We start from the raw sequence: 64,922 nt of genomic DNA, 5'->3' as shown, positions 1-64,922 counted from the left end.
AGGAGACTCTATGTAATCTAATCACAACTTATACTTCCTACGTATACCAATTGCGAACCTTTAATAGGATACCTGTTATTGTGTTGTTATGAATCACAGTTTGTGGTAAAATCCAGTGAAGAGCTTTATAAATCCCATTCAGTTGGTAAAATTCAACAACACCTACCGTTATTATCTTATTGAATTTTTCGGGGGAAAAAAATCTTTACATGTCGTTTCTGATATTTAGATATATACAAGGATAACACTCGCAGATTTACGATAAAAGGGACGATTCTTTGTTCCCTATGGTTAATTTTTATTGTTTTTTATTGTGATGTTCTTTTGTCCTTATGTTAAAGGTTTTTATATATTGCAACGTCCTTGCTATAGATGTTCATTTGGTGATGTTTTCGATTTCACGAACGTTATCTATGTATTTCTATCAAAACCTTTAATAAATGTATTCATAGATACGAAAATCTGATTTGGAAGTTTGGATGTGCCAGTAGAAAACTTAAAAATGGGTAACACATCCTAAATTTTACGGTGATAGGTACAAATCGGATTAACTTATTGATTCTTTAAATAAAATATTTATAACAGATAACTAATTAGGCACTTTTAACAAAATAGTATTGACACATAGGAATATTATCGTTCCTACATTCTGTCCATACCAATATTTTGGCATTGCACAATGTCATGTTAATAGAAATAAATAAAATTACAATTTTCTGCACAATTACGAAGTATATTATTTTAACACCATTTGCATAAGTTCTGATTTATCTTTTTCATAGTTAAGCAGAACAATTAGATATCAAGTCGACAACATGGGTATCTATCAAGTTTGATGTAGAAAAAACATAACCTCCGGTTACCCCGGACGGAGAACATATCAATCTATCAGTTAAGTTATTTTCGTGTCAAGAAAAATATCCAAAAAATGGGAAACAATTGTATTGAAAATAGAAAATCGTGTGCACCTTTTTATGTTAGGGCTTGTTTGAGTTGAATATTTTGTATTAATAACGTATAAATCAAGAGTATTTGATACATGCTCTCGCTTCAGATTCTATCATTTTTATCAATCAAGATTACAAGGTTGACTTAATAACATCACAAATTCGTAGAACTAAAAGATACAATATATTATATGGGTAAGTGAAATACCTTTCTAATGAATCACAAAATCAGAGAAGCTGTGTTCGAATACCTATTTTTTTTACTAAAAGTACTTGACGACAGTCTTTTAAGTTGAATCTTAAAAATGCATATCTTGAAAATAAATCATTTTTTGTGTGTGATAATTCGGGTTTATAGTCTGATAGTCTTCAAGCACTGAATATTTTTAGTCTGTCCTACTACGAAATATTAAATTAGTTGTTTTTTTAAATGTTTATGAATTTTCGAAAATTCCACCTGACATTCGATCAGACAATAGTTTCAAGTTAAGGGAGCTACCATTTGATTTTAATGGGGGGGCTAGGATGAAATTTGACAAAAATAGGCAGGACAGGAGTTTTGAGTAAAAAAAAAGGCAGGATGAGACACTTGCAAAAAAAAAAAGAAGGTCAGGACGACAATTTAGGTAAAAAAAGTCAGGATAAACTATAAAAAAAAAAGGCAGGACCGAACAGAGTGAAAAATAAAAAGGCAGGACAGAGATTACAGCTAAAAAAAAAGGCAGGACAAAATTTTTCATCCAAGCCTCCCCCCCCCCCCCCCCCCCCCCATAAAAATCAAATGGTAGCTCCCTAACTCAATGCAGACAAGAACATTAATTGATGCTCGTTAGCTAGTAGATACATTAAATTGTCTTTTAAAATACAACTGACATATAATGCGCGTAACCGTGCTATATAGTATATTTAAAAATGTATCAGTTTTCAAGAGCTAAATTGACAGCGCGTCATCCCTACAATGGCTTCAATTCCTACGATTGTAAAAATGAACTGGCGTAATGATGAGATAATTTTGACGAAGTCTAACTGAAATGTTATGGGTTGTATTGATTTAAATTGGCATTAAAGGTAGTACTATTGAGTTCTGCATATAATAGCTATGTGATGTAGTTGTTAATGTTTGTGTCATTTTGGTCTTTTGTGGACAGTTGTCTCATTGGCAATCATACCACATCTTTTTTTTTTATATACAATATATTTTTCAATTTATCTGAGCACAGACAAACATGTGGCAATTATCATATCAGGCCCCATATCAGCCCGTAAGCCGACAGGCTTGAGGGAGGATTTTGATCATGGACTGAAAAGGGGTCTGATATAAAAAAAAAAAATTGCATGCTATGTTCTTTTTATTATACACTTCAGCAGAAGACATCCAGACAAGAACTTTTATAAATTTTTATTTATAACATTCATTTATTGCATTATTTGTTTTGTATTTTAAAATAATTTATTCATCTGTTTCCTAATAGTTTTTCTATTCTACATGGTTATGTTTTTCACTTAAATGTACCACAAAATTTTTTCTCCGAAATTTGCAGAATGACGTCGAAATGCTGTGAGATAAAGTTAAAAAAAAGGCATGCGATATTAACAATAAGCAGTTTATCTATACCAGCGGCAGTTGATAAGTCATATCATATGCTCTGCTGGGCATTCATGTGATTTATAATTGTGAGATTATTGAATGTTTAATTACTAAGAACCCTTTTTTTACAATGACTTCTTTGTAATTGTTTTATTTTGACTATATACATAATAATAATTATATCATCATGATCATACAAGTAAAATGAAAATGAAATATAAAAGTCGTTTTTAAAATGAATATTTACTCTCCCTTAAATCAACGGGCATGCAAACTAAAAAAAAACAAAATTAAAAACTAATTGTTCAAAAAACAATTGAAGGTCTTTCAACCCATAAGGTTCTATTTTGATATGAAAATATTAAAATTCAGTTAAAAATGTCAGTTCCTATGGCTTTACGATGTATAAATATGAATTTAAAGCAAAGGTCAAAATCTGGAACGTCAAATTTACTGATGACCTTGACCTCAATTTCAAGGTCATAAACCAAAGACCTCAAATCAAAAGACACTAGGTCTTCAATATGTATGGATAATGAGTTATATCACATAACACATTATTTTAAATATAAAAGGGGCGAAAACTCCCATTTACGGTCAACACACCCTTGCAATCAAATGTTTAGTGTTACAACATGTCGCAACTAACAATTTAGTAAAAATAATTTGTCTATATCTTATAAGGTTAATGAAAATAAGTGAAAATAAACCAAAATCAAAATTTAGAATTTGACCTTGACCTTTGATCTTGACCTTATTTTCATTTTTTTGGACCAAGGACCTCAAATCTGAAGACCCTAGGTCTGTATCACTTATGGTTTACCAGTTGAAAATGCATATCACTTGAATCAAATGAAAAAGGGGGAATAACTCACATATGGAGTCTCCATATAGCTTCGGTCCAAATGAATATCCTTATCCTAAAGAAGTAACGAGCCATTTGGTAAAATAAATTTGTCGTAATATTTTACGGTTGCGAAGGAGTAGTGGCCACAAGAAAAACAGTGTTCAGGGAGATAACTCATACAACGTAAAGTATTTTGTTACATGTGTAAGTTTTTAAAGCGTATAACTATAAGATATCATATTCCAAATATCTAAGCGACAACTTATTAAACAACAATACAACTAAAGAAAAAAAAAAGTAATTAAAAACCAATTGTTCAGAGAACAATTGAAGGTCTTTCCACTAGTAAAGATCTATTTTGATATTACAATATGAAATATCAGTTTAAAATGTTAGTTCCTATGGCTTTGTGATGTATAAATATGAATTTAAAGCAAAGGTAAAAATATAGAACGTCCTATTGACCTATGACCTTGACCTAAATTCCAAGGTCACAAGCCAAGGACCTTAAATCAAAAGACCCTAGGTCATTAATTTGTTTGGGTAATGAGTAATACCACTTTACGCGTAATTGTAAATGTAAGATGGACAAAAACTCCCATTTATTGTCTGCGCACCCTTTCAACCAAAATATACAAGTAAGGACATGTCGAAACTAACAATTTATGAAAAATTATTTGTCGATATGTCATACGATAATTAAAAAATAGTGAAAAGGTTGAAAGACCTAATAATCAGAACAAAAACAATGGGTCTTTCATCCGAAAGGTTGAAAGACCTAATAAATACAGATACAGATAAACATAAATATTAGAATATTAAGATAAGCAATGTTTATATAAAATTTCATCAAAAGGGCAAACAGATTTCCTGCACCTCCAAAAAACGGCATTGATGCGGATACAGACCATCAACATCATCGACGTTATCAACAAAGATTAATATATAACTTACATCTTTCCCATTTTTCTCTTTTCTTTTTTACCAATAGCTCGTATGATAATCAATAATTAATTTACTTTACATGCATCATACTAAGTATGTGTGTATTTATTTATATTGTATTTTGAAGAAAAGTTCAAAAGTATGATTTTCTTGTGTCTATTTTTTTGCTATAATTTTGCAATTTAACCAAGTATAAGTTATACAAATAGCAATCTTATTGGCAACATATGCAACGAATACTTAGTTTACTTAGCAGCATGAAAACAGTCTAAAATATAAATTTTGTGTATATGTTTACTATAGGCATAATACAAACAACTATATCCAGTAGGTAGTACTTCTGTGTTGACTTGAATTATCATTGATGTGTTCATAATAATAAATAAACTCTTAACAAAAATGTTTGAAATACTAAGGCTTTTCTACATCAGGAAATTTTACCTTAGTTTTATTTGGCAACACTTTGAGAAATATTTGGTCATCAATGCTCTTTAACTTCGTACTTATTTGGCCTTTTTGTCATTTTTGTTATTCGACCGTCACTGATGAGTCTTTTGTGGACGAACCGCGCGCGTCTGGCGTCAATATAAAATTTCAATCCTGGTATTTATGATGAGTTTATTATATACATTATTTCATATTTATAAAATTCATTAGAGCTAAATATAGTTATCAACTGAAAATATCGTTCTCTGTAATAGTTAGAATAACATTATTATTGAAATCAAAGGGTCAGAAAAATTTAGTTCATTTCTTCAAATACCAACAGTGACAAAATGTATGTCTATGATTAATAAATACGGTGAAATTACGGCAATATGTACCCGTTCTGTATTTCAGAGTGCCCTTTTATGATAATCGAAATTTTCTTGACAAAGTAGAAAATCTATGTATCAAAATAGAAGTGTGGTATGTATTTGTATAAAGAGAATGTAATTCCCTTTCTACATTATTAAGTATGAGCGTAAGTGTGGCTCAAGATTTACATTCATTCTTCATAATTAATAAACACCAAATCTAACAATTTCATTTGGTGGTAACACTTTGTTTATTCAAAATAAGCAAATAAAAATATGCACATCATTGATAGTTTGACTGTTTGGTTATTTTTCTGTCCATTTCAGGTTCAAAAGAGGACAAATAATAAAAAAAATCATTAGACAAGTTATGCAATAGATTTCTTTACTGGATGAAAAATCAGTATTTTGATTGCAACTAGAAATGACGGTATATATGATATGCTACGAAAAATTAGTTTTTTAACAGCTCGCCTTCCGATGCATGAAAGAATTCTTTACGTGCATTGTACTCTCCCAACACGAGTCACAAGATTTAATTCCCTATTGATAAAGGATGTTATATTATAAATCCTTCACAACATTACTGATGAATGCAGTATAACTATCAATTATCTTTGAATAAACTGTTTTATGTTGTGCAATTCTAAAAGTGGATTTTAAGCTTGAGACTGCTATTGAAAGATTTAGTAGTAATACTTGTATCGTAAATTATTTATGTATCCATGTATTGCAAAGCTTGGAGTTTTTAAGATAATAAAAATAAATTACAAATTAATTATAACAGTGGTCCAGTATTTCTTTCTATGTAATAATTTAAAGCATTTTGTTAAAAAAATAGTCAATTTATAAAATGCATATCATTTTTTTGGCATTTAATTAGCAATCACACGTAACGTGCATTTCCTTGATTATCAAAATAGCGAAATTACGTCATTCAAGGTCGATGTAAAATAAGGATTAAATCTGCTGAGGATTCAATAATGTGTGTGGGTACCAACTTTCATGGATTGAGGAAACTTTGAATTTTCGTGGATATTTGATTTCGTAGTACTAGTGAGAAGGAAGTGCATACAGACCTTTATCAATTTTTTTCTCTGTTGAACATTTAGATTCGTGGTTCACCTGTAACCACGAAATCAACGAAAATTAGCATTCCACGAATTATAATGAATCCATAGTATATACTGTTCAAATAAGCTAGATGTTCAAATAGAGTAATTCTCCTCTGATAGTTCATGAAACGATCCAAGTTCCTGATCCGAAGACTCATCAACAGCACTGATCCTGACATTTCCTTTGGTAATTGGCACATCTTCATACAAAATATTAATGGCCATTCCAGGTGGAAGTAATTCGGTTTCTGAATCACTATCATTATTACTTGACGTTTCATACCTACCATTTGGGAATGCTAATTTTACGCATTCGGTTTCAGGAAAAACGTGTTTGTTGCTCCTTTCATTGATCTCTTCACAATTTGAAATAAAGAGGAAAGAACCATTACTTTGATCGAACAAAACCTCAAGTGATGATTTCCCATTCTTTGCTTCAGTTGATTTCTCTGCAGTGTTATGTTCTTTATTTTTACTCCTGATTTTGAAGGATTTTTCATCGTCGTCACACGAAACTTCAAATGCATCGGATTCATTAGGTATTTCTGCTGAATCTTTATTTAGGATTTCTTCCTTTTTCTGGACGAAAGAGTATCCAAACTTCTTTCTATTAAGCCTATTTCCCTCTTTTATTTTAATTTTATCGTTGTCGGTTTCATAATTTGTCATATTTGATCTTTCCTCCATTTCAGCATTTAAGCATATCTTATGTTCTTGTATCTGCTCTTCGCCATTCACTAAGACCTTTAGTTTTGGGTTTTTTCTGTCATCAGTTTTGATTTCAGGCTTTTGTGGTATATTAGGTTTCCTTTGGTATCTTTTTTCCGTTTCTGGTTTCCTTGGCTTTTGCCTTTCTGGCGTGTTTTGCTGTTGATCATTTGAATTTGTTTCAGCATTGGAACTCTTTGTTCCGTTGATTACTTCGTCACCTTTTTGTTTCGTAGCATTAGGACTTTCAATATGCAAGTTTGCTTCTGACAAATGAGAATATGTTGGATCCATGACTTCAGCCCTTGGCTTTAGAAAACATGCGTTGTCGTATTCGGTAACCTCCATATCGACTGTCACATGGTTATACGGATTTGAATCATCTTCATCATTCCCCAAATGCGATTTTGCTCGATTGTGCTCAACCATATCATACGATTCTCGTTGAGGAATTATCTTTTTAGATTTTGATGACTGAGAACAGTTTTCAGAGTTCTTTTCAATATTGCAGTATCCATTACTTTTACGATCGGACTCACAAGATCCTTCGTTAACGTATACATTATCTGGTGCTGTTGCAAACATATGTTCCCCTTGGTCAGTGCTCGTAGTGTCATTATTGTTCTTTTTGCTTAATAATAGATAAACAAAAAAGACAGATGTTAAATAAATTTGAATTTCCTTATTATATTTTAGAGGAGATTGTGTTACACAAAAATCTAAAAAAAAAAAAAAAAAAATGAAGAAGAATAACAAACAATTAAAACAGGGAAAGAAGATGCCATGAGGATAGTCAAAATTTTTGTGTCAAGGGAAAATAGACAGCACCATGTTCAAAAGTTAGACGATGAAAGACAAAATAATACTTGAAAAAATCAAATAATGCGCTTTAATAAATCCATTAAATACGATGTAATTTGATGTGTCACCTGATCAAAATGTGAAACCGGTCGTGTAGCTCATGGCAAGCAAAGCTACGGGGACAATGATGTCTTAATGAAGGAATATAAGAATAAAGTAAACCAAACACAGAATTATATATATAGAAATGGAAAGACTTCTACGAAGTGTGAATTTTTTTATATACAAATGACAGTCAAACGCTAAATTTATCTTTAATTGTGAAATTAAGCACATGACGCATAATTTGCAATTTAGCCAATGCTCCGTTTGGATTTCACTACTGTGTACTTAGATATAAGAAGATGTGGTATGAGTGCCAATGAGACATATTTGACCTATATGTATTAATTTTCATACGTTGTGATTTTGATTGAGAGTGCACTATTACCTAATCTCCTTATGTAATCATGGATGATTTATAACGAGAGGTATTCTATGGCGTACTTAATTTTTTTTCATAAATAGATAAAGAAAACAAACGTGTTATGAGTGCCAATGATACATCTCCGCATCCAAGTCCCAATTTGTAAAAGAAAACCATTATAGGTCAAAGTACTGTCTTTAACACAGAGCTTTGGTTCAAACCGAACAGAAAGCTCTAAAGGGTTCCAAAATGAGTAGTGTAAAACTATAAAAACTGGAAACCAAAGCTACATAATAAAAAACCGAGAAACATTCATGAACCACATCAACAAACGACAACCACTGAAAATCACGTTCCTTACTGAATTCTTTGATAAGAAATAAAGATAACTTGGACATTTTATTCAGAATATATAAAGTTTGATACATCAAGTGATAAGACATTTTGTGAACATTTCAAAATTATAATGCATTTTTCTTTTTTATTAACACATACTTTTATTTTTGTAAGCAAAAATCTCACCACAAATACTTATTCTTAATCAAAGAATTATGTTAACTATATGTTGATCTGTGTTATCCAACCAACGGTACGGATAAATGACAAAAGGAGGTCTGAACATATGACATTGGCATGTGTCTAATGGGGTTGCCAATCTTCTCTCTGAACTATTTCTTTGGATACTAGCTCTGATTAAAAAAACAAGGTAAAAAATTTCAACTCATTTTATCCAGCTGAATAATGTCTTAAAATTACACCGTAAAAGATATTTGCCCAGAGCTCTAAACTATATGCTTTGTAATATTGCATGAATTGTTTTGCCCGTCAAGATTATTCTTACTTAAGGAATAACATGATGTTAAGATACATATAGGTTTGAAGATGACACGAGTTTTATTACTCGCTTTTAACCAAGAGGTTGCATTTATAAGGAAAACGAAGTCAGCGACTCTGCAAGTTTCACAGCTTTGAATATATAAAGCTGGGGCCATTTTTTTTTTTGGTAAGGCAGGTGTTCTTTTCAACTTCACTGACATACAAGCCAAGAATTAAAAAAAAATGCTATTTATCAAATTTGTTAATCTTTCATATAGATTTAATCTTCCTATTTGAAACAAATTAAAAAACAATTCGTGAAGAAATTCAGATTCAAATTAAAAACAAATTCTTCAGAGAACAGTTGAAGGTCTTTCCACCTCGAAAATAAGAAAGAAATTTAAAATTTAAAAAACGATGTTAGAAAATGTCACTCCTTGGTGCTGTAATTTGGTACCTCAAACTGATATAAAAAAAAATAAGATTATTAGGTATATGCAGAAGACTTAATTGTTTTATAATGAACAAGAAAGAATTTTTAGCAAAGGTCAAAATCTAGAATGTCAAATTGACCTTTGATCGTGACCTCAATTTCAAGGTCATAAGTCAGTGAACTCAAATCAAAAGACCCCAGGTCAATCAATTGTATGGTTGTGGAGAAATACTGATTTCAAATACATAAGGGGAGACAACTCATATAAGGGTTAACTAAAACACTCCGACTTAAATATGTTGAAGTTGCGCCTTATTGTAAACAGTTATTTAGCAAACACTTCATATCATTAACTGTTACAATTTCTTTTGAATATCGATAACAAGCTCAATTCAAAATTTAGAACATGACCTTAACCTTTGACCTTGACCTCAATTTCCATCAAATGGACCAAGGACTTCATATCAAAAGACTGTAGACCTCTCCGACTTATAACGTATGAATTGATCCAACATATCGCCTATCTTAAATTTTTAAAGGGAAATTATTACAATAAATAAAGGCAACAGTAGTATACCGCTGTTCAAAACTCATAAATCCATGGACAAAAAACAAAATCGGGGTAACAAACTAAAACCGAGGGAAACGCATTAAATATAAGAGGAGAACAACGACACAACACCGAAACGCAACACACACAGAAACTGACCAAGCAACAGACAAAACACCACGAGAATAACAAATATAACATCAAAACCAAATACATGAATTTGGGATAGACAAGTACCGTGTCACTCCTTATCTCAATATCTCAAAAATAAGAGAAAACACAAACGACTCAACGTTAAAATGCAACACACACAGAAGCGAACAATAATATAACAATGGCCATCTTCCTGACTTGGTACAGGACACTTTTAAAGGGGAATAAAAGTGGTGGGTTGAACCTGCTTTTGTGGCATGCCAAACCTCGCACTTTAATGGCAAAGTTAAATATAACATTGAAATGACAATATAATATTACAACACTGCAATACAAATAAATAGGAGAACATATTAGACAAAGAAAAACATGATTAATAGATAACAAAAAGCATCAGGTTTAAAATTCAATACGCCAAAAACGCGCCTTGTCCACACAAGACTCACCAGTGACGCCCAGATATAAAAGATCGAAAGTGAAAAAAGTACAAAGTTGTACAGCACTGAAGATCAAAAGTTGAAAAGGTTTTGCCAAATACGGCATTGTTTTATGCCCGGGATAAGAACATTTATTTATAGAACATTTCATGCTATTGCAAACAGTAAATTTTATCAAATGAATATGAAAGAGATATACATAATGAAACTGAAGTATTAACTAATTACAGAAAACTAAACCCGAATACATAACGCCCAGATATAAAAGATCGAAAGTGAAAAAAGTACAAAGTTGTACAGCACTGAAGATCAAAAGTTGAAAAGGTTTTGCCAAATACGGCATTGTTTAATGCCTGGGATAAGAACACCATTATTATATAGAACAATTCATGCTATAGCAAACAGTAAATTTTAACAAATGAATATGAAAGATATATACATAATGAAACTGAAGTATTAACTTATTACAGAAAACTAAACCCGAATACATAATGTTAAGTTCAATACAGCATAGACAAACCCGAATCAGTCCAGGCGTCAACGCAATTAAAAAAAATGACGTCACATACGATGACGAAAAGGCACAAACGTTATGCAACATTAGAATTTATGAAATTTAGAAACATCATGACGTCACATATGAAAAAACTATGATTCTAAAGTGAGACAGAATTAGGATTGATTTAAGATTATATTAGAACTAAATACTGATAATTAATTTAAACAAAATGCATATTGCAATACTTATTAATAGCAATTAACTGTAATATATATATATGTCCAGTTTGTTATGAATCCAACTTCAAACGTAATAAGATGTCTTCCGATCACTGCAGTCAAAACTAATCAAATATTTTTTTAAGAGTCGACGAACAATTTGGTGAAAACAGTTTGTTAAAATCTTTTACGGTTTCAGAGATATAGCGATAACAAGAAAGGGGACAGGGGTATAACTCCTATACGAATAAGTGTTCGGTTGAAACCCCCATTACCGTACAACAGCATTGGCCAACAATCCATTCGATAAGACAAAAAAGCAACTCAGACGGCAGAAGAAGAAAAAATAATCAGAAGAAAAACAAAAGATCTTTCCATGAAAAAGACCAAATCAGAAGAAAAACAAAAGGTCTTTCCACGAAAAGTGGAAAGTCCTAATAATTCATATTAATATATATATTCAAAACATATGTTCCAAAATAAAATGATTTTTTATGGCGTAGACAACGAGAAAACTTATTCTATTAACTTAGTTAAATGATGTGTGTAAGAAATTAGAGTTTTATTTTATGTGGAGGTAAATTAATAATTTTTCAAGTATATTTATTTTAATATGTAGATACCTTTAATAAACATTTGAATATGAATACATTATATCGTGTATACCTTGGTTGAGTGCTGCGTTTTGAAACAAAGCAACCAATGGAAAATACTAAGGATGCTGTCATAAATCCTGCGGAAAAAAACATTAACTCCTCTATAAAAGAAAAAAGGATATTTATATTTATAAAACAATTGACGTAGCGTAAACTTGGAGAGTTCTGAGAAATATTACACTAATATATTTGTATATTATGATAAATAAACCGTCATTAAGTTTTTATATTTCAGGCGTTAAAGGTGTTTTTTTTTCGCGATTTAAAGCTTTATTTTATATCTCATCTTCTGTATGTGTCATCTGATGTAAGCTGGTGTGAATAAAGTTTGTCTGAATAATTTTGTTTTCAAAAATTAAGTATCTGATGTGGGAAATATATGCAACGAAACACGCGTAACGCTTCAAGTGCATTCAATAACATGCATTAAAGCTGTGAAACGAGGTTCAGTAATTTAATGATCGGTGTGGAATAGTTTCCTTCGATAAAATGCCTTTCACTTTAATCGTGTATGAATCAGGGGTCTTTATGGGCCAGATGAAGGACGCCTCCGGGTGCCGGAATTTCTCGCTGCATTGAAGACCTGTTGGTGACCTTCTGCTGTTGTCTGTTTTGTGGTCGGGTTGTCTCTTTGACACATACCCCATTTCCATTCTGAATTTTATTATCGTTTTACTAAAAAAAAATTATCGACTTTGTTGAACATGTGTAAATATTCCGTAACGACTTCATAAATACTACACGATGGTCTTGACGTATAGATTATAGGTACTGACGTTTTAATAACGTGGAATAGTATTCGTTTATTTGTCATCGTAAATTATTGCTTATAGTGTTTAGTCCGTTTGAGTAATATCCATTTGATGTGGGTAGGTACATCCCGGCATTGTGTTATTGTGCTATGGCGCATTTTTGTATTCTTGTCTTTCCTTTTCGCTAAAGGGCTTTGTCTTCATGATTTAATATTTTTTGTTGTTTACATATTTGTTTGTTTTTATAGTAATTAAGATTATAACAGAATGTCGACTCCTTTGCTACTATCTTTTTTCCCCAATTATGTCGGTTTGTTTTGTGCATACGTCGTTGTCAATATAATCGAATTGTATGCGACTGCCATAAGTGATCGGTTAGCTAGCAGTAAAATGCCTGTACCAAGTTAGGAATATGTCAGTTTTTATCCATTCGTTTGACGATAATTAAACTCATCATATATACCAGGATTGAAATTTCATATATACGCCAGACGCGCGTTTTGTCTACAAAAGATTTATCAGTGACGCTCGAATCGAGTTTGAGCTTTTTATATGACATTTCCTTAAGGACTTTCCGATTTGCGTTTTCCGGGGAGTTCGGTATTTTTGTTATTTTACATTTTACATAATTTCCCTGCGTACGGTTAATTAAGGATTTTGTTCACATCTTTGATTTCAGAACAACAAAATTTTTAATGCTTTTATAATCTTTGCCTTACATGAATTACATATAGTTTAACTTATTATCAAAAAGATTTGATTCATACGAATCAACCTACCATTTGATATAATATCATCATATTGGAGACCTTCATAAATTTAGTTCAGAGTATTTGTAACCATTTACACCGATTTTCATCGTTATCTGATCTAACACGAGCGAAAATGATCTATAGCAGAGCAATGTGAAATATATGATTTTAACCGGTCTGAAATTTTAGGGATTTTACGAATTCACTTATATAACAAATGCATTGTAATATATTATATCAATACTGTTTACATACCTTTTTTATCTTCACATGTGGTTGTGACATTAGTTGTGACTGCATCAGTGTCAGTGACTTTCATAACTATAAAATCAGAAATAGCTGTAACAGGAATACGTTAGCATTGAGGCTAGACATAAAATTGAATCATAGATTAGTTTGGTGTTGCCTAAATACGCATCTGGATATCAGTCTACACAAATCATTAAATACAGGTAACACAAATTCTCAAGAAAAATTTTGTGCTCTTACTTCGTTGTTGGTCAAAAAAAAATTTCTTCCTACCTTCCCAACCTTACAAGGCATGGGTATGCAACATCAAACAAAGAATTTGTTAAAGGTGACCTGAGGAGTTAAGATCAGTAGTCAGCACTTCGGTGTTGACATGAATATCAGTTATATGGTGGTGGAGAGCCGTGGTGTAGTGGTTAGCGTATCGGACTACAAACACAAAGGTTTGCACGTTAAAGACACCTTGTAGATTTCGAAAAAGAGCAGCCTAATGCCGCTACAAGGCAGCACTTGCACCCGCAAAGTTGAGAGGAACTTATAAGTTTGAGTGTTTGGTTTGGGCCGGTATGTGTTATCTATCTATATATCCTGATATGTCATTCTTTTCTTTTAATATTGTAAACTTAGGATTCAATACTGTAAAATTCACTGACGATAAGACGTGAATCCCAAGGAAAAGGTTCATTTTCAAACAATATATTACTAATCCTTTTTTCAACCCGTTTTCAAAAATGGGGTTTAAAACTCACCCTCCAATAAGAAATTTAATGTCAAAAAAGACATCCCTTAATATTGGGTTTCTTTTTTCCTTTGACAAGACAATATAGAGCTGATAATGGATAGATATCTGAGATAAATCCTCAACACACCTCAATTGCTCGATACTTATCTTTATTTCCGGAATATGAGATTCATCCATAAACCAAATACTTGTATTTTTGTCATACTTCTTTCTATAAGACTGTATCACAATTATTTTTCTCAAACACTTATCCCAGTCACTCAACTGAAAAATCTTTGAACCTATTTAATTTTACATACAGGTATATTGATGATGGTCCTTCCATTAAAAATCCAAACTGTTTTGATTTGATCCCATTAATATATCCTTCAGAATTTAAGAAACATAATCAACAGATACAGCTCCATACGCCTCGTTTCTAGACATTAACCTCGAATTTGACATGCAACTGTCTTACAAGTGAGAGGTAAAGCTAGATTTAGAGCAAGGTTTAACCCATTTTTTTTTTTTAGAAATTTGTCTGTACAAAGTCAGGAATATGGTAGTTGTTTTTCATCTGTTCCGTTGATTAATATAACGTTCGATTTTATAGGTTTTTTGTTGATTTCCTCTTTTTAGATTTGCCTTGGTGACCGGTATTTTTGTTATACTTTTTTTAAATTAAGGTTATGCATTCAGAAGTTTCTATCAATTTGCATCGACCGCTTGGCTTTGGGGTTACATATGTCTCTTAATTTAATGATTTAATGCACCCATAACCTATTAAATAGACATGTTAGAGGGGGTGTAATTATTCCATAACCTATTAAATAGACATGTTAGAGGGGATGTAATGATTCCACAACCTATTAAATAGACATGTTAGAGGAGATGTAATGATTCCATTACATATTAAATTGATATGGAAGAGGGGATTTAATGGTTCCACAACCTATTAAATTGACATGTTAGAGGGGATTTAATGATTCCATAACCTATTAAATTGACATGTTAGAGGGGATTTAATGATTCCATAACCTATTAAATTGACATGCTAGAGTGTCGAGGATAAATAGAGACAATCACATTACGCGGGATTCATACATGTACCTATACGCGTTATCGCTCTCTATATGTAACGTCATGGTTGCTATGTATTAACGTCATTATATTCCAGCATTAAATCATCCATTTGTATAGACGTCTTTTTCTCTATTCAAAACACAACGCAACTACAACTTATACGATCACGAGAAGAGGGGATGTAATTAATTCACGACCTATTGAATTGACAATGAAAATAAGATTTCAATCACCTATCAAATTAAAATGATAGAGTGAATTCCATACCCTATAAATTGAAATGTAAGAGTGGAAATAAAAATTCCATCATTTATTAAAGAAAAAATACAGTGGAAATAAGAAGTTCATCAACTATTAAATTAAAAAAAAATGGGTTCTTAAGATTCCATGACATATTAAATAAAAAATAATGAATAGCAAGACACTCGACTTCGTCAGTAACACGTACAGGCAGCAGAAACCCGTACAGGCAGCGCAATATAAATGTATTATTACGTCTGCTATACAACAAAGTACATCGTTCTAAAATCGTCGAATTTCGTATAAATCAATGATTTCCAGTTAAGAAAATGTATAAAGACATAAAGGTACTTACAGGTGATCATTAAGATTAGCCCGAGCAAACCAAAACTCATTAACACCGCCATAATTATTGTTTCAAATGAGAATATACGGAAATATTTGAGACAAGAACAATTTTCAAATTTTTTTAACAAATGAATATATTTCCTGTCAAAATAAAATAATAGATACACAGCACACGTCTGCTCTTTCATAAGTGTATTTGATGACTGGAATTATAGAGATTTAGAGTAGACTTGTTTTTTATTTAGTAAAAATGCACTAGTCTTTTAGTGATTATTCAAAAGAATGTCATTATCTGCGAAAAATCCAAAAATGGATGTATTATGACAAAATAACAAAATTTATGAAACGACGAAACCGCTGTACATAATTCGCACTTAATAACATTTAACATTTGCTTAAACGATATTTTGTAAATACAGATAAAATACGACAACGTATGTGATTAGCATGAATTATGTCACAACCGCCTTTCGAATATCGATTTTACATATTTATATATATGTTACAATTCTCGATTCAAATTATACTTAATTGACAGGAAATGCATAGACTTGTTTCATTTGTAATATCTTATCAACAAAAGAAAGTTTATACAAAAAGGCGAAACAACAAAATAGCGAGTATCACCGCTCGGTAAAAATGACGAATTATGTCAAAACAATATAAATAAAACAGCCAATATAATGATATAACTTCACTTAATATAACACACACAAAATATCAACAAATAAAAAACAAAATGGCATCTAGAAACTGTTCAGACAAAGCATATAAGCATAAATAAAAGACGTGAATACAAACAAATTACCATAGCGCAATAACACATAAGCATGGCGGGATATTTGAACACCGAGCCACGCCAAATTGATATGACACAAAACTACTAAAACGTAAAGGTTAAAAATATACAAAGCCAATAAAAAGAACACTATGTAACATGATCAAGATGATTAACAACGTCAATACTTTAGTACATAGCATCTATACTTCAAGACCATCATGAATTTTTTTTATTTATACGGACCTTGGTCTTACGGTCTTGGTATCTTTCAATGCACTTTTCAAGAGAGAACGAAACGCTCTTCGACATAATCCTGATTCATTAACTTTTGCTTGGACACTTGGGCGTTTTACAAAGTCTGAGTAGCAGCTACAAGATCTCAAATATCGAATGAGTAGTGAAATGTATATTTCATATTCTTGTGAAGTTGGTATATTGCTGCGAAGGTGGTGAAACATTTATAATTCAAAAATTTAAACGTCTCGTTTGTCAAAGTTTCCGGTACTGAGATGATCGCTTGTGTCAAATTCGAGGTAATCGTCTTGAAATAAGGCGGATAAAGCTGTGTCTACTGTTTCTGTAATTTCTTGTTCTAGAGTATATAATTACGAAACCAAATCAGAAAAGTCTGGTTTGTTAATTAAAAAAAACCTAGCATAAATATATTTGAATGTGAAATTGAATTATTTGGATTCTTTTATTTTCTTGTACAGAAGAGTTTTACAAGGAGAGGCGCACAGATAGTTCCCCCCAAAAAATGCCGATAATTTGTTGAAAAAGTGTACCTATAAATTCAACACACATATATGTCATATATTGTCAACTCTAGCATAGTTATCACTTGTTCCTTGGCTCGATGTATCGTATTTGTGGTAGCAAATTCATTGTTGTCACTCAGTTTTCTGACTAGTGGTTTTTTTAAAGCTAGCAAATTTACATTACAAGTTTAAACGTTCCAGATTTTCAACAGGCAATCGACTGGTACATTGTACGTCTTGCACCAAATTTTGCAATGTAAATTTAAAGAATACCCCAAACACTTCTTCAGTGTAAACTTGACACATCGGAACAACCATTTCAAAAACATATGAATGGCCATCGTAGTGACTTTGACTGTAAGCCAGACCTGCCACTAAGTCGACATTTGAGACAGATAAGAACCGACTGACTATCATCATCACTCACCACAATGCTTTGTGGTTCAGAAGGGAGAGTGTTACTCGGGAATGATTCTGGATACAAAAGTTGAAAATATTGACACCAAATGGGACCAACTAAAACAAGTCGTTAAAATAAGACAGCACCTGATTTTGTTACTTTATTTTGAAATATATAACTTCGCACTCCCGCCGGTTGTTATATTTACTTCACAAGGTTTTAGAATTCAAAAATCATTAATTTTTGATCATTTGTTTCTGATATATTGGAATTACGATCAAGACTATTGAATGGTCACTTAAATTTTCTACAAACGTTGGTCGGTGTCTTATTTGTATGATGGTCAATTTTTCTGATAATTATAGGTATTGATAGTGTTACTCAAGTGAAGGATGGATTCATATGTACAAATCTGTATTGCAAGCCGTAAGACAGACATCACTACTTTTTCCTTTGAGTTGTCATTATCTTAAATATAGCACCAAGAGCATTACCGGATTTGTTTCACAAATGATAGTACTAAAAAGCGAAAACAAGAACTTTACGGTCTAATATGCCGACAATTCATAACACCATATCGGCGAAAATTAGAAAGAAATCGAAAAAAAATAATCTAGATCTTCTTGGCTTAAATGTAGTCCCAAAGGCCTAAAAGACTTGCTGGTGAAAGCTGATTTCCCCCTCTAAATCAGGCTCCTCGATCTGGGAATAAACGATGCAAATACTGAACACCCAGACTTTTATTGCGTACCTTTCAATAGATTCACCTGATAGTGTCCTGTCCATTTAAACTTTAGGCAGTTCTTTTGTCATTGAACAAATACAATAGGTATTGTTCTCCATGTAGTTTATTCACTCAGACCTTTAAATTTCTTGTAAGAGAAATCTATCACTCATTGATTAATCTACCGGAGTAAAAAGTTGATCAGCTAAATAGATAGAAATAACAGGTCTACCATTAAGAATGCATGTGATTTTGTGTTTATTCAATTTTGATATTATTTTTTTTTCAATCTGTTTGAAATAAACAGTAATTTAATTATAAAATGTTCATTTTTAAGAACATATGTATTGTTCCTTTTTTTTTTAGTTTTTTTTAGTTATAGGATACTTTTTGGCTACGAGCATTACTGAAGAGACATGTCGAAATGCGCATCTGGTGCAACAAAATAGGTACCATCCATATGATGAAGACATAATCTTTCAATCAGTTTAATGAGGTCTGGAGCTGGCATGTCAGTTAACTGCTAGTAGTCTGTTGTTATTTATGTATTATTGTCATTTTATTTATTTTCTTTTGTTACATCTTTTGACATCGGACTCGGACTTCTCTTGAACTGAATTTTAATGTGCGTATTGTTATTCTTTTACTTTCCTACATTGGCTAAAGGTATAGGGGGAGGGTTGAGATCTCATAAACATGTTTAACCCCGCCGCAATTTTACGCCTGTCCCAAGTCAGGAGCCTCTGGCCTTTGTTAGTCTTGTATGATTTTTAAATTTTAGTTTCTTGTGTATAATTCGGAGTTTAGTATGACGTCCATTATCACTGTACTATTATGCATATTTAAGGGGCCGGACTCCTACGGGTGCGGGAATTCTCGCTACATTGAAGACCCATTGGTTGCCTTCGGCTGTTGTTTGCTCTATGGTCGGGTGGTTGTCGCTTTGACATATTCACCATTTCCTTTCTCAATTTTACCGTTGATTTTATTAAAATAGATATCATCATTTTTAGGGTTTGTATGTCAAATGTGTTTTGAAATGTAGGAACAATATTGAAAAGTTTGTCAGAAATCAACTTTTATTTATGTTTGCATAAGTGTTTACCCCCAATAGATTGAATATATGTAAATATAAACTCACATGCAATTTTTTATAATGGTAAACCTGTTATTTCTATCTATTTAGCAGATAAATTTTTACTCAGATATATTAATCAATAAGTGATAGATTTCTCTTAGAAGAAATTTAAATGTCTCAGTGAATAAACTACACAGAGAACAATACCTGTTGTATTTGTAAGATGGGACATTACAACTGCCAAAAGTTCAAATGGACAGGTAAATCAGGTGAATCTATGGAAAGGTACATTGAATACACCATATTTTATTGCAATGTTATTTTCAAGACTACACATGCTGTGTACCTTCAATAGCGTTAATGTGGTAAACATAATAGTTTTATGAGTCAAAACTGTCTTTTTAAAAACGGATGAACGTCCATCATAGTGACTATGATTATCTATTTGTGACCTTCTGTCCTGTGACGTTTGATCTGTTTACCAAAGAATACAAAGCCGCTTATGAAAAAAGAGTAATAAACCCCAATTGAATAGTTATATTATGTTATTAAACTATACCGAAAGCTAGTCGGTTTTCTAAACCATGGTCGTAGAATATTAATTAGTATTTCTAGCACCTTCCTTCTGTAATTTGAATGACCTAGGAGTTCCCCATAGAGTTCGTTGATGGCTGCGATAGTTAACGATAGTTCGGACAGTTGCGAAAATCGTGTGCTTTATGTCACTGATTATAGCTATACGAAACATATATTCAATGGGAGACAACTTGTATTCGTTAATTGATACTTTTTATTGATGCTGCGTACATTTTTAAAACATGTGTGTATACAATTCATATATTTATACACATTGAAGCATACTACATCTTTTGACAAAACTTATATTGCACTGTATACTACAGGCGGAAATTGACGAATAAAACAGAAGACTTTATTTTGACAATTTTTATTTAATTAATCTTTGTTCACCATGCTTTACCTTACCATAAAATCAATTGAATATCGTGTCTGTATAGATTTGTCGTAATCATTTTCATCATACGGATACCACAAAACATAGTTTGTATTCCATATATTATTGTAGATGTTAAACCCAATGCCTTTTATGTCATCAACGGTAATTGGTTCAAGTGGTACAGGAAATGGTGAAGGATGCTTCGTTTTTGTCCCTATAACAACTAAAGGTGCATCTTTAGTTATTAACTGAAGACCATTTCCTGACTCGTCAATATAATATGCCCCATTATCAACAGCTGGAAGATAAACATGTTGAGAGGCTTCAATATATATCTTACAAAAACAAAATGTTTTACAATGTATTGTAAAATACGTAAAAATCTTATCTTGCACTACTAGTATACTCTTTACTAATTCAAGAGATTTAAAAAAAAAACACAAATATTTTTTACTTCCAAAACAGACGTAATTTTCACCCGAAATATTTTGTATGTGGCTTGTTCACCTTTTCGAGAGAAAACATGTCTTTTAATATTTTGTGATTTCTTTGTTTTATGATATTTTTTAAATCGAGTCGGACACATGCGTTGTTCAAGGATACACAACAGTTACTGTAGACAGAAAAATGATCAACGAATTTGTTATAATTCAAAGATAGGCCATTTCGGTATTTATTTCTCTAGTGATGTTTGTATACCTCTCTTCCACAACAACAAAATCTTATCTGTGCTGTACAATGTTGCGAATTTGCAGAATTAATTCATTGTTCTGCGAATAGCTTTTTCTAAAATATTTAAACTAATAAAAAAATAACTATACCGTGAACATATTGACTTCCATTTTGAATGACATTTGAAGGATCAACGAGATGACCGACTTTTGACAAATACCACTTAAGGTTTGATGTTTGTACTGCTGGACTGAAGTAGTAAGAAATTGATTCCGCTAGACGGCTTGGTGTCTTGTTCTTTAAAATAACTCTTGCCTCAAAGCCTAAATGATATAGTAAAACTTGTTCATTGGAACGAAAATACGTATTTTTTGTAGGAGCGTGGGTATTTTTGCAAGTATTAAGTTTCTATATTTTAGATTTCAGGGTTTCATTTATTTACCTGTTCGTTTCTATTAATATTGATTACTTTGTTCCTCCCTTTAACGAACAAAAGATAATTTTTTTACTCGGATTTGATCAAGAGTGAATGAATAAAGAGCGTTAGTATTAACTGCAAAGTAGAAATTTCATATACGTTAGTCTTTCAGGTTGATTGTAGTGCTAAGCCAGGTTAATATTGGACATAAATGAATGAGGAACTGTGGCATGTTTTTAAATATGGCACGTTTTGACCAAAACCTCAGTTTGAACATTTGAAGCACATTTTTCTTATGGTGAATGTATAAAATTCTCAACAGCTATTTTTCGAATGGAGATCCCAAATCAATCAATTACAGCATCTCACATAGTATTGTTGGTACCACAGATATGACCCTAAGCATATTGAGTATTATGTATTATAACTGAAAATCTTCGACCTAATTTTATTTATACATTTTCATGTGATGATGTTTTTAGGATTTTTTTTTATTTATATATAAGCGCTTTACACCACCCGGCCAGCTAGTATATGTGGTTGAGTGGTCTATAGCACCGGACACCGTCCTAATATTCAATGGTACGAGTTTGAATTCCTACGAGGGAAGAACAACAATTTGCTTCCGCCAATTTGTAGATTTAACATCGTTGTGTGGATATTTAGATCTAGAGTCATTATAAATACAGATGAATTAATAGAAGTACGAAGATAAAAGTACAGGTTGCACCCCGACCGCTGAGGCAGTGAAGAATAAGAAAATACTCCAATATAGGTCCTATCTTAAAAATTAGATATAAAATCTGAGAAAATGTAAAGCATTTTGGCTTCAATGGTTTTAGAAAGAGTCCATCAATATTAAAGAACAAAATGACACGAATATAACCAAACCAAACAATAAACAGCACAATGCAATAAAAACTCGACCACGAACATGCTTAAAAGTTTTCACAACATTTACAGATTGAACGAGTGATATCTGGTGTTCCGAAAGGCTAGAAAATATGGCTCTGTATTCATTATATTGCATCGACCAATTACATTTGATAGTAGCAACAAGTAAGTCTTTTCAAATAATTTATGACATCTTTCACAACAGCTGAAGCTGGCATAGGTTATCTGCGATTCAAAATGATGAATAAATGTTTGCCTCGAAATTCCCAAACCCATTGATTTAGATAAAGCAATGATTCAATTATAAAGCAGATTACAATGTGTCAAGGGTAGATCATTAAAATGTACAAAATATACACTGTTAAAGTCGTGCCTAGAATTAAACCTTTGTATTACATGTTGAAGTGTTAACATGGTTAGGATTGTAGTTAATATTTAAACACATAAAATTTAAACATCTTCAGCACTGTGAAACGTTTAGACCAAAAGTGTATATACATTATGAATTTCTGTTATCGACATGACATGCATATGACCACATTGATAAATAAATTAAAAATGTTCGAGAAAAAATACCTATGTGTGCTTTCAAAAAGAAAAAAATTGTGCTATTTCAACGAAAACAATTATATGCAACAGTGGTAATAATAAACACAAAAATGTTCAATGCCGAATCACCGATCCTAACCGTCTACTTATTGTTGAGTTTGTTGTAGGAATTTTCCCCATTACTGGTGCAAATCCTTCAATAATTCATTCACTGAACATATCTGGGACATAATTGGTCGTTATGACAAACGAGAGAGTATTCTCAGTTTCTAATTAGCTCAACCTATGCAGCAGGAATGACAGAAATGACAAAAACTGTCATAACCCCTCCACATTATTTATGTATGTGCCTGTCCCAAGTCAGGAGCCTGTAATTCAGTGGTTGTCGTTTGTTTATGTGTTACATATTTGTTTTTCGTTCATTTTTTTACATAAATAAGGCCGTTAGTTTGTCGTTTGAATTGTTTTACATTGTCTTATCGGGGCCTTTTATAGCTGACTATGCGGTATGGGCTTTGCTCATTGTTGAAGGCCGTACGGTGACCTATAGTTGTTAATGTTTGTGTCATTTTGGTCTTTTGTGGATAGCTGTCTCATTGACAATCATACCACATCTTCTTTTTTATATAACAAAGAATTCAACATTGTATCCATATGCTAGTTTCGATGATCGTGTGAACGGTGGTTTCATTCGATATTGGACGTTGTCGTATGTATTGTAACCATTGCAATTGACACATATTCTCGTTTTTCAAACAAAAGGAATTGTGCTATTTAATGTTTAATCTTTCCAAGTTAGATATTGTCCGTTTTCAGTACCCAGGATATATCCCCTTGTCAAAACTATAGATAATTGGAATCGTTTTTTTTCTACATATAAAATAGTGTGCTAGTTGAGAGAAATCAGGGTGGTGCAATACATTTTTCCAGGTGGATTTGTCAGTATTCACTATGACTTTATAAGCACATAATAACATTACTAAATGACAGGTGATGTATGCATGTGTAAGAACCGTGTAAGGTTGTACTTTAAAAAAACTTTAACTTTTTTTACCGGCAGGAGAAGTTTCGTCTGACTGTCGTTCATTATATTCTACTATAATGGTCTGTGGGGCACCATAAGATGTATTTGCAGTCGCATTTTTCATCACAAGTTCTAGCACAAATCTACACGAATCTAAATAAAATCCAGTATAAACAAATATATTGATGACATTGATGATAATTTAATAATCGTATTTGTTTCATCAATACGTATCCACAAAATTTGAACTGTTAAGAGTAACTAAAAAGGGAATTCGAAATGTTGTAGGCCAAGAAAAGTATATACACAAAAAACTAGAGGATAATGCGCATTTTATTTGAGAACAGAGTGATATTTACAGAAATGTTTATGTTAATATTTCTTTTTCATCGAGTTGAGTCATTTCAATTGATATTTTTTAAAGATCTTTAAAGTGTGTCTTTCTATGGTGTAATATAGTATTACTTTTTAAAACGATTAAACCCGCTGCATTTCTTTGCACATATCTGAAGACAGGAACTTGTTGTTTAGTAGTTGTCGTGTGTTGATGTGGTTCATAAGTGATTTTCGTTTATTTAACCGATTAGACTGATGTTTCTTCTTTGTGAATTGTTTTACACTAGTCGTGTTGTACCTTTTATAACTTGCTAAACATTGTGAACCAAGGCTCAATGTTTAAGGCCATATTTTGACCTACGATGGTTTACTTTTTACACATTGTGACTTGGATTGAGAGTTGTTTGAATGTGACTCATAGCACATCTTTTTCTATTGGTGAATTTGATGTTACGCTACAAAATAGAGGCTCTAAAAAGCCTGTGTCGCTCACCTGTATTTACTGATGCTGCTTTGAAAATCATGTTAAATAAGGTTAAAATCATAATTTAAAGTATAAGATATCATTATATACTATAATCATATCTAAGATAATAGCAAAAAACTGCAAAATTTCCATTCAGGAAACTCAGGGGCAGCAACCCAACAACTGGTTGTCGGATTTGTCTGAAAATTTCAGGGCAGAGATATCTAAATCTGATGAACATTTTGCCACCAGTCAGATTTGCATTAAATGCTTCAGTTTCAGAGATATAAACCAAAAAAATGCATGTTACCCTATGTACTATTTTTAGCGATGTCTGCCATCTTGGTTCACGGGCAGGATTATCTGACATATTTTTCAAAATAGAAACTCCTAGATGATTGTAGACAAGTTTGGTTACATTTTGTCTTAGTAGTTTCAGAGGAGAAGATTTTTGTAAAAGATTACAAAAATTTACGAAAAAATGGTAAAATTAACTATAAAGGGCAATGACTCCTGAAGGGGTCAACTGATCATTTTGGTCATTTGGCTTATTGATAGATCTTACTTTGCTGATCATTATTGATGTTTAAAGTTTACCTCTATCTATAAAAATATTCAAGATAGAAACCAAAAAAGGCAAAATTTCCTTAAAATTACCAATTAAGGGGTAGCAACCCAACAACCGGTTGTCCGATTCATCTGAACATTTCAGGGCAGATAGGTGTTGGCTTGATAAACAATTTTAACCATGTCAGATTTGCTCTAAATACTTAGGTTTCACAGTTATAAACCAAAATCTACATTTTACCCCTGTGTTCTATTTTTAGCCTAGTGGCCATCTTGGTTGGCTGGCCGGGTCAACGGACACATTTAAACTACATTCCCTAATGATGATTGTGGACAAGTTTGGTTAAATTTTCCTTAGTAGTTTCAAAGGAGAAGATTTTTGTAAAAGATTCAAAAAATTACGAAAAATTGTTAAACATGGACTATAAAGGACCATTACTCCTTAAGGGGTCAATTGACCATTTTTATCATGTTGCCTTATTTGTAGATCGTACCTTGCTGAACATTATTGCTGTTCACAGTTTACCTCTATCTATAATAATATTCAAGATAATAACCCAAAAAAAACAAATTTCCTGAAAATTACTAATTTAGGGGCAGCAACCCAACAATGGGTTTTCCAATCCATCTGAAAATTTTAGAGCAGATAGATTTTGACCTGATAAACAATTAATTCTTGTCAGATTTGCTCTAAATGCTTTGGTTTCAAGATATAAGCCAAAATCTATATTTTACCCGTATGTTATATTTGTAGCCATGACGGCCCTCTTGGTAGGTTGCCCAGGTCACCAGACACATTTTTTAAACTAGATACCCCAATGACTATTGTGGCCATTTTTGGTTTAATTTGGCTAGGTAGTTTCAAAGAAGAATATTTTTGTAAAAGTTAACGACGACGGACGACGACGGATGCAAAGTGATGAGAAAAGCCTACGGGACAGGTGAGCTAAAAAAACGATGATATATATTTTGGTTTGAATTACTAAATCCAGAAGAAAAATAACAATATTTGAATTCCTTTTGTTTTATCCAGCACTTACACATACCATGAAATATAATTGGAGCAGTGGTATTTAATGGAATAAAGATCCTCTTACATTTTTATATGTTGCTTTTCGATGTTGATATTAATGACTTCATATACTTTCGGTCAAGATAGTTTTTTACAAAACATGTATGGAAAACATTGTAAAAGAGGGGCGAAAGATACCAAAGGGACATGTAAACAGATAACGCCATGGCTAAAAATTAAAAAAAAACAGACAAATAATAGTACAGAAGACGCAACATAGAAAAATTAAGACTTAACAACACGAAACCTACCAAAAAATGAAGTTGTAATCGACGTCATACGTCTTGTTGATGTAAGAATTATATATTTGAAATCCATACCTTGGTCTAATCTCCACATTCTGTTTAATTTAGTCTTCCAAAGTTTAGACTCTGGATTTGCATTCTTAGTAGAATTAGGTTTATCATATCCTGCCCCTCCGTAGTAATTATACAATGATGACATATAATTAAAATCTGATTCATTATACGTGTTATATAGTATAGCTCCCATTGGGTTAGAGGCATTTGATGCCCAATTAACCTGCAATTGCAAATAGTTATTCTATCATCTTTCTGATAATTTGGAAAATTATTTTAATCAGTACGTGTTTTAATATGACCTTTTCATGTGTGATTGCTAAAATAACACGATATTACCTATAAAACACATATCCTCAATCTCAATGGTATTTAACTACTGTGTGTATAATCGCGAGTCCTTCAATTTGGCGACTTAAAAAAAACCATTAGAAAATTTAAGTTATATATATAAAGATCAATAGGATAAGAAAACCTCCAACTTGCTCGCATTAAAATTTTACGAAAGCTTTGGAACAATCTACAACATGACAAACAATGAAGTGAAATTTTAGCCAAAGTTCCTTTTATATAAACGTAACAAATCTATAAAGATTACTTTGCAAAATCAGGATAGCAGTTCGGAGACTTTTTAAAAAGGGGCTCATACTCAAACGTTTTGAAGCAAAAAATTCTGATAGTGACACTGTTTATAATAATCTGAATTATAGGCAACAAACTTATGAATATGAGTAAGCCAAAAATCTTGTTTAGTCTTGAAATCTATTACGAATGGTGGTTGAACAAAATGCGTTCAATTTTAGTGACGAGGGTTCGGGAGACCAAGATATAAATCTTTTGAATTATTTATCTCATGAGAATTCATTATAAATTTGCCTAGTTATCTCCGTATGTATTTGTGAAATCTAAAAGTTAAATTAACAATGTTCAATGTGTGTGTTTTTAATTCATTTCATCTCAGTATGTGCTTTTAAAATCTCAGTGTGTAATCTTAAATTCTGTGTGTGTGTTTTTCATTATTTTTAAATCTCTGAGTAATTTGATTTCAGTCAGTGTGTTATTTTAGGTTTTAAAATCTCAGAATGTGTATTTTAATTCTCAGTACTTATTTAAATGGTTTAAACATAGTTTTGACAAGAACTGCTTCCATATTAGTGCGTTTTTTTGGAGTTAATAAATTAATTTTGACTGTACTCTTTTTCTCAACTGTCGTACACATAGAAAAGGCGTAAAGTTTAAAATTTAGAAACAAAACATTAGTTCAATTATTTAGGCCTTACTTATCTATTTGATATAAACGATTACATACTTTACACTTTTAGTTTATATGATACGTGTATTTGTTTTGAGTAAGAGAGAGAGCAGACTGATTAAAATCTAAACGTCTTTCGGTTAGCTTTTAACATGTTGTGATACCTATTAGAATAGAAGCTATATGTTCATGATGTTTTACACAAAAATGAATTAGTGCTCGTGACCTGAAATATTTTTTTTTCTACTTGCACACTCATATTACTTAAAGTACATACTTTGTTAAAAGGATCATACAAAGTTCTTAAAGATCCATCACCATTGAAGCCTATCTTCATTCCCTGTTCACATTCAAAGTCTCTGCTTAAAATTGAAGTGATGTTTTGAATTTGGTATTCTGTAAAATATTTTAGAATAAAGTTGTAATGGAAAATGAAATTCATTTAGTGTAGCCTATTTTCAAAATATATTGTTTTACGAAGCAATATTTCATTTCAGTTAGTTTAATTTGGTTCATATTTTAAATTTTTACACTTGACTTAGCTTGGTATACGAGCTTCTTATCATCCTTTTGTTCATACAATGTGCTATTGTAATATAATTTTGAAATGTAACTATATTCTTTTAATTTCTGAACTAAATTGTCACTGATAACTGAGACTTTTATTCTATAATAGTTCCAGCTGATAATCGAAATAGTATTATGTAGTTAAATATTAACGTTCTATATCAATTTAAAATGATTTGTAAACAAATAAACACAGACTTCAAAAGCATGTTTCTTTTCATAAAACACAGTATTAAGAGTAAACATATACTGAGCTTGATAACGTTCCTTTATGATTCAACTTTCCAATAAACTGTAGTATTTAAAAGTCGTGCTACATTAATATAAGAAGAGTTATTTTTACAAGCTACTAGCTGTAGATGAAGAAAGACAGAAGGTATCACGTCAACCAAAACAACATAAATCTAGTAAAAACAAACATCACCATCGCAAAAAATAAAACAATAAAAATAAAGACAAACAACAATTAAAAGTTACTACACAGAAAACTAATATAAAAGATTAAGTAACACAAAACCCACATAGAACCCCCCAAAAGTAAGCAGCTGTTCCTGTCTCATTAGTGCCATCAGTCGTAATACTCATTGCATGTACAAATTATAAAGTTGAAAATATTCACAGTCATCTATCTACGAAACATATTTTCCTTATTTGATGGCATTTTTAAAACTTTCGAATGAATGCTTTTAACTTTACAATTTAGAATGCAACGGCTTCCTTTTTGGCAGATTCTGAAACTCTATTTCAAGGAAATCATGACAAAAATCATAAGGCCTGGAATATCGAATTAACTGCGAGATACATTTTTCATATACAGGTGCGGCTTCAGTGTTAATACACATAATGGTGAGTTATCAATAGCAAAAATGGAGTTAATTGACCATCGTGGTCAGTTTCGTTAAGTTAGTCAACATATGTAGCAGACTTAACTGTAAACGCAGTATCCTGTATTTCAAATTCATTGAGATATCGTGATGGTGTCAGTTTCAGATAAAATGTTAAACGCATTCTTTCAATCTGGCATTTAGTTTAGAAAGAAGAAATTAATACTGGAGTAAACATTAGAGATGTAAAATATTTTATACTATGGTAGGGGGGACTTGGATTTAAAGTAATGAAACACATATTTTGATTTTTTTTAGTACCAACATCGTATCACCACGGTTACTCTGAAGTTTCGTTTTGATTGGTGATGAAAATTTTTGGAAAAGTTTTTCGAAGATCACGGCAGATCCAGCAATATGCATGTTGTACGTTAACTTTACTAATGTTACTGCACTAGGTGCTTGTAATGGCAGAGGCCTAATTATTTGAAATACGATTTTTTTTTAAAATCTAGACCGATTATTTGTTATTTGCGATCGAATAGGAATAGAAATTTTGTCAATAGAATATTTTAGTTAGAATGCTAATAACGGTGACTACGATACAAGTACCAACAGAAGTCTTGACTCAAATAAGTCGGTTGTATGTTATACAACATCGTACTGCATTTTAATTTTCTGAACACAATCGCATTTTACATTTACAATCATCTAAATCGTGAATTGGTTTTGTATAAGCTTTCTTACCTCCAACATCAGGGTCTACTGGATTAGTTTCGGACAATAGATATTCTACAATATCGGCAAGTGGATGGTTGCCTAATTTATCTAATGCCATGTGTAAGAATTCTCGCTGTTCTTGCCATGCCATTACACAATTTCTGTAGTTTGAACCTTAAACATAATTAACGAGAACCATGTCAAAATATATTTACGTTTTAATATTCATATTACTTGCTTTTAGTTGTCGTTATTTCTTTCACCACTCGAATAAGAAAAGATCAAGGCAAAAAAGAGAGCAGTACAGTTGCCCTCATAATAAAACTATAAATGATTTTACGACTTTTGTGTGGTCTAAAGTGTTTGAAAACAACGTAAAGACATGTTGCAGGTAAATAAACTCATCATACATGTAGAAACCAGGACTAAATTTTGTATATACACCAGACACGCGTTTCGTCTTCAACAGACTCATCAGTGACGCTCGAATCCAAAAAGTTAAAATAGCCAAATAAAGTACGAAATTGAAGAGCAGTACGGACCAAAATTCCAAAAAGTTTTGCCAAATACAGCTAAGGTAATCTATGCCTGAGGTAGTACGATAATCTAGAGCTACTGTATTTTTATTATTGGCGCAAATCTTTGAATAAACAAATATCGTCTGCTAAATGCCTGATTTTAAGTAGTATTTTCTATTGAAATAAGGAAGATTATAACTTATAAAAAATCATCAATAGAGAATACTAGTATACAACATTATACAGGTTGCAGGGAAACAGTTTTCGCTAATCGAGTCTGAATGTGTTTTACTGGTACCGTTAATGGCTAACAGAAGGTTTGGCGCTAAAGGGACACTTACTAAACTATCTTTTACGTACATTTTTTGGTAAACAAGGACTGTTTGAGTTGTGGAACCCGGTAAAAAATCGTGTTAAATAATCACTAGTTAGAAGCTGCTTTTTTGTTTTCTCAGTGTCGTCTCTTAGAATACATTTTACGTCTCGTTATATGACAATGTTTGTCATTCAAGGGCCAGTTAAAAAAATATATTTGTAGAAACATAAACAGTGAGGGTCAGTCACTGTCTTTCAAACATTACCACCGTGGGTTCCAAGGACCTGCTAGTTTATGATCGTTTATAGGGTCAGTGTTTTCAGCTAAACTATAATAATGGTTATCCTCTGTTATAATAAAATAAAATGAACTATGAATTATAGTTTTGAAATGTCAATGAAACCAAACAGCGACATTATCATCTATTCTAAAAGAAAATCAAACTGATACTTTATAAGATGTTTTCTTTACTGTATACATAACTTATTTCGTTCATTTAAAAATATACCTGTCAATGCTTTTTGAAACGCAACATTTGTCCAGTTGGTGTTGTCTTTAACACTTGGAAGACCCCATGTATGCTCGGGTACTTTGACAAGAAACCTAACTGCATCTTTTATCCTAGGGTCTGTATAATTACATTCATCTTTAAAGAAAAGAAAAAAAAACAGTAAGCAAACACATTACATGAATTGCTCTTTATGATGTGGTGAAGCATTGATTTAAGATTTGACAAAATTGTACTGAGTTTAGCATCCAATATTTGTACATGTAACCCCCCCTTTTCCTGTCACGACAAAACAAAGAGATTAAATGAAAAAACATTATGTAACTGTGTTGCAATGTTACTCTGTATTTTCTTCGAGTAACACGTACCTTTGTCTTCTATATCAAACAAAAGTCCTTGATCTTAAACATAAATTGTATTTTTTATGCGAAAACAAATACCAAAAACTCATTGCTGAGATTGGAATTACAATGTAAAACTTACTCGTTCTCTTTATCTGATAGGGGGATGGACGGTATCTCCTAAGCATAATTTAGTATAGAGTTTATAAGGCACTTCAGTTGTTTTCTTTTCTGCTTTATACTTGATTTAATTGTACATAAAGTTAAAAGTCATAATATTACTTGAATGAAAACAAAGTTCAAGTCCTGTTTGAAACGCTCTTTGGAAAGTAAGCTTATGGGGATCTGAAGAGATTCCTTGAATCCAAGTATCTCCAATTTCTTGTGTCAAAACTGGTAGTTGATTCTTGATTGGTTGTATTGCTTCAATATAATCTTCAAATGTTGAAGCATCAATTTCAGCACCTGGAAACTGTAAACGTAGTATTTCGAAGTAGTTCAAGATTTCCTGAAAATATTATTTTTTTTCACTATGCTTTATCATATATAACAAAGATCAACAATGACTTTCTTTAAAAAAAAAAAAAAAAAAACTCACATTATCTTACGAGTAAGTTCCATTTTATATACCAATGATACCAGCAGCCACTTTTTTTCTGAGGCTACATTTACTTTTTAATTGAAACAAAACTATTATGTGAGATTAATCGACATTTGTAAGTCTATCTTTGCCTGTAGTATATGACACTTTTATAAACTAAATTAAATATATATATATATATATACGCATTCATCAATGCAAGATAGTAATAAAAAGTACATCAGCTTTAAATTGTATTAAATGCAACTGGGCGTACTCAAAAACTTATATAAATGAGGGGATTAACATATTTTCCCATCCAAGCACTAATTTCTAGTTGGACAGCTGTTTTATTTTTGTGTTCTCGCTTTCGATAAAATGCATGAGTACATATATTTCTGTATTTGGATAAAAAGTAGTATGAAAGGGTACATATCTATATTTACACGACCATTTGATAAATAACTTACTTCAATATTTTCAGGGGGGCCACTGTTGTCTGTTCTGAAGGCGAAACACAAAGCTTCTGTAACATTCTCAACTACCACACAATCTTTTCGTGAGAGTCCTCCGGGATGGGCAGGATCTGGACCAGGGTTTAGTGGATATCCTCCTAATATAATGTCAGTAATTATCAATCATGATTAAACTAATTGTAGTACCCCTAGTATCTAGCGAACATATTATATCTAAATAAAAGATAACAGAAGACTTGGAACTAGCCAGCATGCATTTACCAGGAAATGATAGAGGAGTCTTGAAATGACAATGGTATAACCTATTTAACAGATTACACCGTAAAACAGAGACATCGTAAAACAGAGACAAGCCAATGCAAAGACTGTTAAGATTGATAGCAAGATTTTAATCATAATGGTTTTCTTCATTTTCATTGATGTTCATACTTACGTCACTATTTCTTTAAAATTTTCATAGTGTAGTCTAGTATTTGAAATATAAAATCTGTTAAAACTAGTATTAGTTCTAATAGATATCGCACCTGCATGCCATGTTCCTAGTACTTCTTTCTCTTCAAATTGCCACCTGAATAGATTTGGCACTGCTGGTGGACTGGTTCCAGGGTTCACACCAACAGAGACGGCTTGTATTCCTTTCTCGACCAATGTAGGTATAATTGCTTGTGTCATACCTTAACGGAAATAATACAAAATAAGTCTTTGCTTAACAAAAAATATAAATGTTTAATATTCAATAACATTTAAATAAAAATAAAACAAGCAACATAAGGAAGCCAAATACATATGGATATCTTAAATAACAGTCATAAGAGAAAATTAAAATGGCCAAACGATATAGTTACAGGGTCAGATGGATGTTCAGCTTATTTTATGAAATACTTTCTCTAAACCAAAAGCTGACTTTACCAAAGTCTATTCTAACCTGGGACATCTCGTTGACTTAGCGTCCTATATTTTCTTGTTAAATTAAACATTTCATCCAAATCACTACTGATGTTTAAACTTAGTCCTAATAAAATTTCATTCATATTCTCCATCTGCATGTTCATTGGTCCAGCATGCCATGTTATATCCCCATATATGGTAACAGCGTCTTTGAATGCTTTTAGGTCCTGATCAGATGGACACTGAAAAATCATACTGGTTATTAATACACAGTAATTCTGACTAAAGTTACACGTTTATTGATTATCATGGTCACATGCGTCATCTGGTACTTTTTTCTTTGGTTGATCTGTTTAAGGGTTGCTGACGCTCAATGAAATAGCTAAATATCAACTGCGCCCTATAGAATGTTTTAAAAAAAAGGCTTCATTAAAAATTAATAATGCGAATAAATAAAAGTGACCTAGAGTGTCTAACTTCTATTGCATTCGGTCTGTGATAGAGAGTTATTTCATTCAAAATCATACATGTGCCCACGTGATCATATTATCACAGATTCTTATTTTTACATATAAACGTAAAATGGTGGATATTATAAATATCAAGATACTAGAAGACACGAACTAAAAGGTCAAATAATTCATAAGAAAAAAGTTCGTTTCCCAAATGATAAGAACATGGGACTTGTGTTTTCAATATATTGCGTTAGTATGACCCAATTTTCTTTTCTTTCAAAAACGTCGAGGTGCATTGTCGTTATATATGTGTTTCTCTTATTCAGACCGTGTGTTGTCATGCGTTTTTGTATAACTTGTTGGTATATATGCAAATCTTATATAATGAAAATAACACTTATGCCATAAATCCGAATCAGGTAACGAGAAAAAACATTTCTTGTCCAAAATATCAAAATCAGAATACATGTAATTATAAACATTTCGCTGTGTGTTAGAGGTCATGCTACAGTCAACAGCGACTCATAAAATGAAGCCTCCTCATAAAATAAGTTATTAATAAGTTAGAGTTGTGACACATTAAAACAGGTTTCAATCTTTACCTTAACTAAGCTAAATGACTGCAAACCTACCTTTAATGTAATATTATTTAATGTGAAGCCTTGTGGACAATCTACATACAAACTAACAAGCCAAGGGTGTGTTGTGTATATAAACCTTTCCTGGTATTGTTTATCTCTCAGTTCTCGTGACAGGTTCACAGCACGAGGAAAGTATTCATGGAAATAAGTATTCAATATATTATTGATAAATCCTGTCTGTGGAATGCCATTGTACCCAACATCTGCAAGAAAGATAAGAAGTTAGCAATATCCTTTAACTCTACTTTCCGCTATATAGATGACGTTCTTTCACTAAACAATTCAAAATTTGGTGACTATGTGGATCGCATCTATCCCATCGAATTGGAGATAAAGGATACTACAGATACAGTTAAGTCGGCTTCATATCTTGACTTACATCTAGAAATTGACAATGAGGGTCGGTTGAAGACAAAACTTTACGACAAAAGAGATGATTTCAGCTTTCCAATTGTGAACTTTCCATTTCTAAGTAGCAACATTCCAGCAGCACCTGCATACGGGGTATATATCTCCCAATTGATACGATATTCCCGTGCTTGCATTTCCTATCATGATTTTCTTGATAGAGGGTTACTGCTCACAAGGAAGCTATTAAACCAAGAGTTCCAAATGGTGAAGTTGAAATCATCCCTTCGTAAATTTTACGGACGCCATCACGAGTTGGTTGACCGTTATGGAATAACCGTTTCACAAATGATATCGGATATGTTCCTTACGTCGTAACTACAATCCCCTTCCCTTTCATGAATTTGACCTACCGAATTAGACTATTTACCGGATTTGTAATCACATAAGCAACACGACGGGTGCCGCATGTGGAGCAGGATCTGCTTACCCTTCCGGAGCACCTGAGATCACCCCTAGTTTTTGGTGGGGTTCGTGTTGTTTATTCTTTAGTTTTCTATGTTGTGTCATGTGTACTATTGTTTTTCTGTTTGTCTTTTTCATTTTTAGCCATGGCGTTGTCAGTTTGTTTTAGATTTACGAGTTTGACTGTCCCTTTGGTGTCTTTCGTCCCTCTTTTCTGTAACATATTTATTCTATCAGTTACATGTAGTCACTGCTCTTTAGTAGGTATAGGTATATTGTGCCAGTAAATGGAACACACCCTTTGGGGACTGTACCAAACATCGTTTTTTTAATGAAAGTCGTGTGCATAGCATGATTCATAATAACACCGCAGTAGATTACTACAAACAAGGACGATTGACTCGGAGTAAGAATAATGTTACTTTGGAAAAAAGCGCGTGAAACAAACCGACTCAGCATGTTAAGTTTTGGGTAGGGTACAAATGCATTATTAACATGTTAAACATCCTGATGCATGCACATGATTGTCATTCATTTGTGTGCTCTTTGGGTATATTCTGATCAATCAGTACACTGTAATTATTTTGGAATGTTACATTTATAATTATGGCAATGTTCAGTTTTAATTTTCAAGTGATACTTATCTATGTAAAATCGTCGGTTATAGAAGCGTAGGATTTATGTCCTTGTGGGAGAGCTGTCTACTTTAGTTGTCTCATTGGCAATCATACCACATCTTCTTTTTTATAAAGGCTGTTTTAAAATGATTTTGTTAAAATTAATGAATCTCATTTATCGAACTTACTCTAGTGTAATATATTTATAAATACCTAAATGATTCATAAATAATACATGGACAAAACGCACATAAGGTGGTCCACTTTTCACTGAAAAAACCTAAAACAGAAAATAAATATAAAATGCTGTTAATTTGAGTGCGCAGTGTTCAGTATGCACAATCACGGTACAAGAAGTAGCATAGTTTTTACCAATTTCAAAAACAATCAGTTATTCAAGAATCTACATATGTACATGCATATATATATAGCAGGTCTATATTTACCCGAGTATGAAGTAATGTAATAATAACACAGAATGATATTATAAACGAAATAGTGGTAGCCATCTTTACAGATATGGGTTCATTATCTGTAGTTTTGTATTTAATGTACATATGTGTGTGATATCTATAATCACACCGGTATCTTAGGTACATTTGTAAGTGGGGTATTCACTATCAATCATTATGATTTATATATCATGCATGATAAAAACTTATACAGTTAAGAAATTAAATATAGAGATATAGGAAGATGTGGTATGACTGCCAATGAGATAACTCTCTATCCAAGTAACAATTTATAAAAGTAAACCATTATAGGTCAAGGTACGGTCTTTAACACGGAGCCTTGGCTCACACCGAACAGCAAGCTATAAAGGGCTCCAAAAATAACTAGTGTAAAACCATTCAAACGAGAAAACCAAAGGACTAATCTATATAAAAGACATGAATATTTATCGATGTTCTTACACACAGGCACTCGTCTAAGATTTTTTGTCCCCTAATATACCTTTACGGTATATATAGGGAAAAAAATTATGAGACAAGTGCCTGTGTTCTTACCGACAGAATATTGGCTCTCTGAAATATATAATTTAATATAACAGGAAATCGGTGTCCTTTTGTTGTTTATAAGGGATACGTAGGCTCCACAAAATTCTGTACAAACATTGGTACATATAGCCGTCTCATCTGCATCTTCTACAAATAATTGTCCTTTACATTGTCAAAAATTCTGTCTACAGTGAAAGAGAGTTTTCAGAAATACTGTGAAACTGTTTACTCGCGTAGTGGTATCATCCATGTGTAGATTCTTAAAAAAAAAAATCAAAACACAACTTCATGATAATTTCAAATATCGATCTTTTTCTGAAAACTTTTGATTTTTCAAACATTCAACATGTGAAATTGGAAAATTGTCTAAAATAAATAATCCATCATGCTTTTCAATGGTAGCATTCGCTATAAATTCATAACTTTGGAATATCATACTGCATATTGTGTTAATAGTGAACAAAACAGTAAACCATGCTACACAGAGGAACAAGTGATCAGTATGCTGGAGTCTCTTATTGACAAATTATTTGTTGAATTTGGAGGAAGACTTTTTCAACAGATTTTCGGTATTCCTAAGTGCGACTCTCCTTATCGACCTTTTTTTATATTTCATAAAGAGTCGGAGTTCCACCAGACACTTGTCAAAAACAAAGACCAAAGAAGCCAGATCATTCAGTTTCACATTCAGATATACTGATAATGTTACATTTAAATTATTATAATCCAAACTTTTCTAATGTGATTCCACTATTATATCCCCCAGAACGAGAAAAAAAACAAAAAAAAACAGACACGACTTCTTCTGCCTCATTTTTAGACTCATACCTCGAATTTGACATATAAGGTAATCGCAGTTTCAGAATCTATGACAAACGAGACGATTTAAATTTTGAAATTATCAATTTCTCCCACCTTAGTACCAATATACCAACTTCACCTGCATATGGAAGATATATGCCCCAACTTATTCATTATTCAATAGCTTGCAGCTTCTACTCAAACTTTGCAAAACGTCACCAGTGTCTGAGTAAAAAGATGATGAACCAGGAATATGTCAAAGAACGTCTCGTCCTTCTTCTAAAAAGTGTCAACGGAAGGTACCAAGACCCTGTTGATAATTATTCCACTTATCAACTTCACAAATAATAGAAGTATAGATTCTTAGTACTGACGTTGTTTATCATCTTTAAAATAACGTGTTAAAATATTCTTTTACTTGTAATTTATCATATGAATATAACTTTTACTGTTTAGTTTGTTTTGGTGATGTTCATTTGACGTGGATCTGTACAGTACTTATACATCCCGTCAATGTGTTATTGTTCTCTTGTATTTGCTAATGTGCTTTGTCTATATAGATATAGGAAGATGTGGTACGAGTGCCAATGAGCCAACTCTCCAACCAAGTAACAATTTATAAAAGTAAACCATGATAGGTCAAAATACGGCCTTCAACATGGTGCCTTGGATCACAACGAACAGCATTTGTGTTACTTTGTTACATATTAATTGGCTCTGTACTTGTACATCCCATCATTATGTTATTGTGCTATATAATTTTTTCATATTCTTGGCTTTCACTTTTGCTAATATGCTTTGTCTACATGCCTTTTTTGTGTTTCTTTGTTGCACATTTGTTTGTTTATAGCTAGTACTATTATAACACAACGTTGACTGATTTACCCCCATGTTTGACATTTTTACCTACAATGTATTATATAAAAAAGAAGATGTCGTACGCGTATTATTGTCAACGAGACAACTCTCCACAAGAGACCAAATGACACAGAAATTAACAGCTTTAGGTTACCGTTTCTCTGGGTGTTTTTCACTCATAGTTGTCAATATAATGGAATTGTAATGCGACTGTCATACAAGAGAGATGTTTAGCTAGCTATAAAACAAGGTTTAATTCACCATTTTCTACATAAAAAATCCCTGTAAGTAACCAAGTCAGTTATATGACAGTTGTTATTCATGCATTCGTTTTATGTATAAGGGTGTTTGATTTTGTCGTTTTGTCGTTTTTTTGTTATTTAATTATATATAAATTAACTGCATTGTACATGTACATGTATTGAGTTTCAAATATCTAAACACGACAAGAATAAATAGATGATGTTCTATTAGCAATGAGACTAAGAACCAACACAAGGCCAAAATAACAAATAATTTACTAACTAAATTTTCTTATTAGGTCCCTGTATGAGGTTCACCAATGAGCAAAACCCGAAACGCAAAGCTACTACAAAAGAATCAAGATGTATCAAATTGTAAAACCGAGAAAACAAACATCCTAATTCCAGATGATATCAAAAATAGAAACGCAATGATGACCAACGACATAGGTACTTTTATTGTTATTTAAAGAACATGGCATTGCTTTAATTCATATAAACTGATAAATCATATCATTGAAGATATTCCATCCAACCTTACATATATAATGGTAAGTTCTCGTGAACTCGAATAATTACTGCTTGTTTGAACTGTTCAATATTGTTGATCCTGGTTAAAGACATGTTCACAAATTTAAAAAAAAAGTTTCTCTCAGAAGAGTACTCGAACACATTAGGTCACAAAGATATACTGAAATGCAGTCGACTTTAGCGTTTGATAGTGTACTTGGCGCAGTAACTTAGTCTACATTACTTTTATTGTACCATTATCATCAATTGTTTTTTTCGAGCCATATTATCGGTTATAGGCACTGCAGATGCAATAGGTAATCATTTGCAATCGGAAAGATAAACCTGATGTACACGATAGAAAAAAAACACCTGGTCTTACACAAATCTGTAGTAATAAAAGCCGGTAGTATGGTGTGTTAAAGGCTTATATAAAAATATGTTAAAATATAAAAAGAAAATACAAAAGAACATTGACTTCATAGCTTGTGATTCAAAAGAATATGTAGTTTACTTTCAACATTCTGGCTGTGATCTACACAATCGACAAAATGTATCCTCTACTGGCTCTATTTTAAACGAAACGAGGTACATTGTTCTAATAATTTATTTATATATTACAAGAAGTTGTACGTTTTTTTTAAATTGTCATGGAATATATGTTTGTGGCTTTTGTACAAGCATGACCAAGTCTTTGACTTGATTGTGTAAGCGCGTCCAATGTCATTGATGTAGTGGCTGAACTTAAGTGGGTTAGCATCTTTAGCTGTAACGAAAAAGAAATAAAGATTACTACTAGTAATTTTTTGTTATTTAAAGAACATGGCATTGCTTTAATTCATATAAACTGATAAATCATATCATTGAAGATATTCCATCCAACCTTACATATATAATGGTAAGTTCTCGTGAACTCGAATAATTACTGCTTGTTTGAACTGTTCAATATTGTTGATCCTGGTTAAAGACATGTTCACAAATTTAAAAAAAAAAGTTTCTCTCAGAAGAGTACTCGAACACATTAGGTCACAAAGATATACTGAAATGCAGTCGACTTTAGCGTTTGATAGTGTACTTGGCGCAGTAACTTAGTCTACATTACTTTTATTGTACCATTATCATCAATTGTTTTTTTCGAGCCATATTATCGGTTATAGGCACTGCAGATGCAATAGGTAATCATTTGCAATCGGAAAGATAAACCTGATGTACACGATAGAAAAAAAACACCTGGTCTTACACAAATCTGTAGTAATAAAAGCCGGTAGTATGGTGTGTTAAAGGCTTATATAATTGAGTTGAGATGATTTTTGTTCGAAAAGCTGTTCCTGAATTCTCTTCAGCAAGGCACATCAAAACCAATTACAGAGAACATGCTGAATACTTGTTTCATTAATGAAAACCAATATTCAGAGGTTTTAGTTTAAACATATTTTATTTGCGTAAATGTGCAAAAGGGATGAGAGGTTGTCGTTAGTTCATGTCTGTTATGCATGTATTTGTTTTTCATGAATTGGTGTTATAAATTAGGCAGTAAGTTTTCTCGTTTGAATTGTTTCACATTAAGTTGGACATGTCGGGGCCTCTTATAGCCGACTATACGGTATGGAATTTTCTCATTGTTAAAGGCCGAATGGTTGCCTATAATTGCTTGTATCCTCTTCGTTTGAACTCCGGTGGATGGTGGTTTCATTGAAAATAACACCGAAATTCCTTTTTTTCTTTATGAAAATGAAAATCATGAAGATCTAAAAAAAAGTTGCAAAGTAACAAAATTAGAACATTATGCTAACCTTATATTGACCTTTAGATGTCTTTTTCTTTTAGGGGTTTGTTATATTATGAAAGTTACTGATATATTATACCCCAGATCTAGACTAGTGTCCTTTAATTATATTTATGATAATCTCTATACATAAGGGATTACTTATTTAGATGGTGGAAATTTAATAGTCTCTGTTGGTGGCAGATATTAACTAGTCTCCACAACTTTGAACGGTTTGGGAGATTGAATGACATGTTTAGTAAGGGTCCTATTTTACTGATTGTGAATTAATTTACTGTAGTTTTATATTGTTGTATCACTGAAGTCGACTGCAAATTTAATCTTATTTATATTAATTTCAGTACAAAACAGTCATACAAACCTCAAGTCTGGTCTTTCCATCTACTGTATGTACTTGTTGCTGTTCGTCTTGTGATAGGTTCATTATGTAACATGTAATTCCATGTTGGTAGATATTTACCATGCCAAGCATATGCTTAAATTGATTTAAATTATTTTCATAATAATTTTGACAAAATCATCCTAATATTCTTAAGTAATTTATACAGTAATCTTGACGAATTCAAGACGATATAACGGTATTTAATTTATTAATGATCATGACATTGTAACATTTTCTTATGTTAAACAAAATAAAAACAGTTTTGACTTTCATAACAAAAGTATTAATTCTTTCACTTAATAAAGAGTTTGGTGATTTAGCCTTCAATTTGACACCTGTGTAAAAGAAGGGCAAAGGAATTAGGTAGATTCGAGTACTGATATAAGATAAGCGCCAAACAACCAGAAATTGTAACATTTAATTGAATTGTGTTTTGCATTCTAAAAGATATTCGTCATGCAAGATAAAGATAAAACATTTCTTTTTTGTCAAATAGCAAATTAAAATATCATAAAATACTTACACTCATACTATCATAATAAAATCTATAGTTGTCCATTTCATTTTGATGTGGCTTTTTTGTTGTTGTCAATCCATAGCTGGCCTACAATAAACCAATCGAAAAAAATTATAAATTCATTGTAAACTAGATGTATTTGTTTTATCCGATTAGTTACAAATAAGAAATTCCTGAACCAAATTTATTGTTCGAACAAACGGCATTTATTGAGACCCATTGATCACTAATGCACTTTAATATAAAAATACACCAACAGCTCTCATGAGAAGTGCACATTCTTAATTCGGACTTTTTGAGGAAAAGAGCGAACTAAATCGACATTCTAGTCGATATACTTGTAGCAGTAGTGTTTTGTTTTGTCGATTCTTTTTATTTATCTGTATACGCTTGCATATCAAAACTCTTAAATTTTACTCAAGTTTGCTTAAGTAACCTTTAAATTCTCCCTCGCCCTGCTCGTCCGAATTTAAAGCATTTAATCTCTAAATTCAATAGGCTATAAACAAGACAAACACAGATATAGGATGAGTTGCTCGCAGTAACATCTTATTTTCTCTTACGATACAATATTTTATTTTACTTTATTGTACATAATTCTTCAATTGAAACAATATATAAACACATGACATATAACATTGCTTCTCTTTCGCATCGTTTCTTTTCCCCCGGTTTATGCCTCCATCGCCTGTACGTACAATAAACATAGCAGCAACTGCACATATGAATATAGTCCCTAGTGTAAACAGTGTATAACTTGCATGTTTTATTTGATATACCTTCCCAATTTATTTCTTGATATTAAATGCATGAAATATTAAGTTGGGGGATGTAATTACATGTCAAAAAAATTTTGGTGCTGAATCTTTATGTTAAGTAGTGAATCGGTCCAGTTCTAAAAGGTCAAATTTTATCACGTCTGAAGCTGTCAAACTGAATTTTACACCCCCTTAACACAGAATTGTCAATATTTTGAGTTAGAGCTGGTAGAAGTTTCTATAATTTTGATATTATTTGTCTCACTGGTAGTACACTACACTGTAAAAAGCTTTTTGAGAAAGAGCAGGTGCGATTTTTTTAATTTGAATTTATTGTCTAAAAGAAATGCACTACGAAATAACTGTGTTCTCGGGCCATATACCTATGTGACCAACTTCAATCCGACGTAGCTGCGAGCACCTTCGATACTAATACATTTAAATCCCAAACTTCATATAGTACCTTTAAACCCCACCAATAAAAACCGTTAAAACTTTCATCGTGCCTTTTGCACCTAACATCAAACTTATAAATAGTACATGCTGTTACAAAACCAGTACCCGAACTAGTTATACTAGTTTCCATCTATAAATAATAACTACAAATAGCAAACGGGAAAACCCCTATTTCAAACGAAATAAAATACATTGATTGGTATGTTTTTTTAATTAATTTTCACCTATGAAGGCAATTTGCTGGGTTTTACCTCAATGCACTAACATAGTTAAATTAAGAAATTGTATTTATTGAATTGTATTGTAGATAATTCACATTTAGACAAAAGAGAGGCTAAAGATACCAGAGGGAAATTCAAACTCATACTTAAAAACAAACTGGATCATGCAGTTCTTCACCTTTGGTTGACCTTCCAAAGGAATATAGAACGGATTTATGATTATGCAGAATTTCTTCTTCCGATGTGTCGTGAGAGTTTCAAAGTGATTCGTCTTTACCTAATTCATGTATCAAGTACTAACAGTATATGTTATGTGATTTCCTATGTTGTTTGTGCTTTATCTGCAGGAACAACAACACATTTGTCATGCATGTGGGACAAGCGTTTTTTTTCAACATGTTATGTAATTTGTCTTCATTGTTTCTCGATGCCTAACGATCAGGAAATCTAACTCTTATACAACCGCTTCAGAAGTGATATGGCTCCTTCTTCCTAAGTTTTTAAGTTGTTCAATTAGATTTTGATTTTTACAATCTCCTGTTTGTTGATATCGAAACTTTCATATTTATCGTTCATTTGGTAGATTGATAGCTAGTTACTTTTATAGAGGAAAGTTTACAATTACTGATATAATTTTACAGAAAAAAGGCATTATCAACACGAATAAATGTTTCATCTTAACTTATCGTATAAAAATAAAAAATATTTTTACCTCAAACAGAACAAATACAAGCAATAATGCACTCAACAAATTTCTTGACATGTTGAAAGGACGTCGTCTAATGAAAATGTGACAAGAGAATTCAAACATGTGTTCAATACATTATAAAGCTGAAATCTATAAGATAACACAATTCGTGTATGTCAACTCCAAATTCAAACATTTGGAAACCACCTTTATTCACATGGTCAGACCAATTTTCTAGATAGCGAATATTAAGACTTCATATTTTGTTATAATAATTGTTATTTCCGTCATTTCCAACAGAATGCAAAACGAAAAGTAGAATTAACTTTTAATGTGAATCATTTGGTGTATCGAACACCCAGTCATTTATTTCTTTTTGAATGAGATATGAACAAAAATAAATTGATGATTTTTTTATACTGTAAGGTGAATATCTATACAAAATTTCTGTTTAGAAATGTAAATATAATTTATTTTTACATACAGTGATTTCCCATGTGAAATAAGTCGGACATTTTTACACTTCTGAAGTCACACAACAATGGGTGCCGATGACGTTGCATTAAACACGAATTGAAAATGCGTAGAAACGAAATAGTTCCTTGTATGTTAATCTGAATATTTTGAAAGAATTCGATCAGTGATATTTTAGATGATAAAAGAGATAAATTCGTTATTTTTTGGATTTTAGTTTAACGATACAGAGTTGTATGCAAACTTTTAGCAAAATATGTGACAGTACATTTACTGTTAATTGACCCATAGATGTATGATCCCTCGTTATAACATCTATGATTGACCTTAAGCTGGGGTCACACATTCACGATTTTTACTACCGTCCTTGAAAGGACCATTCCCGATTAAACAAAATTAAAAGTCTGATCAAGATCCTGTGAATCGTGGATGGAAATTCAAACTTAAATTAAAATTTGCAAAACAAATAATTTGATCACGACAACAATCAGATAGTGTTCAGGAAGCGTCGATATTCAACCGTTTCTAAGCGAATTAGTCCCGATAATCCCGTTCTGAATCAGCATCTAATCCGATTTGTATTTTTCGACAGGTAAAATTCGACCGAGTCTGTCACGACTGCGTCCCGACTCTACCGAATTTAATCCGACAAAGATCAGACAGTGACCAGACAGTGAACCGACGCTGACGGAAGTTATCCGTTCGAAAACTGTCGGCATATTCGGGGTGATCAGGTACTGTCGGAACGTAATCCTATCATGATCCGCTATATCGCATTGCAAACGGCTTTGTCTGGTCTCAGTCGTATTGTATTCTGTAATTGTCGGGACTCGGACGTGGGTATCATTGACGAATTTCGTCTTAATAACGGGACTGTTTCGGAGCGGTTTCGGCAAAAAAACGGTTCGCAATCGACAAGATCTGGATGCAATCTGGACTCAATCGGCAGAAAGACAACTATGAAAAATTACTCCAGATCATTTCCGTTCCACAGGACACCGTCCAGAATACACAAGACATTGTTCGGAATTCGATCCGATACAGCAGAATCTGTCACGACATAGCCACGATAGAAATCCGACTAGACAAAATCGTGAATGCTGTTGATTAAAATATACTCCATTCCAGGACCTTTTGTTTTCCAAATAATTAATATTACCAATAATTGATAAATACAGTTCGACGGGTTCAAACAGAATGATTTGAAAGCAGAGAAAAACGGTGTATCGTATAATCGGCATGACTTTAACATATGGCCACCGAAAGCTCTTTTTTTGAGAGCCCAGGTGGTCGTGTGGTCTAGCGGGACGGCTGCAGTGCAGGCGATTTGGTGTCACGATATCACAGAAGCATGGGTTCGAATCCCGGCGAGGGAAGAACCAAAAATTTGCGAAAGCAAATTTACAGATCTAACATTGTTGGGTTGATGTTTAGACGAGTTGTATATACATTATGTACACAGCCATGTATCACCATCATTGATGGCGATCCGATGGATACATCTGTTGTAGGGTTGTCACTGACTCAGACGTACTTATGAATATAATTATTTTCTGTGACTGTATCTTACATTAATTTGTAGGATCCTTTACTATAGATAATTTAGCTGATCTGTAACAATAACATCTTCATGCCTTATATATCATGTACTGTAGTACGCCGCTAGATTAAAACTGACGTGGAAAGGTAACATATGGCCACCGAAAGCTCTTTTTTTGAGAGCCCAGGTGGTCGTGTGGTCTAGCGGGACGGCTGCAGTGCAGGCGATTTGGTGTCACGATATCACAGAAGCATGGGTTCGAATCCCGGCGAGGGAAGAACCAAAAATTTGCGAAAGCAAATTTACAGATCTAACATTGTTGGGTTGATGTTTAGACGAGTTGTATATACATTATGTACACAGCCATGTATCACCATCATTGATGGCGATCCGATGGATACATCTGTTGTAGGGTTGTCACTGACTCAGACGTACTTATGAATATAATTATTTTCTGTGACTGTATCTTACATTAATTTGTAGGATCCTTTACTATAGATAATTTAGCTGATCTGTAACAATAACATCTTCATGCCTTATATATCATGTACTGTAGTACGCCGCTAGATTAAAACTGACGTGGAAAGGTAACATATGGCCACCGAAAGCTCTTTTTTTGAGAGCCCAGGTGGTCGTGTGGTCTAGCGGGACGGCTGCAGTGCAGGCGATTTGGTGTCACGATATCACAGAAGCATGGGTTCGAATCCCGGCGAGGGAAGAACCAAAAATTTGCGAAAGCAAATTTACAGATCTAACATTGTTGGGTTGATGTTTAGACGAGTTGTATATATATATATATACACGAGTCTAAATTGAAAACTACGTTCAAACCTTTGATTGCGTTGGATAAAAACCGCAATTTTTATACGTGTGCATGAAAACAAATTTCGTTGTAGAAAGGTATAAAAACAGCACAAACAACATTTCCCAAAAGATAAAAAAAGTGAAAAAGTATATTTAAACAAAACGCATTTGACTAACAGGTCGAACAACTGATGTTCTTTAACCCTGCTGACTGCCATTGGCGATTGCCAAATAAAATTGATCACAAGATGTAACAAAATGGATCTTAATATAAATTTAATACTAAACGGAAAACAATAATTGTGTGGCCAAGATGTTATGCCACAATCAAAAGGTGTCAATATATTTTTTGTGTACACCAGATCCGGATTTCGACAATAAATGTCTCTTCAGTATTGTAGGGGTCGAAACGGTATTTGGAAGGCCATATAAAAAGTATCCTCAATTTAGAAGTACCCTCAATTTAGATAAACTCTTGAATTTTAAGAGTCAATATAGGATGAACGGATCATATAAACTGGGGGGAAAATATGATACAAGCCCAAACAAAAAAATATAAACGAGTCTAAATTGAAAACTACGTTCAAACCTTTGATTGCGTTGGATAAAAACCGCAATTTTTATACGTGTGCATGCAAACAAATTTCGTTGTAGAAGGGTATAAAACAGCACGTTGATAAATATACGTCTGAGTCAGTGACAACTCTACAACAGATTTATCCATCGGATCACCAGCAATGATGGTGATACATGGCTGTGTACAATATGTATATACAACTCGTCTTAACATCAACCCAACAATGTTAGATCTGTAAATTTGCTGATGGTGATACGTGGCTGTGTACAATATGTATATACAACTCGTCAGGCTAAACATCAACCCAACAATGTTACTAGATCTGTAAATTTGCTAATTTATAGTCTAAAGATTTGCACAACGGTACTGATATAAGGTGTTATTAAACGAAAATGTTGTTATAAAATCGTGTTGACAAATATTTCGGCTCAACAAATGGCCTTCTTCTTGTGTCACAAGTTTTAACAATACTGATACATACTGTATAAGGTGTGAAAATAGATCAGTAATAATCGTCATATATATATATATATATACATAAAGTCTCTGAATGATTGTATAATAAAAACTATAAAACAAATTCCCATACGTTTCGGCCATTACGGCCTTCTTTAGTTTTTCGGCTTCTTTAGTTTTTCTGTAAGTTTCTGTCCCAAATACTCTTTCTATGGCGGTAACTTTTAAATTTGTTATTGAATGATTGTTCTGAATGAAATGGTTTTTTCGGCAAAAAAACGGTTCGCAATCGACAAGATCTTACGGCTTCTTTAGTTTTTCTGTAAGTTTCTGTCCCAAATACTCTTTCTATGGCGGTAACTTTTAAATTTGTTATTGAATGATTGTTCTGAATGAAATGTTTTTTTCGGCAAAAAAACGGTTCGCAATCGACAAGATCTGGATGCAATCTGGACTCAATCGGCAGAAAGACAACTATGAAAAATTACTCCAGATCATTTCCGTTCCACAGGACATTTTACGATATGTTATAGATTTCTATCGTGGCTATGTCGTGACAGATTCTGCTGTATCGGATCGAATTCCGAACAATGTCTTGTGTATTCTGGACGGTGTCCTGTGGAACGGAAATGATCTGGAGTAATTTTTCATAGTTGTCTTTCTGCCGATTGAGTCCAGATTGCATCCAGATCTTGTCGATTGCGAACCGTTTTTTTGCCGAAAAAAACATTTCATTCAGAACAATCATTCAATAACAAATTTAAAAGTTACCGCCATAGAAAGAGTATTTGGGACAGAAACTTACAGAAAAACTAAAGAAGCCTTTTGGATAAAAAAATTAAAAACTCTAGAACCTGAAGGACTCAACACAATGTATGAACGATGATAAATATATTTATATTGAAAAACGCGGCAAATGAACGTCATAAAAGTTATTATAACGTAATGTATCCAAGTGATGTAATTGTTGTTTCAATGTTGTAATTTATTCCAATGAAGAAGGCCGTAATGGCCGAAACGTATGGGAATTTGTTTTATAGTTTTTATTATATATATATATATATGACGATACCCACATACAATGTACTAGTATGGCATATAAACATCTTAGTATGTAAGATATCTATGTCGTGGAACAAAACATTTGCGTAAGCGATCCTATTCGTCAGACGGACATTTTAACAAACTTTGAAAATATATCCAATGCACACACAAAAAGAACAAAGATGTTTTACATGTAACTGTTTTTCATTTTAAATTGAATGACTTTTTCGAAAGGACTGCAAATCATTCTATGACAATTATTTTTCTGTTTTTTTTCTGTGTTGTAATTAAGAACTAGAAAGTAATTTCCCACACGATAGAAACTAAACTATAACATCGCTTTAAAATAAAGTATAATATTTCCAACTAAATTATATTTTAATGCATCTCCAGTTGATCATTGAAAAAAAAAATATTTTAAAATTGAAATCATAAAAAATATTGCATTTGTACATTTTACGATATGTTATGGAAAATGCTCGGCAGTACTGAGGGGATTGATTGCATGCATTATTACATCCTGCTCTATTCAAAATGTGAAAGTTGAGGCTGACATGCAATGTATGTCTTAAATGGTATACATGTTCCTTGTAAAGCTAGACACGCTATTTTTTGTTGTTGTATTAACTATAACAATCGAGTTTTTTTTTCTAACTGGAATTAACTTTTTTGTTAAAATATTTCAACTCTCCCCCTCACAGACACACTTAAATAATATTATGTCCCATATGAAACTTGCATCAATATGAAATAATACATAACATATTATAATAATGTTGTAAGGCTTGACCCAAGGAAAGTCGGTATATTGCCTTATCTAAGATAGGAAAGTAGGTCTTACGTAGAGTGAAGAGTTCTGATGACTTCACGTTTTCACTCATATATAACGTTATCTATTCCTTGACATCGGTCTAGTTTTATAGTTTTCAACATGAAGTTCTTGGCTTGTGTAATCGCTTTGGTTTTTGCAGTTTTTGTAAGTATTACATGTTTTAATAATAACCAATATGAGAGAAACATATATGATGTGGTCAAGAAATCTTAAAAATTTATGTCAATATTTTAAACCAACGTCATACGATGCAATTTTGGAAAAGAAGGAATAAATGTACAGGCGACAACTGTTCCTTGAAATAGGAAGAATTACCAAAACTTTACAATAATATTAACTTCAATCACATGATTTTCTCAAAACAGATGAAAGAACAAACAAAGTGAGTTCAAGAAAACAATTATTGTGAGTACTAGTAGTAGTAGGAGGCGCCTAAATGCTGGCTATAATAGATATAGGAACATGTGGTATGAGTGCCAATGAGACAACTCTCCATCCAAATAACAATTTATGAAAGTAAACCATTATAGGTCAAGGTACGGCCTTCAACACGGAGCCTTGGCTCACATCGAACAGCAAGCTATAAAGGGTCCCAAAATTACTAATGTTAAACCATTCAAACGGGAACATGCATAAATTGAGACCAATGAGATCTCATAAACATGTTTAACCCCGCCGCATATTTGCGCATATCTTAAGTCAGGAGCCTCTGATCTTTGTTAGTCTTGTATTATTTAAATTTTAGTTTCTTGTGTACGATTTGGAAATTAGTATGGCGTTCATTATCACTGAACTAGTATATATCTGTTTAGGGGCCAGCTGAAGGACACGTCCGGGTACGGGAATTTCTCGGTACATTGAAGACCTGTTGGTGACCTTCTGTTGTTGTTTATTTGTATGGTCGGGTTGTTGTCTTTTTGATACATTCCCATTTCCATTCTTAATTTTATATTTTGTTGTCGTTGATGTTTTAGTTAAAGAAGCCATGCAAGTATTAGTACTAACATTGAAATTTTCTTTACAGTCAGTAACAGATGCAATGACCACTATGATGACCCATACACACCATTCAACACGTGAACCATATGAAAAAGACAGTCTAGCCTTTTACTTCGATGACACTTCGGTAAGATATCAGTCATTGTGTATAATTCGAAAACTCGAAAACAAAATTGTTATAATCGGAATACGAGTATAGTCTTTTTCCTCATCTAGTATGAATTAAACGTGTTATGCATCTTTGTTCATTACGTCAGATCCCCAAGGGTGACAAGGGTATAGAAAAAAATGTCTCTTTTGCGCTCTTCCGTCTTTCAGTAAAACCCTGACCAAAGATTGGTGTACTTTTTGCTGTGCGGGTTGCAAAGAACCATGTCCGGTCAGAATGTCGTGTATATAGAGTGTTACGCTCTCTGTACATTAATAATCACCCGAAAACTCTTTAAGAGGACCGTAGGTGGCCTGTTGCAGAATAGGAATTAGTTCTTATCCAATATATCCTCATCTTCCCCATTAACACCATATACTCATTTTATTGTTAGTATGTTCTCGTTTTGAAGCGTTCAACAATCAATCAATGTCGACCTTTACAACAGTCTTGATTTTTGTATAAATGATATCCTTACTTATAATATTTATGAATGAAATAATATTTTCTATTTAGAATGTTGCAACGATAGTTCCAGTGTCTCGTAACGTAGTCCCAAGTATGCATATATCCATCTAGGTATAACTTCAATTCAAACAAACTGATTAAAATGTGCTTTGTGGAAATTCTTCTAAGCTTTATACTTAAAGTTCTGAAAAAAGAAGCAGTACATACTTTTTACCCTGTTACTACTTCATGAATATAATTTATATTTACAGAACTATTTGATACTTAAAACAAAGGGTTACTGCTACTTCATGGCTTTGACTTTTGCTGAGCAACACATGGTACACAATCCCGATGGCATGAGAAGAATAGAGGTATATAGAATTCATCTTTTTTTTTTATTCTTCTAAATTTGACGGCTGATAAAAAAATTAAATGATGTTTTATCTGTTAAATAGATGACGATGACGACGATGATGATGGTTTTTCATTAAGTCGCAAATACTATTATAAGTTGCAATTAGTATTGTGCTTAACCTAGTGACTTAATTAGCCTAGTGAATCAATATATGATATATGGGGTCAGTAAATTCTATATAGGTTGAGAGTGAAGCTCGCGTCAGTCATTCCATATGGGGTGAGAGAGAAGCGTATTTGGTCACTGGCACACTATGTAACAAATTTATCTTACTGACTATCTTAACGTGTGGTATTTAGACTATCGACTTATCAAAGTGATCAAGGCTTCAATACCGGTTGTATTAAGAACCTACTTCCATTGGTCTATACAAAAACAAATGACAACAATAACAACTTGTTAGCTTTAAATGTATGTTATGAATTTATTTCATTCGTTTATCAACAACTTCTTTGTCTGTTAAACCCTTTTAGGTTTTAGCTCAACGACGTGTTGTTGTTATAGGATAGTTGTGTCGGTAGTTTTTTTCGGATGTATTACAGTATTTTGTTTTTTCAAAATGGCCTTTTTTTACAAAGACATGCACTTATCTACAGTTTTATATCTCAAATATGTTAACTAGTGTACTTTCTTTCTGCCTGTATCAGCTTTTATGTATTCTTTTAGTATTTTTGCAAAATTACATTGCTGCAAATGCTGAAACTATTCACATAGTGGTCATATTCAAACGCCAGTAACGTTTTTGTATTTTCAATCCTAAAGTGAATTGGTTGATGAGAAACACTTAAACAAATATACTTTTTCATCGATGTTAATTTTGTTTTGTTTTTTTCAGACTCAGATGTTCCATTTTATGACCTCTGCTACTCACACGGCAATGACTGGAGGCGATCATGCCCATGTTTCCCACTACGTCTACAATAAGCACTGCGCTCATGAACATATGATTAAACTTGTACAATAAAACACACAACATTTGCACTTTTTATATCTTAAATTGTTGGATAAAAATTATGTTATCTTGGAATATAGCGATTATTGACAGTAGACAGAATACTCTTTGTGTGCTCGTAACAGTGCAGACCCCGAATGACCTCCAATGTAGTGTTTGCTATTAAGAATTATCTAAATTGTTTTTACTTTGAAAATGTGAAGAGTTTATTTACAAACAGATATTTGCAAATCGACTGACACTATTTATTACATTACGATATAGTCTATATGGGGACAGCAAAAACCAAATGGGGCTTAGGGTGAGGCACCTAATATATATCGAATAGATGTTATACAACCATTGATTTTCCCCCTTTGTTAAATTTGCACTTTTTAAAAAATTGTGCAGAATTTATCTTAGTTTCAAATAAAGAAATACATGTCATGAGTAGTTTTATCCTGTCCAGTAGATCCTCTACTATAAAAAAATATCACATAACATTTCATTGCATATAAGAAAATAACCATCACTGAAAGTTAACCAATCGAATTTTTTCATCTGTATGTATACAAGCTTTAGTAATCATGTAACCTAAAGCTTCAAAAATATCATATAGAAACCCAAAATAAAAAAAAACTAATATTGCTTTGAAATACCCAAGATATGCGTTAATGATCCAGAAATGATTTACTGAAATTCAATCTAGGATTACCTTCCCACAACAGTTCAATTCAAGGGAATATTTGTTCGACCTATTTTAGTATGCAACCGGATGTGACGTAAATGTACTATGATTTGGTGGTCATATATATATATATCTCTATATCAATGCTGAACCACGCATTTTTTGGTACTTTTGTGTAAGTTTGTTCCTCAATAATTGTTAGCTTTAAAAGAATATACTAGCTCTTGTGTCCTATATACTCTTTTTTTTTATTACATTGTACTCATTGTGTGTTTCGTACTTAGTATTATCATTTACACATGACGAGTTAATGAACAGAATATGTTTAGACTGATAAACAAAAATCCAATTGATCATATTTACATATTCAAGACGAAGCAGAATATAAAAAAGGTATGTCACAGTGCACAATTAAACAAAGAAAACTTATTTTTGGGTGTTTAGAAATCTGTCCCCGGGGAAACAGGGTGACTTGTAAATAAAGGTTGTGTTACAAGAGTTGACTGAATGACCTTGTGTTAATGAATATTTTCGATGCACCGGACCACACAAAGAACGAGTGATCTGAATAGTTATGACAACTCTGGGACATACACTCTGATAAAAACTAACTAAACTAAACACACGAATGAGTAGTTCAATAATTCAGCATGGAACGCTTTTATTTCCGATGGAGCCTCATATGAATAAAGAAACAAGCTGACAAGAAAAAGAGCACAATTGGTTCCAATGGGAATGCCGATTGTTTGCTAAAAACACGTCATCACGGTATCAATCACATCAAGAAATCAAATATCTTTATTACAACGAAAGGTGTGTATACACACGTATATAACTTGAATACACATTATGTCGATTCATTCCTACTTAAAGAAGTCGTCACATCCATCCCGATTTGTATTTTATTTATACACAAAATGTGAAATAACGAGCAACTAAATAAACTACATATTAAATTAATCGCGCTATAACCATGTAGCAGCTGTTAGATGCAGGCATATATCAGAAAAGGAATCATTTGTAGTTGAAAAGATCGGACCTATGCACCAGGAAAACTAAGCCGAAGAACTACTAGTATCATGAATTACGAATCCAGCGTTTGATATAACTATTTCGTCATGCAGGCTGTTAATAGTTTTATGTTTTGAAAATTTGTGATCAAATTACTTAAAAAGGCTGCCGATGCCAAACCGGATAAAGGATGGGGGAGATAATTTTTTTTCAATTGGTGCAATCGTATACTTTTGGGTGCTAATTATACTATGCATGTTTATATAGATTAGACCGTTGGTTTTCCCGTTTGAATGGTTTTACACTAGTTATTTTGGGGCCCTTTATAGCTTGTTGTTCGCTGTGAGCCAAGGCTCCGTGTTGAAGGCCGTACTTTAACCTATAATGGTTTAATTTTTGAATTGTTGTTTGGATGGAGAGTTGTCTCATTGGCACTCACACCACATCTTCCTATATCTATTATAATAAGTGGCACGTACGTAGCATTTGCTCCAATGATTTGTTGCACAAAAAGGACACTCGTTGGCGCAAACAGATTTCTCCCGATCATAGCTAGGCAATAGAAGAAAAAGAATCGAACTGTCAATATGACATATCCTTTTGTTTTGAAAATCATGTTATGTTACATATTGATGACAAAGACATCAGTAACGGATTTTACTGTTCATTTCCATGTATTGTGTCACAGTTAAAAAAAATCTCAGCAACGCCCTCCAAATGAACATATATGTTCTTAACAAATAATGCAGACTCAAACTTAGTGTAGTTGCACTCTCTGAAAATACATAACGTATTTGATACATTCCGAAAAAGTACGGATGTCCTATTTGTGGTGTGTACCCGACAATTAAATTAATTTGCCTCTTAGACTAGATTCTTTTAAGAGGCAGGGAGGGTAAAATAAATACGTTTGTCTGTCAGTTCGCTTAAATTGGAATGATACATGGTTACCTACGAATTAGCCAAGTCCAAAATGTTTTATATAGCTAAAATATCTATTGTATAGATTGCCGTCGAGATTTTACTTCTAGGATTAGATAAAAATAGGCATGTGATTACGGATGCCTATACTCTTTAAAGCAGATGTTACTATATATTAGGTATCTAATTTCAAAAGTTTCTTAGTATTCTTCAGTTATAATGAAATGTTTAATCCTCGTAAATGTACTGTTTTAAATCCGTGTATATGAAAGGCAGGCAACATCAGGCTTGCTTCAATGTACTATGAATTAGTTCCGACCCAATTTGAGAATTATTACGTCAAAGGAAAACCACGCACTCAACACAACTATGTATTAATATTAAGGTCATTATATACTAAAGCATCTTGTGTCACGAATTTCTATTTCGGATATAAGATAAGTTTCCTTATACTGTTCAAGTACATTCTACAATGGGAATATCCAGGACATAATACAATGCATTATAAGGATGAGAGAATTTCTTACGCTTCACATTTTTTCATTTGCTTTTACAATTTAACGGAAAATAGCACTTTCAACCCTTTTTTTCTCAGCAAAAGAGATAAATCAATATATTTCAGCCATAATCACCATGCACTTGGTGGTTTATTAGTTTTGTTGTATTGACAAAAAGGGAAAACAACCACTTTTTAAACGACGCGAAATTCTGGATTTACATTTTTCAGGAACAATCAAAATTAATTCTTAAACTTTAAAGCAATGATTTATAAGAATCGCAACAGCTAGTGAGCTATGTGAATAATAAAAACATATAATATGAACCAAATCCATATTTAAGTTTACTATGTGTGAGGGAGCTGAAACCTTAGTGGGTTTTTTTTATACTTTCTAAATTGAAAAACGACAAATCTGAACAAACATTGTTTTAAATAATGTCCGTAACGAAGTTATGAGATGATGATAAACTTGGAAACTGAGAGTCCACTACAAATATCGACACAATGCAAAAGAAACCCCCAAAAAAAAACATGATTTAAATTTGACCCACATCCAAAGTCTTGTTACTTTAGAAGAATAAAATGTATTTGATGTTCAAGCAACGTTTATTTCAGGAAGCTTCCTATTTTTTCTAGTTGTTTATACTTGAATACCTGATAAAAAATCAATGTTGTATTTATTTACACTCATTGTGAAACTACAAACAAAAAAAGCGTTGACCGAAGTCCATTTTGTATGAAGCGCTTGCGCTTCATTCTAAAAATGTGCGCACGGTCAACGCTTTTACAACCCTATGAAGTTACAAAAAAGAAGCATTCAATTCTTATGATTACATTTTTTAGCTAGGATCATGAAAACACAAATTTTATTAATTTTTGATTTAATTCACCTGTGCACTTTATTGTGGGACCTCGTGTTAACATGAATGATAAGTTTTATTGAGAAATGCAATTGCTTAAGGAATAACACGTGATGTGCAGTTAGCCAATCAGAATTACGTATTACAATGAAACATACATATGATTTAATGTAATTATGTTGATGTGTGCACCGGGGAAAAACGTCCAGTACATGCCATCGACTTGTGGTAAATCAAAGTTTTTAAATAATCTTTATTTGTCATATAAGTAACATAATACTTGTGACATAAGCAAAAGTAACAACAACAATAAAATAACTGAGTTGAACACACACATATCTATATATATACAAGTAAAACTAACTAAGAGTCCCCTGTCCTCAGCTCTAAAGACTGTTTTATAAAGGAACCTGTTTTTTTCACTTGGTTTATATTAGAAGGATTTAGTAGAATTACTAGTTTTTGTGTATCAGATAGATTTGGAAACATAGGATTATCTATTGCCATGTCATTAAAAAGTTTTATACGTAAAACGTTATTAATTTGACAGTGGAGGAGAAAGTGATTTTCATCTTCTAAGGTTTTACAAGTTGGACATGTTCTATTGTCTCGAGGTATTTTTAGATATCTGCCCTTTTCAATGAGCAAATTATGGTCACTAATTCTGATTTTTGTAAATAAACGTCTAGTTTCAAAATTTTGATATTTAAGATAAAATTCTTGGTCTTGTTTGACTTTAATATTTTTGTAAAGAAAAAGTTTGTTATTTTCGTTCAAACTATTTATTTTATTTTCCAGTAGTTCTGTATAAAATTTACTTGTAGTATTCTTAATCCAAGTCTTTAATTTGTTAACTTGTTCCATGTTTTGACAGGACATTACTTTTTGTGTATCAATATTTATTTCTTGTGTTGAGTCTTTTATAAAAGTGAACCAAGTATAAACTCCTTGTGAATCAAGGTGTTTACTTAATGTATAACTTTCTTTTAGTAACGGGTTTATGTTTTCAGTATTTAATCTAGCCCAATAAAGAATTGCTTGTGTTTTTATATATTTTTCTATTGGTTGTCTACCAAGTTCAGCTTTAACGCCTAAATTAGCAGATGTTTTTTAGTACCTAGAATATATTTACAGAAATTAACATGAACCTTTTCAAAGGGAGTCTTATCCAAATATTGGAAATTATCTATATCTTTGTTTTGAGATTTTAATCTGCCTTTTGCTCTATAATAAGATTGATATGTATCCATGTATGATATTTCAGCATTATATGTTAAAATTGGTTTTATAAGAGAATCAAAAAGATTACAGGATACATTAACAGGGAAATTTCCCAAAAATTTTTATCAGAGTGCCCAGAAATTTATATTCTGTAACGTTATCAATTTTTTCATTATTGAACCTTACAATGTATGGTTCCAGTTTTGTAGTTCTTTGTTCAATGATCATTGTTTTTGTTTTTTTAGTATTTAGACATAATTGCCATTTTTCACAGTAATTTGATAAGTTATTAAGGCTATTTTGAAGACCTTCTTTACTTTCCGATAAAATTATAAGGTCATCAGCAAACAAAAGACTTCCTATATCAGAATTTAATATTCTCAAGGGTGTTGAACCTTTATGGTCAAAATTTTCAACTATATCATTAATAAATAAATTGAAGAGTGTGGGACTAATACTGTCCCCTTGTTTTACTCCTCGGTCAATGGGAAAGAATCTAGAATGTTTATCATTATATTTTAAAGATGCTTCAGTATGAATAAACTGTTGTTTTATTATTTCAAACATATGTTTCCCTACACCCATTTTAGCTAATTTATAAAGCATTCCAATTCTCCAAAGGGAATCAAAAGCCTTTTTAAGATCTACAAAACAGACAAAAAGTTTTCTTTTATTTTTATGAATATATTTATTAATCAAAGTTTTAAGGATAAATACACTGTCTGCAGTTCTATGATTAACTCTAAATCCAAATTGGGCATTAGTTAATTTTTTTTCCAAAGTTTTAATCATTCTTTGATTTAAGATGCTACTAAATAATTTGGATATACAGTTGATTAAAGAAATTCCTCTGTAGTTGCTTGGGTTACATTTGTCACCAGATTTATGTACTAAAGTTATGTATGCAGTATTCCATGAAGTTGGATAGTGTCCTGTTTTTAACATAAGATTAAATAATTTAGCATATGCTTTGGTAGTTACTGGACTACTAAATTTAATTACCTCGTTTAACACACTATCTGGACCACTTGCTTTTCCATTTTTTAAGTTTTTTAAAATACAATTAATTTCAGAGCAAGTAATAGGCCTGTCTGTTTCAGGGTTATAAGAAATATTATCTTCAAAAATTTTCAGCTTTTGCTCAATTTTGGTTTGAAAATCATTATTTATTTTTGAAAACTTTCCTTGATTTTGGAAATGTTTAATTGTGCTTTCACTGTCCTTTAACATTTCTTTTAAATCATCATCTCCATCTATATTTTTGTTTTCTAGTGATTTTAGTATTTTCCAGTATTCCTGAGGATTTTTATTCATTGAATCTGAAAGTTTATCAAAGATTTTCTTTTTATATTCTATTTTTTTCAGTTTTATTAACTTTCTAAATGATTTGAGTAAACAAAAATATTTATGTTTCAGTGAACAGTTAAAGGGATTTTGTCTTAATTCTTTTCCGACTGCATTTATTGACTTTTTATATTCATATACTTCATTATCTGACCATTTTTGTTTCTTTTTTTTGTTTCTTTTAGAGTTTGGTATACCTCTTACATGTCTTAATGTACAAGATTTTTCTGTTAAGTTGCATAAAATTAAATCAAGCTCACTAGCTGCCTGATCTATCCCATTTTGATTTTCACTATATTTCTTTGTTTCAAAGTTTATAATTTCATTTATAAAATTTTCAGAAGATATAGTTTGAATTAATATATTTTTGGAGTTATCGTTCCACTTATAAGATTTCATTGTTTTCCATTTGTCTTCTGGAAATAGATACTGTTTTTCACTTATATTACATTTAAGAAATATTTCAATTTGTGCATGATCTGAAAGGTAGTTGATTTCATTAGTTTTAAAGTATATTACTGAGGTCAGGAGACTCTTACTTACAATAGCATAATCTACTGTACTCAAGCCATTGGGCGTGAAACATGTAAAATATCCCAAAGAATCACCAATGTATCTGCCGTTAAGTATACGTAGTCTTGATGACAAGCATAATTCTAAAAGATTGTTACCCTGTGCATTAAGTATTTTATCTTGGTTATTTCTTTTTAAAAATTGATCCACATCATAATTTTGAGGTAATATATTTTGAGAATGTATATTAAATAGATCTGGGTCATCATTTTCTATAAAATCTGGATGACTGCTAGTGCGGGAGTTAAAATCTCCTATTAAGACAATTTGTCCTTTGTTTGAATATGTACTTATTTCTTTTTCTAACTGGGTATAGTCATTTTCATAATGAGTGGAATTTACAGGGGGGATATAAACAGCACACAAGTATAAGTCATGTGTAAGGCCAAAGAAATTTTTGTCTAATTTAAGCCATAGCCTGTTTTGTGAATTTGTACCTTCTTGAATATGGGAAATCCCTTTGGAGTATATTTTTTTATAGTATACTAGTATCCCACCACTATGTCTTTTTGCTTTCTTCTTCTTTTTTCTTATTTTAGAAAAGGTATTAAAGCCAGGGATATTATATTCTTTACATTCTCCTTTCCAGGTTTCTAATAAGATATTTATGTCACTTTTTATACTGTTAAGAAAAAAATCATCATTTGATTTGTCACCAAGACCATGTATATTCCATGCAGATATAGTTAGTTGCTTAATTAATGACTTCTGATTCATTATAAATCCAAAATTGAAATATATGGCTGAAAACTAGCTTTAAAGCATAGTGATATATCTATAACATTATCATAATCATGTGTAAGTCTACATTTAAAACACATAGTAGTATAATACATCTGTTTGAAAGTATGCATTAAAAATAAAAAGGCATTCAACTTATTTAAGCTAAGTACCATAAAAAGAGGGATAACTCTTATCTAAATTTTCTTTATTCCAAATCTTTGAGAGAGATAATACTGTGTTACAGAATAACCCTTTTTATTTCTTTTCCTTCAGGTTTTTTATTGTATTTCAGAAATAAAAATAAAAATCTCTATTTTTAATTGTGTATGAAGCATTATCTTTACTGGTTGTTATTACATTTTAGAAAAAGGATTTATGGATGCATGAATATAATATACAATGATGAAGAATATAACTAATATAATACAAATTTAGTACCACTTTACATGTTAAATGGGGGAAAACTTTAAGATAAATATAAAGAGAGTTTCTAGACAATAAAGTTTTACTATAGTATTTAATATACATGTATATTCTTATTATTATTAAAGTAAAATGTATATATAGAGAGAACCATGAATCTTTAAGAAATAAAATTTATATAGAAAACAATAAAGCATTATTTCTTGTTCTTTGTTTTACTGTGATAACATATCACTATATCTTGTTATAATGTCAGACTACGTCAAGATTTTACTGTTTTACAGTATTGCAAAAAATAAATTCTAGCTAATAACATGAATAATAATCTATCAAGCACCACATTCTTTTTATGGTATACTTCTATTAAACAAAAGATTATTTATAAAAAACAATTTTTAAACACCAAAAAACTACATCTTAATCAGTCATTAAGCCATGTTTATTTCTCAGCTGCGTTTTAAAATCAACATTGAACACAAGATTTATCTAAAAACTGTATAAAATGAAGAATAAGATACACTTATTTCCTAACATTTTTCATTTCTTGCAGCATTAATTCTATCATTGGAAGCAAGCTGTCTGTACTGTCGCTGTATTGTTGACGGTTTACATTTTGGTACTGATTCTGCCAATTTTGATTTATATTTTGGTTTTGCCTATTGTTGTCATTTTGCCAATTTTGCTTGTTATAACTCATATTTCTATTTTGTGTATTATAATCCTTTGTATTTCTATTGTAAAAGCTATGTTTGTACCCTACATTATCTGCTGTGTTTTGATATGGTCTGTTTCCATAGTTTTGGTTTCTATAATGGTTGTCTGGACTTCTCTGCTTTGTATCTGTTACAATACCAAGTAATGGGTTAGTTATTTTCTTGATACATTTCACCATGATTCCTACTCCTACCTCATTAAGATGAATTCCATCAATATAGTCTGTTGTTCTCATATTACTATATTCTACCAGTTGTATGTTTTCGTCAAAACAGTAATCTTTAAGTAAAGTATTATACTGACGTCGTTTCTCTTCAAATTCTTTAGACTGATAACGGTCTCTTAAAAAACGAGGTAGAATTTCTGCGAGAATGATCTTAGTTGCTGGTAGTATTCTTCGTGTTGTTGCTACTAGATATTCTACTTCTTTTAGTACACAATCAGCTTGTTTTCTTTCAAGATCATTTGATCCTATTTGAAAAAGTACATTTTCTGCACTTACTTTTTCTAATTTGATAAATTGTGTAGCGCCAAATACTGTTTTGTCTCTCAGTGTATTAATTCGTGTATTTTTATTTCTATATATCCTTCTGCCATTCAAGTCTTTAACTATTGATGAACCTATTATCCAAAGATTAGCTTTGGGAGTATTTTCATTTGTTGAATTTTGTGTACTTCTAACACTTTCTCCTTTTTCTTGAGAATTTTCAAGCCTGTTATGATCAATTTCACCTTCATCATTTCTAAAATCTTGCGATTGATCATTGTGAGATACTGGTGTGTCATGTGACATACACATTTGGTTTTTCCTTAAATCTGAATCAATTTTGTCTATTTTTTTGTTAGTTTCTCTTGTTTCTGCCTGATTTACTCTTAACTCTTCAACAACGCGGTTCATGTTCACGGCATTTGCAGTCTGTGCTAATAGTTTGTGAGTTACTTCTATTCTGTTGAGAACAACCAATGAATCTTGATATATTTTCTGTGAATTTTCACATCTGTCTAAATCCATCTTAATATTTTCTCCTAACCATGCTAACTGCCTGGCGACTGTTGACATAGTTTCACTATTTATGTTGGTATTTAAATTCTGAACAACTTTTTCTAATTTTTCTACGTCGGATTTAAGTTTTGTAATTTCTGAGAATTTTTCATTCATTTCATTACATACTTTAAGGACCTCATTAGTTTTAGAATCATTCTCTATTAATTTACGTTCGATTGAGTGCAAAACTTGTTTTATATCACTTATATCTTTTTCTTTAGATTCATCTCGAGCTTGGACATTTATTTGTTCTGTATCTGACATTGTTTCTGAAGTTTTTTTGTCTTTCTCTTGGTTTTCAGACACTATGATTATTTGTTCTTTATCAGACATTGTTTCTGAAGTTTTTTTGTCTTTTTCTAGGTTTTCAGACACTGTTTTTGAATAACTAGTTTCTTCGTCTTGTTCATCAGATTGCATGCTAAGATCAACATTTACTGTCACCTTGTTTGAGGAATTATTTTGTTCTTCGTCCTTGAAAGGTTCATAAAGTGTTACCTTTGCAAACAGCTCATTAAAAATAAGCAACTAGTTTTTCTGGTCCAGGATATCAATCTGTCACAATTTTACCAAAGGCGAAAGTGACAAACCTTAAAAAAGATAGAAAGTTTCCATGCACATAGGAAGTGTTTTTCGAAAAATCTTTTTTAGTTTCGATAGTAACAGAAAAAGTTTAAACCATCAGGCCATGTAAAGGAACAGAAAACAGTATTTACGATCAACTTTGAGAGGATAAAACCTAGGGTTTTTGCAAAATGATTTACTAAGTATATTTTTACACAAACTGTCAAATAAATCAGACCAGAATTAATTCACTGGTTACTAGGTTAAATATACATGTATTTTTGTAATCTTATATAGAAAGAAGATGCGGTATGATTGCCAATAACACAACTCTCCATAAGAATCCAACTGACATGAACAATTAATAACTATAGGTCATCACACGACAAGTACTATAGGTCATCACACGACAAGTACTATAGGTCATCACACGACAAGTACTATAGGTCATCACACGACAAGGCTGCCGATGCCAAACCGGATAAAGGAGGGGGGAGATAAATTTTTTTCAATTGGTGCAATCGTATACTTTTGGGTGCTAATTATACTATGCATGTTTATAATAAGTGGCAAGCACGTAGCATTTGCTCCAATGATTTGTTGCACAAAAAGGACACTCGTTGGCGCAAACAGATTTCTCCCGATCATAGCTAGCTAGCTATATAGGCAATAGAAGAAAAAGTATCAACCTGTCAATATGACATATCCTTTTGTTTTGAAAATCATGTTATGTTACATATTGATGACAAAGACATTTGTAACGGATTTTACTGTTCATTTCCATGTATTGTGTCACAGTTAAAAAAAATCTCAGCAACG

General features: G+C 32.1%; 4 protein-coding genes across 4 annotated transcripts; 1 reads left to right on the top strand and 3 right to left on the bottom strand.

The window, feature by feature from the left end:
• Nucleotides 1-4,215: 4,215 nt before the first annotated feature.
• LOC134708012 (uncharacterized) lies at nt 4,216-16,231 on the bottom strand. Its single transcript, XM_063568235.1, has 4 exons — nt 16,129-16,231; nt 13,736-13,801; nt 11,987-12,077; nt 4,216-7,578 (listed from the first exon to the last, which is right to left on the bottom strand). Exons 1-4 carry the CDS (start codon nt 16,178-16,180, stop codon nt 6,333-6,335), a joined length of 1,455 nt encoding a protein of 484 aa, XP_063424305.1. The 5' UTR covers nt 16,181-16,231; the 3' UTR covers nt 4,216-6,332.
• Nucleotides 16,232-20,834: 4,603 nt separating this feature from the next.
• On the bottom strand, nt 20,835-37,159 carry LOC134708009 (uncharacterized). Its single transcript, XM_063568234.1, has 14 exons — nt 37,077-37,159; nt 36,844-36,910; nt 35,192-35,403; nt 34,142-34,346; nt 33,741-33,890; nt 33,211-33,353; nt 32,443-32,668; nt 31,820-31,957; nt 30,505-30,651; nt 28,644-28,762; nt 27,136-27,337; nt 24,405-24,527; nt 21,639-21,812; nt 20,835-21,115 (listed from the first exon to the last, which is right to left on the bottom strand). Exons 1-14 carry the CDS (start codon nt 37,137-37,139, stop codon nt 20,838-20,840), a joined length of 2,247 nt encoding a protein of 748 aa, XP_063424304.1. The 5' UTR covers nt 37,140-37,159; the 3' UTR covers nt 20,835-20,837.
• A 3,469-nt stretch (nt 37,160-40,628) lies between these two features.
• LOC134705414 (uncharacterized) lies at nt 40,629-45,019 on the bottom strand. The gene is made up of 4 exons (XM_063564151.1): nt 44,872-45,019; nt 42,731-42,811; nt 42,187-42,300; nt 40,629-40,805 (listed from the first exon to the last, which is right to left on the bottom strand). The coding sequence occupies exons 1-4, from the start codon at nt 44,968-44,970 to the stop codon at nt 40,680-40,682; spliced, it is 420 nt and encodes a 139-aa protein (XP_063420221.1). The 5' UTR covers nt 44,971-45,019; the 3' UTR covers nt 40,629-40,679.
• Nucleotides 45,020-50,559: 5,540 nt separating this feature from the next.
• On the top strand, nt 50,560-53,564 carry LOC134705413 (uncharacterized). Its single transcript, XM_063564150.1, has 4 exons — nt 50,560-50,718; nt 51,599-51,700; nt 52,441-52,542; nt 53,422-53,564. Exons 1-4 carry the CDS (start codon nt 50,674-50,676, stop codon nt 53,548-53,550), a joined length of 378 nt encoding a protein of 125 aa, XP_063420220.1. The 5' UTR covers nt 50,560-50,673; the 3' UTR covers nt 53,551-53,564.
• Nucleotides 53,565-64,922: the final 11,358 nt, after the last annotated feature.

Source organism: Mytilus trossulus, chromosome 2, assembly GCF_036588685.1.
Source record: "Mytilus trossulus isolate FHL-02 chromosome 2, PNRI_Mtr1.1.1.hap1, whole genome shotgun sequence".
NCBI lineage: Eukaryota > Metazoa > Mollusca > Bivalvia > Mytilida > Mytilidae > Mytilus > Mytilus trossulus.
This window is presented reverse-complemented; position numbering and strand designations above follow the sequence as displayed.

Excerpts from the sequence above, each read along its gene's own strand:
- LOC134708012 (XM_063568235.1), bottom strand. The coding sequence starts at position 16,180 with ATGGCGGTGTTAATGAGTTTTGGTTTGCTCGGGCTAATCTTAATGATC. Across the intron at positions 12,078-13,735 it reads CACATGTGAAGATAAAAAAG|AGGAGTTAATGTTTTTTTCC; the intron begins GTATGTAAACAG and ends TTTCTTTTATAG. Across the intron at positions 7,579-11,986 it reads AAACGCAGCACTCAACCAAG|CAAAAAGAACAATAATGACA; the intron begins GTATACACGATA and ends TCTATTATTAAG.
- LOC134708009 (XM_063568234.1), bottom strand. The coding sequence starts at position 37,139 with ATGGCTACCACTATTTCGTTTATAATATCATTCTGTGTTATTATTACA. Across the intron at positions 36,911-37,076 it reads TTACATTACTTCATACTCGG|GTTTTTTCAGTGAAAAGTGG; the intron begins GTAAATATAGAC and ends TTTCTGTTTTAG. Across the intron at positions 24,528-27,135 it reads AATGTGGAGATTAGACCAAG|ATTCGTGTAGATTTGTGCTA; the intron begins GTATGGATTTCA and ends GATTTTATTTAG.
- LOC134705414 (XM_063564151.1), bottom strand. The coding sequence starts at position 44,970 with ATGTTTGAATTCTCTTGTCACATTTTCATTAGACGACGTCCTTTCAAC. Across the intron at positions 42,301-42,730 it reads TTTATTATGATAGTATGAGT|CATATGCTTGGCATGGTAAA; the intron begins GTAAGTATTTTA and ends AATCAATTTAAG. Across the intron at positions 40,806-42,186 it reads ATGGAAAGACCAGACTTGAG|CTAAAGATGCTAACCCACTT; the intron begins GTTTGTATGACT and ends TTTTCGTTACAG.
- LOC134705413 (XM_063564150.1), top strand. The coding sequence starts at position 50,674 with ATGAAGTTCTTGGCTTGTGTAATCGCTTTGGTTTTTGCAGTTTTT. Across the intron at positions 50,719-51,598 it reads CTTTGGTTTTTGCAGTTTTT|TCAGTAACAGATGCAATGAC; the intron begins GTAAGTATTACA and ends TTTTCTTTACAG. Across the intron at positions 52,543-53,421 it reads ATGGCATGAGAAGAATAGAG|ACTCAGATGTTCCATTTTAT; the intron begins GTATATAGAATT and ends TGTTTTTTTCAG.